The sequence below is a fragment of the Hydra viridissima genome, unplaced genomic scaffold (assembly GCF_058129835.1).
Source record: "Hydra viridissima isolate aposymbiotic clone 2 unplaced genomic scaffold, HvirCarnegie_v1 scaffold_2, whole genome shotgun sequence".
Taxonomy (NCBI): Eukaryota; Metazoa; Cnidaria; class Hydrozoa; order Anthoathecata; family Hydridae; genus Hydra; species Hydra viridissima.
In genome coordinates, this window is record NW_028324301.1 from 11,240,650 (window position 1) to 11,312,738 (window position 72,089).

At 27.9% G+C, this 72,089-nt stretch overlaps 5 protein-coding genes and 1 long non-coding RNA gene across 12 annotated transcripts; 3 read left to right on the plus strand and 3 right to left on the minus strand.

The window, feature by feature from the left end:
• The first annotated feature begins 1,144 nt into the window (after nucleotides 1–1,144).
• Nucleotides 1,145–15,506, plus strand: LOC145191302 (phosphopentomutase-like). 5 transcript variants are annotated; one of them, XM_090078924.1, is made up of 20 exons: nucleotides 1,145–1,260; nucleotides 1,374–1,495; nucleotides 3,049–3,148; nucleotides 3,255–3,322; nucleotides 5,323–5,411; nucleotides 7,040–7,124; nucleotides 7,727–7,810; nucleotides 8,043–8,066; nucleotides 8,447–8,616; nucleotides 8,834–8,957; nucleotides 9,066–9,131; nucleotides 10,830–10,927; nucleotides 11,577–11,674; nucleotides 13,477–13,559; nucleotides 13,890–13,983; nucleotides 14,112–14,241; nucleotides 14,468–14,567; nucleotides 14,719–14,808; nucleotides 14,886–15,019; nucleotides 15,115–15,506. In XM_090078924.1, the coding sequence occupies exons 2-20, from the start codon at nucleotides 1,388–1,390 to the stop codon at nucleotides 15,212–15,214; spliced, it is 1,845 nt and encodes a 614-aa protein (XP_089935050.1). In that variant the 5' UTR covers nucleotides 1,145–1,260; nucleotides 1,374–1,387; the 3' UTR covers nucleotides 15,215–15,506. The 5 variants fall into 5 exon arrangements, 3 of the variants coding, with proteins under 3 accessions (XP_089935050.1, XP_089935049.1, XP_089935051.1); XR_016449854.1 differs by lacking the exon at nucleotides 10,830–10,927; XM_090078923.1 differs by lacking the exon at nucleotides 1,145–1,260 and having other exon boundaries at nucleotides 1,349–1,495.
• Nucleotides 15,507–18,487: 2,981 nt separating this feature from the next.
• On the minus strand, nucleotides 18,488–20,506 carry LOC145197804 (tetraspanin-33-like). The gene has a single exon (XM_090079574.1). It carries the CDS (start codon nucleotides 19,920–19,922, stop codon nucleotides 19,101–19,103), a length of 822 nt encoding a protein of 273 aa, XP_089935700.1. The 5' UTR covers nucleotides 19,923–20,506; the 3' UTR covers nucleotides 18,488–19,100.
• A 3,604-nt stretch (nucleotides 20,507–24,110) lies between these two features.
• On the minus strand, nucleotides 24,111–27,708 carry LOC145197788 (GPI ethanolamine phosphate transferase 1-like). Its single transcript, XM_080073931.2, has 5 exons — nucleotides 27,231–27,708; nucleotides 26,683–26,967; nucleotides 26,216–26,575; nucleotides 25,875–26,057; nucleotides 24,111–25,699 (listed from the first exon to the last, which is right to left on the minus strand). The coding sequence occupies exons 1-5, from the start codon at nucleotides 27,586–27,588 to the stop codon at nucleotides 24,135–24,137; spliced, it is 2,751 nt and encodes a 916-aa protein (XP_079930057.2). The 5' UTR covers nucleotides 27,589–27,708; the 3' UTR covers nucleotides 24,111–24,134.
• Nucleotides 27,709–29,507: 1,799 nt separating this feature from the next.
• LOC149891903 (uncharacterized) lies at nucleotides 29,508–30,303 on the plus strand. Its single transcript, XR_016450039.1, has 2 exons — nucleotides 29,508–29,925; nucleotides 30,061–30,303. It is a non-coding gene; the product is annotated as an uncharacterized LOC149891903 (long non-coding RNA).
• A 17,425-nt stretch (nucleotides 30,304–47,728) lies between these two features.
• Nucleotides 47,729–49,166, plus strand: LOC149891904 (uncharacterized). 2 transcript variants are annotated; one of them, XM_090079298.1, is made up of 3 exons: nucleotides 47,729–47,788; nucleotides 48,144–48,537; nucleotides 48,607–49,166. In XM_090079298.1, the coding sequence occupies exons 2-3, from the start codon at nucleotides 48,462–48,464 to the stop codon at nucleotides 49,134–49,136; spliced, it is 606 nt and encodes a 201-aa protein (XP_089935424.1). In that variant the 5' UTR covers nucleotides 47,729–47,788; nucleotides 48,144–48,461; the 3' UTR covers nucleotides 49,137–49,166. The 2 variants fall into 2 exon arrangements, with proteins under 2 accessions (XP_089935424.1, XP_089935422.1); XM_090079296.1 differs by lacking the exon at nucleotides 47,729–47,788 and adding an exon at nucleotides 47,795–47,948.
• Nucleotides 49,167–52,038: 2,872 nt separating this feature from the next.
• Nucleotides 52,039–70,939, minus strand: LOC145181959 (nuclear pore complex protein Nup98-Nup96-like). Of its 2 annotated transcripts, none has more exons than XM_090080410.1 (38): nucleotides 70,815–70,939; nucleotides 70,551–70,694; nucleotides 70,010–70,126; nucleotides 69,087–69,167; nucleotides 67,770–67,813; nucleotides 66,986–67,093; nucleotides 66,705–66,864; nucleotides 66,453–66,598; nucleotides 65,311–65,448; nucleotides 64,900–65,218; nucleotides 64,510–64,582; nucleotides 64,294–64,402; nucleotides 64,027–64,092; nucleotides 63,876–63,938; nucleotides 63,442–63,543; nucleotides 62,254–62,570; nucleotides 62,025–62,182; nucleotides 61,527–61,669; nucleotides 59,860–59,973; nucleotides 59,493–59,636; nucleotides 59,123–59,273; nucleotides 58,576–58,953; nucleotides 58,136–58,488; nucleotides 57,886–58,024; nucleotides 57,731–57,811; nucleotides 57,500–57,615; nucleotides 56,770–56,949; nucleotides 56,475–56,611; nucleotides 56,168–56,231; nucleotides 55,660–55,844; nucleotides 55,420–55,575; nucleotides 53,637–53,772; nucleotides 53,427–53,550; nucleotides 53,264–53,352; nucleotides 53,124–53,174; nucleotides 52,607–52,710; nucleotides 52,465–52,528; nucleotides 52,039–52,295 (listed from the first exon to the last, which is right to left on the minus strand). In XM_090080410.1, exons 1-38 carry the CDS (start codon nucleotides 70,909–70,911, stop codon nucleotides 52,116–52,118), a joined length of 5,331 nt encoding a protein of 1,776 aa, XP_089936536.1. In that variant the 5' UTR covers nucleotides 70,912–70,939; the 3' UTR covers nucleotides 52,039–52,115. The 2 variants fall into 2 exon arrangements, with proteins under 2 accessions (XP_089936536.1, XP_089936535.1); XM_090080409.1 differs by having other exon boundaries at nucleotides 64,282–64,402.
• Nucleotides 70,940–72,089: the final 1,150 nt, after the last annotated feature.

Sequence of the window (72,089 nt, forward strand, 5' to 3'; positions counted from 1 at the left end):
GGTCTGGATTAATTTTCTTGACCTTGGTGGTGTTTGAAAATTCAAAATGCTACAAGTTTTAACTTCAAGTTAACTTCAAGTTAAATATTTCTATTGCAAAGTTAAATATTTCTATTGCAAAGTTAAATATTTCTATTGCAAAGTTTTCAATACTAAAAAAGATTTCGTAGCTTCATAAAATTCAACGATTAAAAAAGTCATTAAAACTCGGGTATTTTTCGACTTTTAAAATGACATAAGCATTTATTGTTACAAAATAGATTTTACTCGATTTCAAAAATTCTTTAGGAACCCTTTTATGGAAGCGTGATGTAAAAGACGTTACCTAATTTACAAAGGTTTTACGACCTTTTAACAATATTTATGAAGGGAAACCAACAGATTTGAAAGAGGAGTTTGCAATGAATTTCTCTTTACACCAATTGATGCGTTTAGAGCTAAAGGTGGCCTAACGCTTAAATTTTCCTAATTACATGTTACGCGGCCTACCCCACCCATCCCTGTCCCACTACTCAAAAAGTGTACCTTTTATATGATATTATTCTTTATCAGTATAAACACATAATCATGTGATTTATAGTTTCAATTCAAAACTTTTCTTGCTGTTTTCTCTGAATTATTTCCAATTGGCCCGCCTTAGGCCAGTCTGGTTCTCAAAGCCTCGATTTAAGTTTTATAAATAGATAAACAAAATGCCTAAAGACAAAATAAAAATAAAATCTGATTATTTTACTTTTAGTTTACGTAAGAAGAACGAGGAGTGAGGAAAGAGAAAGGATGACTTGCCATATTACTAGACAAAAACTAGCTTATTTGTTTTTCTCCACCTTAAACTTTTTAGAAACCTCTTTTAAAAAAGAGCCGTATTTCTTTTAAAATTTCCAAACAACTTGTTTTAACAAGATGACTCTTAATAGATGTATATACAAATAAAAGCCAAACTGCGATTAAGTAAATGTTTTTTTATAAATAGTGGTCATTCCAATAAATCAAATTTCTTATGATTATTTCGTAATGTTTTTTTAAAGGCTTTTAAAGTCATTTAAAAAAAAAAAAAAAAAACCAATGTTTACTTGTAAATATTTTCAAAGTAGTTCTTAAGTAAATATTTCAAAAATAGTTATTGTCATAATCTAGTTCCTCCAGTTTTGGAGTAAAGACAGGGTATACCTTGCCAGCTTTTTGTTGCTAGCTTAGCTATAAATGCAAAATTTGAAACTATGATTTATTAGGTTCCTGCAAAACTTTCAAATATTTAAAGTTAGTAGTATTTTGAGTTGAAACTTAATTGTGTGTATTTGTGGTTATAAACAAAAAATTTAGTACTAATTTTTTTATCAAGTACAAATTTTAAGTTTTTCAATTAAATTTAGAGTTAATACAAACTATGCAGCAAAATTCAAACAACTTATTGGATCAAAGTTTGCTAAACTCTGTTATGTCTGGAAATATTGATCTGGATAAAAAGATTAAAGAGTGGTTGCAGTGGGATAGGGTAATGATAAGTATTAATACTGTAGGTATTTGCATGCATGTGCATGCATGCATGCACGTGTATATGTATTTTCAATGTTTTTTTTGTGTGTTCAAAATGCACAACAAATAATCACAACTTTTTTTTTGTTAAATGATCTATATAATAGCATATACAAACCATGAAATGAAACTTAGTATTTGGTACTAAGTTTCAAAAGCTCTTTTGAAGATCCTTTTGACTTTAAAAGAGCTTTGATATGCTGAGGCATTTTATTTATGCACTATGAGGTTGTTGTTTTAAAATCTGAAACTCAATATCATACTTTATTCAGTTGTTCTGTGAGCTGTTTACTTGTTATTTTGTCAGCACTGAGTTTGCATTTGACAAGTTTCCATAGATTTTTAGTAGGATTCAACTCTGTAGAATTGTCAGGTCGATCAAGTTGTATGATATTCTAACTGGTAAGGAATGTCTTTATTGATTTTGAAGTGTAGCACAGAGCACCCTCTTGCATAAAAATCATTCTTTCATCATTAGAAAACCACTCTCATTGTTGTGGAATCAGTCTGATCTGCAGGAAAGTCTTGTATTTATCTTGTTACACCATTCCTTGAACAATTAAACAGTACCTTTGCTTGATTTTCATGACCAAATATCATTCTACTTGATATGCATGACCAAACCATTGTAGGTGCTTCACAATGCTGACAATTCAATCTAGCTTGTGTTGTTGTCTGAAATTTACAAACCTGGCTTTGTCTGCCAAAATCTTGAAGTTTCATCATTGAAAATTAGATTCATCACTGAATACAACCTGAACAAAGCAATCAACATTGATATTAACAATACCATCTTTTGTAGACTCACAATACTAAAATATTACATGTGCAAGTGTCTGAAGTAAAAAAAAAATAGAAAATTTACAAAGCAGATTGGTTCTTAGCCCAGGCAAGGCATATTTTAATTGTTTGCTTTAGATTTATCTTCTTCAGTGTTTTTCTGTTACTAAATTTTAGTTAGTAACTTTTCCTTTTCAAGGATCCAAATAAAATGTTGATACCTTGTCTTCCAAAATGGTTTTCAGTTTTCTTGGTAGCATCTTTTAATTCTGTTTAACAGCTTTCTTTATTTTTCTGTCATTTTTGGCACTTGTTATCCTTTTCAACCCAAGCAGCCCATTTTCTGTGCTTTCAATTCGACCTTCTAATTTGAGTTTGGTATTACTATGTGTGTGTGTGTATGTATGTATGTATGTATGTATGTATGTATGTATGTATGTATGTATGTATGTATGTATGTATGTATGTATGTATGTATGTATGTATGTATGCATGTATGTGTATATACACACACTCTCTCACACACACACGCGCGCGCACACACACACACACACAGAAAACGTATATATTCCCTGATTATATGCATAATTCCACATAAAGTTCCAAAGGTTGTAAAATAGTAAAAATGAATTTATTTAACAATTCAAATATTTTGTTCATTTGTAATTAACATAATAAAGTGCTAAAACTATTTAGTTTTACTAAAAAATTTTCATTTCTTTTGTGTTTTAGAATGAAACTACATTTAATGAAATCAAGAAACTTGTATTAGCAAAGAGATATGATGATTTAGCAAAAAAGTTATTGACAAGACTAGATTTTGGTACTGCAGGTAAATTTCAGTGTAAAATTTTAAATAAAATGCTCTTGCACATTTAAAAATTACTCAAGAAAATTTTTAAAGTATTGTTTGTTAAAAGGTATTTTTTATTGTTTAGGATTACGTGCTGCAATGGGGGCTGGGTTTTCAAGGATGAATGATTTGACAGTGATACAAACAACTCAGGTGACTTTTCATTTAAAAAAATAATTAAGTTTAACCAAAATCAGTTTAAGGTTAATTTGATAGTGAATAAAGTTTGTTATTTCAAGTGTTTCAATTTTTTATTGGAGTTAATTTATGATTTAAAAAGTTTTTATTCCAAGACTAGTCATTCTTAGATTTCTGCTTCAAGACATACTATGATGAAACAGTCTTATGTAAAAATTTAAGAGATTGTGAGACAATATTAAATAACTTCTTTTTTTTTAATTTTTTTTTTTAAAAAAAAAAAAAGGATTTAAATACAGGAACAACCCAGACATTAATTTCATTCTAATATACTAGTATCTTGAAATAATAAAACACAATAAAAAAAGTTTATTTTCCTTCCAAGATATTTTCAGTTGAGTCAAGACAAGTTTATCATTAGCTAAAAATGTTGTAACCAAGAAAGATGTTTATTCCAATGTAATATAAGATTTTCAACTCTTAAATTTTGTTTTTAACAATATTCTGTTTTATTAAGTCTGCTTGCAATGCAGATCATTTATCTAATTCAAATGTAGTACGTTGTTACATGTGGAATACTAGGTATATTGTTAGTTACTTAAGTTGTTTTTCTACAAACTCTAACAATTTCTCCTCATGGAGCTGACATTTGATTGGCTGACAGTTATTCAACCTATTTCTAATTTTTTTGTATTTAAATCATTCAGTTCATGGTCCAAGATTCCCCACCATTACATTGGAGGGATGTTAATACCACTAACAAATTTTAGGTACAAATTAAAAAAGTAGTAACTAATAGTGTTCCTGTATTACCATATTTATTTTTATTTTATTACCATATTTATTATATTATTATTATTACCAGATTTGGAAAAAAAATTTTAATCTCAGTTAAGGAAGTTTCTTCAAGGTCAGAAAAAAAATTAAAATCAATGTTAACCAAAAAATGGCTGCCATAAAGTATGTGCCATCAGTCTTTCACTGCATATTCAGATGACCTTTATGACAAAGAAAAGCTAATATGTTGATGATTTTTAACTATTACCAAGTTTGCTAAGTAGCAGTATTAGTATAGTAAATAGATATGCAAAATAGAGTTTGTTAGACTATCAGTTAAAAGTTTTATTGACCTGGAATCAAAGATGAACTCAATTAAACTTGTATTTGAAATAAAATATCTATTAACTGGATTTCAATAATAGCACTAAAATCAATTATAAATCCCTAAAACTCAAAGTAAAAACCTCAAGAAAAAATTTTTTTGTCCGTTAAATTAGTACAAAATTGAGTTTACAATTAATAAACATTACAAATTATATATTGCTGATATTTTAGCGCCAATAAATCTAAGAAATGCCTTAAAATTTTAGAAAATTATTTTGTGAATCTTTTTTTCTAAAGATCAAATTGAGATTTTTTTTTTCTGATTACATAATTTTGCAAATCTATTGTAAATAAACTTTATTTTTGATTTATAAATTTTTAGTGTACATATTCTCTCCTTTAAATTGTTATTCTAACGGTTTCCTTAATCATAATACTTAACAGTATCAGTGATCATAATACTTGATCGTACAATATCCAATTTAGAATTTTTATTGTTTTAAGCTAAACTACCATTTTAGCCTAAAAGTCACTTTTAAAAAATACATTTTTTATCTGCAGAGTTTACATTTTCAAAGTTGAGTGTATTTATTTTGAAAAGATTTGGTACAGCTAGTTGAATTAGGGTTTTCTAATATGGTTATATTTTGTTTTAAATGGTGACCATAATATGTGAAGGTAAAATAGGATTTTAGTTTAATTTTTTTAAAATCATAATTAGACCATGGCATGACCACTTTGAATTATGTTTTAAAGGCATTTAATTCAGGTGAATATTTATAAATCTTTATCTAAATAGCTTTTGCTGTTTTTCAAAATGATGCAAATCCATAACAAGTTAAAGAATTTATATTATACTGGCCCTTTTACTTAATTTTCTAAACGCAAACAGTAATTTTTTAAAATTCCAGGGTCTTTGTGAGTATCTTTCAAAAGAATTTGTGAATCTGAAGATTGATGGCGTTGTTATTGGTCATGATGCACGTCATGGTAGCCACAGGTTAATTTACCTTTTCTGTCTAGACTTTTGTAGTTTTGTATAGAAAGAAATTGTATATTTTGATAGAAATGTATTAATCAAGGTATTTCAGGTGTTTATTCATGTTTTTTGTAAAAGTTATTTATAAACAAATACAACAGACTATTTATAAATAGTCTGCTGTAATTGCATAGGATGTAGTTAACAATTATAAAAAAAATATGGTTTTGTAATATTATACAATTATTTCATGAAGCCTTCAGCAAAAGAAAAGTTCTAAGAGAAAATCATTCATAATACATTCATAATACTGATTTATATTTACTTAAAATTAAAGATTTTTCAAATGATAATAAAATTTTTAAACAAATGAATATGAACTAAAAGTCTATAGTAAGATATTTTGAAGTTTAATGATACAAATAAAATATTGAGGCCATTTTCTTCACTACCATATCATGGTATTTTATGTCACAATTAACATAAAATAAAAAGGATATTATATTCCTAATGATTGTTTTATTTCCCCATACATGAAGTACAATAATTACTCAATGGTGTTATTTTGTATATATAATTAAGATAAATCATTGGTTATATTAAAACTTAGTTAAATCTTTGGTAAGAATTTTTTTAAGATTGTTGTAACAGGTTCTTTATATACTAGCTATTGCTGCAATCTAGAATTCATTATATTACTCCACTTAGAAATACTCTTGATAAAATTTATTTTGAGACTCCAAATCAAGCTAGATAATTGATATTTAAATTGAGTCATTATGTCATAAGAGTGAAGGAAAACTCTTGGAAAGGAGTAGAAATATAGAACTGATTGAAACTTAGAGAAACAGAAATCAAATTTTTTAATAGCTGCCTATGTTTGAAAACACAGCATGAAATTCTTATATTGGAAAATTTAATACAAAATAAAACCTTTTCAGGGTTCCTTGGTGCATTTTCTGTATCAGCTTTAATTTTTTATGGTCAATTTTAAGGAATTATTTTCTAATCAGGGTTGTTCTAAGAAAATGGGGTTGACTTATCTGAGGTGACATAGTCAGAAAAAATTATTACGCTGTGATTAAAGGTTAATATCAAACCTCCTAATTGCATTAACCCTTTTTTTCTTTGCATCGTTGACCCATTTATGAACCCAAAAACAGCACAAAAGTTTATAAATCTTTTACACAAGAAAAAAAACTTAACACAAGTAAAAATAAAAGTTGATCTAACAACTTGAACACAGAAACTGTCTGTTTGTCTTCCATGAGGCTTTTTTTTTTACTCCAAAAAAAGTATTCTGAATTGATTCTTTGTGTCACATAGGAACAGTAAATTTAAATAAATTAATCAAAAATTAATTTTTAAAACCATTCAGAAATGACAGTTACAAAAAAATATTGACTTCATAAATTTATGTGTAATATCATTTTAGCAACCATTAACTTTATCAAAGACTTATCAATACTACAGATGATTATAATAGTCATTTTTTATATTATAAAAACTATTGTCAGTTGTTATAGGTACATTCATTTACTTAAATTGTACAGAATTCTAATTAATGTAAAACTATGCACACAAATTAATGAATTTATTATTATACATTCTATAATTCTTAAAATTTGTTTTGAAAAATTTGTTTTTAGGTTTGCAAGGTTGGCTGCTGCTATATTTCTTCATGCAGGTGTTAAAGTCTACCTTTTTTCTGATATTGTTCCAACACCATATGTTGTAAGTATTCAAGAAAGTTGGTTTTTTTCTTTTTATGAAAATGTCAATTTTATGTAAATAAAATGCATGCTCTATGTACGTTATATAATTGTTTAAAAAGAAGAGTTGGAAAAGACAGTAAAACTTCTAATGATCATAAAATAAAAAGTTCTTCTGATCTTCAAACAAAGACTAAAATTTCATAGATAGTTTTTTTGCATTTCATTTAGGAAAAGAAATTGAAGAAAATAGATAAGAATAAAAGATGTTGTTAGTTATGCAGCACTTTGCAGTTCAGTTGCATTTTTTTTAGGTAGAACTGGTTTAGTAAAACTTTATGGTTTAGTAAAAGTATTTCAACTATTTTTTTACTTTTTAAATTTTATTATTACTTTGTAATATGGTAACATTTTTTGTTAGCTAAGTTTTAGAATGTTGTCAGTGAGTTTTGAAATAAAGTTGTTTATAATATTTCTTATTAGTTAAATATTTTTGTTTCAAACTATTATTTTTATCTGATTTGCAAATGTACATGTTTTTGATGGAATTAAAGTTAAGTTTGAAGTATAACTTTAAAAAAGATTTATTTATTTTTTTTTTTTCTGTTTTTTGTTTGGTTGTAGCCATTCTCTGTACTTAAATTCAAATGTGCAGTTGGTATTATGATCACTGCATCTCATAATCCAAAAGAGGACAATGGATACAAGGTTATTTATTGTTCTTATTTTAACTTCATTTGAGATTAAATGATTGTTTTTTTCCACTGTGTACTTTATTCTTTGTTCTCCCTTTTTTTAATTATTTGTCATTATTAGTCACTTTAGTTAGAACTATTATTATGTTTGTATACCTATTATTATTACATTTTTAAATTCTTTTGTTTATTTTTAATGACAGCAATTTCCTAAGTTATTAAGATAAATCTTTTTTTTCTCCCAGATTTATTACTCAAATGGATGTCAGGTATTATTTATTTAAATTTTAATTAAGTTTTTGTTGTTCCCAAAATATTTTTGTTTTAAAATTATTTTAAATGCTTCAAAATGTTTCAAAAACATTTCCTAATAATGAATAGCAATCTGTATCCTTTAAATTAAATTTTTTTACAGCAAAGTGGTTTGTGTTAAAACTACTCAGAAAGTATCTTTATAGAAAGTCTTTTGTACACTTATGTTAAAAGATTATTTAACTATGGAAAAATAAAGCTAATTTACAGAGAAATGTAAAGATTTTTTGAAGAAAGAAAACATAAATAGATAACTTGATTTTAAGGGTGAAAGTTATTTCAAAGTTTAATGAATATTTTCAATTCATGATGTTCTCTCACTGTTTTTTACTTCCAGCTCAACCGACCTCATAGCAAACTCATTGCTCAAAGTATATTAGCAAATTTAATACCCATGGAAAGCTCTTGGGATGTGAATTTTTACAAAGTTAGCGAGCTCTGTGTTGATCCATTGCTTGAAGTTCACCAAGAATACATCAATGTGATTCAAAAACATTGTTATAACAGGTGTTTATGCAACATCAACAAAATTTCAGAGAATTGTTGTTATTGTTCCTAGATAGCCTGATGAGCATTTCAATTGCAATGATAACAATAGTTGCAATACTAATGCATATTTTTTTTGATTGCACTTATTCAAAAATTTTAACATGTTCAAATGTATAAAAATTGTAAAGTTAGGTTTAAAAAAAAATACAATTTTTTAAAATGTATTATTTTATAGGAATATAAATGCATCTAGTGCCTTGAATATAACATACACAGCTATGCACGGAGTTGGTGAAAAATATGAAATTGATGCTTTTAATGCATTTTCATTAAAGCCATTTATTAGTACTAAGCTTCAGGTATAAAATTACCTACCTATTTTAATTTTTTTTTCTTTGGGGGAGGAAGGGGGAAAGAGGATTACCTGCCTATTTTAATTTTTTTTTTTTAATTGGTTACTTTTTAAGGCAAAACCTGATCCAGATTTCCCGACAGTCAAGTTTCCAAATCCAGAGGAAGGAATGGATGCACTGGTCAGCAATATTACAATTAGCATACCACTTTATATAAAAAAAATTATTTGTTATTATAAATACTTAAGATTTATAATAACAATTTTTTTTTTTAATTGTTCTGGCAACAATTATATTTTTATTCAAATTTGAGAATTTACTAGAATAAATAATGTTTTCAAAAGTGAAGTGGCAAATAAACCAATTTTATGAATAAAATGATGTTATGACATTTGATCAATGTCTCCATTTGCAATCTTGCCAGCACTATTTTAACAGTTGGAATCAACTATCATTGCTAGCATTTTTTTTCCTATAATTGTTATATATTGTCTTGGCTGTGTGAAAATTATTGAATGACAACATTAAGATTGTTAATCTAGCAATAAGAGCCTTACCAGTCACATTATTTGGAACTGCATAATCTATTCTTGCAGGCTTGTTATCTAGATCAACAGTGGCAATTTCATATTTGACCAATGACTAATTAAACGTATTTTGAATAATGACCCTTTAAATATTTTTACTCATGACTAATTGAACATATTTTGACTGATGACTAATTAAATTTAGCTTTATGCTTATAAATTTACTTATATATACACTATTGCTAAATTGATATTACTTTATTTGCTGTAAATGTTTCACTTACATTTGCTATGTAAATGAAACATTGACAGGAGCTTTAAACTGTAAAGCATAACCTTTATGACGCAGGATCAGAAGACCAAAACTTAAATGTAGTTTCCACAATGGAATTTATAAAAAATGTTGGACTTGAAATTGAAGACACAATTAAATATATTTACAAGAAATGATTTAACTAATATGAAGCAATTTAAATTGAAAAGAAATTTACTATTTTTATTGTTGTTGTTGTTATTATTATTATTATTATTATTATTATTATTATTATTATTATTATTATTATTATTATTATTATTATTATTATTATTATTATTATTATTATTATTATTATTATTATCATTATCATTATCATTATTATTATTATTATTATTATTATTATTATTATTATTATTATTATTATTATTATTATTATTATTATTATTATTATTATCATTATTATTATTATTGTTATTATTATTATTATTATTATTATTATTATTATTATCATTATCATTATCATTATCATTATCATTATTATTATTATTATTATTATTATTATTATTATTATTATTATTATTATTATTATTATTATCATTATTATTATTATTGTTATTATTATTATTATTATTGTTATTATTATTATTAAAAGTGCTTTAAATATTTTTATTTTTGTTTATTATTTTTATTATTTATGTGTATTATTAATCTTTATATTATTTATCTTTATGCATATTTTTATTCTTTATGCATATTATTACTTTTGTTATTACAAATAGTATTTTATGTTAATTATTCATTTTAGTATTTAACATTATTTTGTAAATAAACAGCCTAATATTTACTTATTCATAAATTTAAATCCTAACTATAATAACATCAGGGCTGGAAGCTGTGGTGTTTTTAAATAGTTGGATTGGCCATTTGATAATCAAACTTGAAAGAGGAATTGTATGAACAAGAATATGAATGGTGGTATTTATTTCCAGCCTTGAAAATGCATAAATGTAAAATAGTTTAACAAAAAACATAAAATGTTAATAGTAAAACATAAACATAATTATGGGAAATGGAAAGTTTAACATCTCTTCATAGAAACTTGCAATAGAGACAGCAGAAGCAAATAGCAGTCCATTTATCATAGCACATGACCCTGATGCTGATAGACTGGCCATCGCTGAAAAACTGAAAGAGTAAGATATGAAATAATAAGTTGTTTTATGACAGAAACTATATTAAAGTTTAATAAAACATTTGTAATAAATTGACATTACAAGATATAATTATAAATTTTCAAGTATAGATATTTTTTGAACTACACGAACTGAATGCAGAATGTTAAAACTTATTAAATGTCGCTTGTCAGAATCTTTTTCACCATGCTATGATAAAAAGTAGAGTGTTTAACTTTACATTTAAAGGAAATAATCTATTTAATGACTATTTCAAATGCTTTAACTTAAATTTCCCAAATTGAGGTCTTCATAACTATTTTATCCATCAAGTCGTTTCTTTTTTATTCTGTAATATACTAAAATTTATGAGAGAGAAAAAAAAATGAAATCATCAAATTTTCAATGCTCTTTCTAGACAATGTTTTTTAATCTTTGTTTAACTTTTTATAAATCTTTGTTTACTACTTGAAAAGTCAGTTGTTGTTTTTTTGTTTTTTTTTTTCATATTAAATGGTTGTCAAAGTCATCTTTTTTTGATGTTTTTTGTTAAATATAGAAACCATTATTTTTATGCTTTGAGGTTAAATATTTTGTCTATTTAATCTTTAGATAATCCTGTAATTTATAAGCTAATTTTTCTATATATCTGAATTCATACCATTTTTAGTGGTACATGGAAGGCTTTTACTGGGAATGAAATTGCTTTTTTACTCGGATGGTGGGCATTTATAAATTTCAAGAAAATACATGGCAATAATTTTCCGAGTAACTTAATTTGCTGTTTGTTATTTTTGTGTATTTTTTGAGCAGCAACAACAACACAACAAAAAAAAAAATATATAAATTATTATAAAATTATTATATAAATTTATTATTTATATGAATACTTAACTATGAAATGTTTTTAAAAATCTTTAAAGCTTTTAACTTTTGAACTTACTGAGTTATTTTTTCATGAGACCTTCAAAATGATACATTTTTTATGCAAGGTGGGGCAGAAGTCACTTTACCATTTAAAAATGAAATAAAGTTTTTACTTTTAATTCCTCTATAATTTTCTTTTAAATATAATTTATGTTTTGTGGGCTTTTTAGGCTTAAAAATGAAAGATAATATCTTTCAAATGACCATTAATGCTAATTGAAACTGCTTGCAAATTGGTTCTGTTTATCATTCAATTTTCCTGAAAAGTATTATCCTTTAGTTCAATAATAGTTTAGAACCTAATAATAAACACTTGATGTTTCAAATATCTCCATAAAAAGAAATCTGGGCTGTCAGATCATGAGAACATGATGGTCAACAAAACTCTACATATCTGAAGAATATTCTTTATTGAAAATAAAAAGTTTCATAAGTGTACTGGGTGTTTGCTCCTAATTATCATTATATTTATTAAAAATCTGTACGTAAAGTTTAATCATTAAATTGGATATATATATAAAAAACCATGGCTTTACAACTTTTGATCAAAGAGAGAATTCAAATTATTTTTTTATTTGCCAAAATTTGAGATTTTTCAAGAGTTTAGAAGGCAATGGAAAAGTCATTTTACTACTTTCCACCTCATGAGAAATTGATTCAAAATATGGTTCACAAGTTTAAAGAGATAGGCAGTGTTTACAATTGAGAAAGACCCAGCTGCTCTTGTTCTATTGTTCAAAATGTTAGAGAAATGGTTGAAGAAACTGACAATTTGTCAATTTGAAAGGCGCTATCAAGATGAGAATGAGCACAAGCAACTTTATTGTGTTATTCAAGAAGTAGGCTTTCAATCATTCAGACCAAGTACAGTATAAGAGCTAAGTGAAGATGAATTTGACAAAAGAATAGAGTTTTGTGAGATCATGTTGTCAAAGTTTAAAGAAAATTCCAACTTGCTAAACAAGATTATTTGGTCAGACAAGAGCTAATTCATGCTGGACAGCATTATAAATTGTCATAATCGTTGCTATTGAGCCTGTTCTAATCAGCACAAGTAAACACCTGTGCCCAACTCAAAGAATAGAGTGATGGTGTGTTGTGGTATAACTTAAGGTGATTTAATTGGTTAATAATTTTTGATGTTTTGGTCACAGATGATTCATATCTACAAAAGTATCTTGAAAATTATTATGGCTTCAAGTTAAACAATGTGGAATGTACATTCAACAAGACAGGGCATCTGCCCATTATTCCTGCCAAGTAATAAGCTGACTGGATCAAAATTTCCCTCAATGATGAATAAGCAGACAAGGTTTAATTAAGTCAGCTTGTTCTTCCAACCTTTCTAATCCAGACTTCTTCCTTTGACAACAAACAACAGACAAAAATAAGTTAAATTATTTTTTTATTTTGATAAATATATTACTAAATAAAATTATGAAACATCCAGTGTGTGTGTGTGTGTATACAGGTTGTTTAAATTGTAAATTGTAAAGTGAATTCTGGCCCACTCTGTGTTAAATTTTATTTTAATTTTAAGTATTTACTTTTATTTTATGTTGAAATAAATCTTCAATTTAAATTTTTTAAAATGAGATCAAATGATTTTTGTTGCAAAAATTTTTCTTTGTTTTTTTTGTCAGAGGATTCTGTGTACATGCTTTATAGCACTGTTTCTTCTCGTGTGTTAAAGACAATGGCTGAAATTGAAGGATTTCAATCTGAAGTATTTAAAATTTTTGCTTTTAAAACTCTTTTTCAAAGTATCTTAGGTATGATGAACATGTAAAAATGTTATAAAATGAAATGTCATAATTATTGTAACGTCATATTTAGTAGATAATAAAATGTCATGTATAATTAGTATTGTAACGTCAGTTAAAACTAATGTTCTAACATTAAATATGATAAAATTTATCAGCAAATGATGTAATATTGTAATATTGAATGGGGAATGTTATACTATCAGTATAAGCGGGAAACATTTGAGTTTTACAGATGTTAATTTTAACATTTGATTGCAAAATTCAACTCAGGTGTTCTGTTTTGCTTCTAGGAAACACTGTGTGGATTCAAATGGACAGGAAATCAGTCCCTTGAATTTTTGAACCAAGGAAAGACTGTATTGTTTGCATTTGAAGAAGCTTTGGGTAAGAATAAAAAACCAAACTCACTTCATAACTGTTTAAAAAGAAATGTTTTCAAAGAAAAATTTCATTGAGAAAATAAGTGCTGCGCTGAGATGGCACTTATGATAAAGTTTTGTGTATTTCTTTAGGATATATGTTTGGTACTCAAGTGCTTGATAAAGATGGTATCAGTGCAAGTGTAGTTGCATCAGAGATGGCTTGTGTTTTGTACCATGAAGGTATAACTGTTGCTGAAAAACTTGATCAACTAAATAAGAAGTAAGTGGTTGCACGTTAGTAGCTTTGCAACATTATTATTTGTTGTTAATGGTTGCTTTTTAAGCGTTTGCAAAAAAAGAATATCTCTTTAAAATTTGTAATGAAACTTAGTGTAGTTAGAAGCAAGTTCTGTTTTTAAAAGGTCGAAATGCTAATGAAATGTCGGAATTTTAATGAAATGCTTTGTCATACTATGAATATAATAAAAAAAATTAATAATGTTTAGGTATGGTTTACACATTACTAACACTTCTTACTTTACATGCCACGATCAAGTCACCATTAAAAACCTCTTCCAACGCATTAGGGAAGCTAACAACGGACAGGTGTCTTGATTAAGTTTGATTTCTTTTTTATTTAAAGTTTTAAGTCTTATTAATTTTGAAATTAATTTCAAAATTAATACGAGTTGTTGAAAGACATCTTTTTCATTTATTAAATTAAGTTTAATTTTAGTTCATCTTCTATTAAAATTAGTACCCAGAATTTGTTGGTCCGTATAAGGTAGTGCACGTTCGAGATTTATATGGCTCAGGATTCGATAACAGTCAACCAGATAATAAACCGGTTAGTGTTACTAATGGCTTTGATTCTTTTGTTACCTGACATTTCAATCAACTCTAAATAAATATTTTTGCTGTTAGATTTTTTCCACAAGTACATCTGGCCAATTATTGACGTTTACATTTGATCAGGGTTGTGTGGCGTCGATTCGTACAAGCGGAACAGAACCTAAAATTAAATATTATACAGAAATATACGTTCTGCCGGGTGACAGGTAAGTTCAAAATTTAAAGGTACTAAATAATCCTGATAGCTTTTTTTTTTTATTAGTTCTTTTAACTAATGGGTTAATTATGCTTATATTTATAGAATGACACGAGCTGAAGCCGAAGCGAAAATGAATGACCTGATTAAACATCTTGTTGATGAGCTCCTCGAACCTGAAAAAAATCACCTGATTGCTCGTTAATTGTTCATTGTTATAAGTAATTATAGGTTATCTAAAAAAGGTTTTTGGTAACTTATATTTTAACAGCAATTGCATATTATTTTTATCTGCGATTGAAAACCAATTTTTATTGGAAGATAACTTATTGTTTTGTGCGGATATGAATTTTTTTTTTTAATTTAGCTTGTGAATTTTCATTTTTATGGTTCGAAATGTACATTTTAAAATTAATTACTTTATATTATTGGAGAGTTAATAATTAGAATTAGTTTGATGATTAACTATTTAGTAAATACATGTAATATATTATCAATTTCTTTATCATTACACTGCTTTTCACAAACATTTAAATTCGTGAAAATTAGTCCTGAATGAGTTTCCCCCTTTAAAACATATAGTTGCTGGTTACAGGCTCTTGATATGGTAATGCTATCTAGCGAGTTCTATCTTTGAGCTAAGAGTACAAGTCTCAAAGTTTTTTTCTATGTAATTTTACTAGTGGATATTCAATATTTTACTCTACAAAATTCAATAGTTGGACTGTTTTTGTGACACTTTTTTTCTAAATATTTCCATTGTAATAGTAATTGTTTTTCTTTCTATTTTAATTATTCACTTCAAATACTTCCTATATCAGTTAGAGACTACAAGAAATAAAAAATAGTCACACAATGAAACATTTTCTTGATAATTTTATTCCCTATAAAGTATGTCTACATCTTAAAACGTGTTCAAAAACAGTTTTTTAGAATTCAGCATTCTGTTCCTGTCATGAAAGTGTCCAGGATATTAAATGTTGTTTGGGGAAAAAACCTAGTCTTGGGTTCACTTTCTTTAGATTACATTTTTCTGTAATTTAACAATTAAAAAAGAATCTAATAGTCATCCCTGCATAATTTTCTTAAAGAAAGATTTCCATTAACTATCGACTATTTCTATTTCATGATCTTCAAAACGTTGGATTTAATTACTAAATCTTTTGCAAAGTCATCGAAAAGAATCCCAGTCATTAATGCATTGTACATAATTTAGACTATAATGTAATTACGTTCGCAATCAATCCTTTTTCTCTTGTACTTCTTAACTACTTCAGGATTTTACTTATTTACCAAGAAGTTTAAAAATTGTTTACATATAGGGTGACCAGAAAAAACGGAGACAAAATTTAATGTCCTGATAATAAAGTTTTTTACGATATCCAATTAATTTTATTGGTTTTCGGATTTTCCATGTTTTTATGTTTAGTATATATATGTTCTTAGTTTGATATCTCTAAAATATATTTTTAGAATGTCAAATAAACGTAGTGCAATTTTGGAGTTGTTTTGTAAAGGAATGTGTCAATGTGATATTGTTCGCTTTCTTAATGTGCCTAAGTAAACTGTGTCCAAGGCCGTCAATCGTTTCAAGGAGCTCGACCACGATGGTCGCCGTCCAGGAAGTGGTAGAAGACGCACCGTCAACACGTCTGCCAACCGCCAGATCATCAGGAAGCGAGTCAAGCGAAATTTGAGGGTCTCCATGCGAAAAATCGCCCGTGAAACCGGAATGAAACGTGAATCGGTGCGACAAATGGCAAAAAAGGAGCTTAACCTCATGCCTTACAAGCTCCAAAAAGTTCAATTGCTTAAATGTGTGCGGCTCCAGAGCACACATTTAAGCAATTGAACTTTTTGGAGCTTGTAAGGCATGCGTCGGGCCGCTGCTCAGCGATGGGAGCGCATCCTGTTCATGGACGAGAAGCTGTTCACCGTTGAGCAGGTGCACAACCACCAAAACGACAGGAGCTGGTCCGCTGAGGCTCCCGGCAGGTCGTCCATTGTTGAACACCGCCAAAAACAGCAGTCCGTCATGGTCTGGGGCGGAATCTGTGTTAGCGGTAAGATCCCCTCGTTTTCGTGGCTAAAGGAGTCAAAATCAACCAAGACGTCTACCAACGCGACATTCTCGAGACTATGGTGCTTTCGTGGGACCAACAGCACTTCGGCGATGTGAATTGGACGTTCCAACAGGACTCTGCCCCTGCTCACAAGGCGAAAACAACTCAATACTAGTGTCGGACGCATTTTCCGGACTTCATCGCGTCTTCGGAATGGCCACCCTATTCACCGGATCTCAACCCGATGGATTATAGCGTGTGGTCAATTTTGGAGGCCAGGGCCTGTGCTACACGCCACATAAGTTTGGAGTCGCTGAAGCAATCGCTGCGCCGGGAATGGGATTGATTGTCGCCAGAAGACCTGCGGCCCATCGCTGAAAATTTCAAGACGCGTTTGGGCTTATGTATCGCCGCGGGAGGAAGCCACTTCGAAACCGGCTGAGTGTATTATTGCTGAGTGTATTGTTGTTATTCATCGTTGTTTTACTTAATTTTTGTTGGTTTAATAAAAAATGATTAAAAATATTTGTCTCCGTTTTTTCTAGTCACCCTGTAATTATTTAAATTAGGACCCGATAGTTTTTGATGTAAGCAGGTCTTATTATACTTTCGCCTGAATTTAAGTTAAAGATCTCGTTGTGAATGACAGACTTTATAAGATTTTATGCTCAAGAACGAGTGTTTTAATGGTTTAAGTTAGTCTACGGTCGTAATATATTTTGAAGCTAACTTACAGGTAATAAGTTAATGAAAATGTGAAAATTACACCATTTTTTAAAGTAAAAACTATAGATTTTGACTTGTTTTAAAGTACTTATTTTGTAAAAATTCATAACTTTCATATTTTAAGTAGCTTCGGAATGTGTTACAACAGTAAACTGTTTTATAATATTGGCCCTAAGACAATATTGTATTTAATCTCGAGAAATAGCCTAATTTTTTGTAAATAGGCTTAAGTATTTGACACATTTTGATTTATCTTAACAATACTACAAATATCGTAATGTAGCATAATTTATGCACAGTAAGTTAATGCCTTGAATTATTCACATAAGAGCAATTTACGTTAGATGACAATGTGTTATTTAAATATTCGGATTATCAACCAATAATCTGATCTGTTAAATGCCGCATGTTTTCTAACAAAAAAGAAGTAGCGGCTACCAGCTGCTTACTTAAATAATCGGTAGTATGACATTTTATAAAATGGCAACTTAACATAAGCAGTGACAAATGCAGAATGTTACTCATTTCCCCGTCTAATAGTTGTAACAACGTGCAACATCCTTTAATATGGAATTGTGAATCGTTTTTTTATTTTTTTCAAACTTTCAACTCCGATAGAATTAGTCAAATCTGCAGTTGATATCAAAATTTCGTTTGCAAAATAAGTTCTTAAAATTATGCAAATCAAGTTTTTTAGTTTTTTATTAAGAGTTTAATAAACTTACAAAAAAAAAAAAAAAATACAACAATACAACTCAAACCACCCCACAGCATTTCGGAAAAAAAAAATCATTATCAAAAACCATTAAAACAAATGACAAAAAGCAAAGTCCTGATAAAGGAAAACTTTTAGAAGTTTTAACAATACTTAGATGTGCTATATAGAAAAGAATAAAAAAATAGAGAAGTTGTGAAATGTAGAAATAAGAAAAGAAAAAAAAAACAATATAAAAAAAAACAACCGAAAAACAAACTAAAAACCAAGTATGAGTTAAAAAAAAAAACTTTTTACAAACTTTATGCGCTTCAGTCAAATGGTTTAAATAAGTGAACAATTTACCAGATATTTCCATAGCGCTATGTGCAACTTATTTCAAATTAAATACAAAACATCTGGAAGTATTTAAAATTTTTTTTACAAAGGTAAAATATTCTAACAGAAAATATAAAATTGGATTTCCATCACAAATGTAAACTCTGCAGAAGTTTAAATAAATACACACTCAAGTGTAAGGGGAAATCAATAACAAAATTGCTTTACCAATTTTGTTTCCAAACACAATCATACTATAGTTACTATAGTTACAGTAAAACATTTTGCTTATTCAACTCAGCTATTTGAGCATTAATTTGACGACCAAGAATATGACTCATAATCATGCCAAGAAAGAGGGGAAGAGTGAAACCAATTGCAAGACCAGCTGTCAAAAGCAAATGGTTTTTAAAGAACTGAAATCCTTTGTCTAAACAACCAATAGTATAAATTTCATTGGACAACTTTACATGGACACGATTATTTCTTACTCCATAACCGCACTGACGATTAGCTTCATACTTGCGAAGACAGCATGACCATGGCACACCACAAGAACGATAACTTTCTAAGTTTTCACAGCTGAAGTAAGGATTGCTGTCCCAGTCATCAACTGTTAAACTTCCACAGCAGCCCACTTCTCGTTGAAACTTATCAATCATGTTACGCAAATCAGGATTGACAGTGTATTTCTTAATGGCATATTGTAAATTGTAGTCAACCATTTTTTTAACTTCTGGCCAAAAAGCAAAAGCAATAATCCCACAACATATTTCAAAGCACATTGTCACAACCAGCAGAATTTTGTAGGTCTTTAACAAGCATGTGTTCTCTCGGAGAGCTCCAAGTACGCCAAATGTAGATATAAAAAAAATAAAACAACCTAACAGTGCAAATATGATACCAGGATCTGTTGCAAAGTCAGATAACTCTTCATATCCAGTCTTTTGTGATATTGAATAACCACCAATTGCAGCAAAAAGACCGCCAACTAACCAGAAAAACATTGCAAATACAAGAAGGGCATATTTAAGCTTCAAAGAGACTTTATTTTGAAATCCAATTAATCCTGATGTATCATCAGAAGCCATATTTATTACTTTCTAAAGAAGAACTCAAAATAAATGAACACATTCTATATCAAGGGCTTAAAGCCAAACAATTTTTTAACAACCTTTTCTTTTCTCTCAATATAGAGAAATCAAAATAACTATGAAAAGTACTAGAATAAACTCTAATGTTTGTTGCAAAAATCTGTATAACAAATCATAACTTTAGATAATCCATATATACATATAAACACTTAGAAATTTTAAATTTACTATATAATATACTTATCAATGAAGTTACAGCTTAGCTATAAATAAACCATGTAAAATAAAAAACTAGATTAATACTATAAGCATATATTCGTTTTAAGGTGTTCATTATTTTAGGCACATTACTGTTTAAATAAGGTTTTGCTAACCTTATCTATCAAGTTTCGAAAAAGATTTCGTGTTAGAAAAATATCACTAGTTAGTCTCTACCTTTCCTATTTAGAAGACCTCTTAAAATAAACCAGAAACTTTTCTTTTTATTTCATGTTGTATAGAGAAGGGCGGTAGCGTAGGACAGCCATTTTCAACTTTGACTTGTAAATGAATCATTTATCTTGACCGAATGATTCGAGTAATTCCCAGATCACCTTTACTTCCAGTACGTAATGCAATTCAACTTTAAAAACTGGGCGAGGAGAGGGGGAACAAAACCAGGTGGAAATGTTTCTATCGGCGGGGTAGTAAAAGTGTAAATTAATTTTTATTTAAATCTGGATAAATACATATTTCAAATCTTTATCTATCAAAGAATACTGCTAGCAACATTTAACAAAAACACGGCTGGCGTTGATTTGTTGCAATTTAATCGTCAAAACTTATTAGGTGCAGCAACGTTTGTAAACATTCATGTTTACATAATCAAACCTTACAATTTAATGAGCTGGCGTAACATAAAACTTTTGAAAAGAGATCACAATTTTTTTATGCTTAAAACCTTTTAAAAATAAAACCTGAAGTTGGTTCTATTTTTACGTGCAATTCTTTCAAGTGGTAGTAAAGAGTTTGTATTTTAATATAAACAATAAAAAAATCTGTAATCATTGATGAAAACCAAAAGAGACGATATCTCGAAAAAAAAAAAATCTTTTTAAATAAACTTCTTGACTTTGGTGTTAATCAAAATATTTGTATTTATTTTTATTTTATGAAACAAACGTTTGCTGTTAAAGTCAAACCCTCGCTTGAATTTAGTGCTGCTGAATTTACTGTTTCTATTGATTCAATAACTTTTTGAATGATTGAATGTTGCTAGTAATGGAGATATGCTGCTAGTAGTTGAGGGTCTGGAACTTTTTTGTCAGACTGCTTCGTTGCTGTTTCGTTTCTATTTGTAGATATCAGATTCAATGATTAGATATGGCGTAAAATTTTCTCACAAAGGAGTCACAATGTTCTTGCCTTTAGAACACATTGTATTCCCTACTCCACAATTTAACTTTGGTCAATGAATGGCAGAGGTAGCATTTTACTAGATTTCTGGTTGTTTACAGTTTTGATAATATCAGGGCATGATCGCGTGGAACTCTATTCATCTTCGTAAGCCACCTTACAATGATAAAACTTTCACGAAAGACCTAAGGAAACATTTTTTGAGCATGCTCCAATAAAAATCGATGTTCAAATTTCTAGCAGGAACTTTTGATTTGTGCTGAGATCTATTTAATTAAAATTTTAGAAATATCTGATACGTTTTTAATTGAGTCATGTTTCTCACATTTCTAGCAGGAATATTTATTTACGCCCAACTTTTTTAATAGGGCTCTAAAATTCATAAGATTTTTATTAATGACAACCGATTAACCGCATTTACAATGTTCTGAATCCGATTTCTATATTTACGTTTTTTAAGGGCCTGTTATTTCTAGAACGCCGTAAAAGAGTAAATAGAGCTTGACTACGCGCGGGAATTTTTTTAATTGAAGGCCGACGTAAGTACCAAATAAAGTTGCTTCATTACAAATGTAACCATGTTTTATTTGAATCTGAAATTCAATAAAGTATCTTCTTGAGCTGTAAACTTTGAATTCTTTGATCAAATATTTTACATTTGTGTTTCTTCAAATTTTGCATCCTAGAATTATCTTATCACTTGAAATGTGTCAACTTAGCTAATCTGTGACACATAATTGTTTTGTTTATTTTATTATCTCCATTGGCAATGATTAACAGAAACTTTGAATTAAGTTTGTCATCAATCTTTTTAAAAATAGGTTGGGATTAAGCGAAAATAAATTTAGCATTGAGGTGACGGCCAGGAATCATTTAAAATTCTGGTCCGCCAAACCAACATTTTACTATTATATCAAACATGATATAACAAAAAATGCCAGGTTGGTTAATAGATTCCCTAAAAAACTTACCTCCATGATGGGAAAAATTTTTTTTATACAAATTTCATCAATAAGAAATATACATCTACGCTGCGAACTTTTAATCTTAAAACATTTTCCAAAGCTTTTACACAACCATGTAAGCTTAACTAATTAACAAACATTTTACTATATAATTTTGTGAATTGAGAAGTAGTTTTCATCAATGTTTTAATATTGGGTAATTAATTATGATTAGAAAAAAGGTGGTCAAACAATGTAAAATATTTAAATATAAACAAACACATTAGTAGATAGTGTAGGTTTTCCAACTTTCTTTTTTGACCCTTCATTATATATGTTCAATTAAAAAACTGTATTAATAAGACAGGTATCTTTATTTCTTAAGTACCAAAAAAAAATTATCAAAAACCAATAATTATAATTGATATTCCATTGGAAATAAGTGTGGGAAAGAAATTGATTTTTTTTTAATCTAAGGTCATATTAAGTCAAAGCCAGTTCCTATTAAGATAATAACCAACATTAGGGCACTATAAATAAATTCTTTAGGATATTGATACTGGATATTAACAACATCATTTCTATAATTGCTCTTATACCTTGTTTTATCTCAAATTTAAACGTTGGTAGAAAGTTTTTGATTTTTTTCTAAAAGTAAAAATTATTTAAAGTTTTAGCTTTAATTTTTAAAGAAATAATAACTTATGCTTTAAATAATTTACGTTTAAGCAAATTATTTTAAAAAGTAATTATTATTAACTAAAATTAATAGATCATTTTCTCCCAACTTTTAAAATGGGAGATAGAACAAAACAATTCTAACCTCGCGATTTGCTTAGTGTTAGATAAATTCAGTTTTTTAAAATTGAATAAGGTGATCAGCAAAAGATTAGATCTTTAAAGTGATTGTTGATGTTAGTTCATGTACGAAAGAATGAAAGCGATTTGTAGATGGCGATCCCACCAGATAAGTCACTAAACTGACCACATCGATTTAAATCAATTGAATTTTCCCTTTTAAAAAAAAAAAGAACCTTTTTTCTTTTAGAGAATATGATAATGTAGAAGATCTGACATCTATTGCTAGGAAATGAAGTGATACTTGAAAGAGATCCCGGTATATCATTTGAGGTCTTTACTAGTTATAGAATTTATCAAGTTGTTTTGAAAAATTGTTTCTTCAGTCGTGTTTTTCAAACTTTCAACAAGTTCAAAAATATATACCATTCTTTTGAGAGAGCAGCCCCAAGGAAAATGACATGCACGCAGTGATTATGGGTGTAGCTCGGAAGACTATCTTTTGGATAAAAACTCTTTAACATTTTACTTAGGCAGATATTTCATGAAAAAAAATTTACAAAGGAAATGGAGACGAAAAATTTAAATATAAAAAAAAGATAGTATTCAAGAAATTTTTAAAAAGTTATGCTTAGTGAAATTTTATCGAAGTTGGTACTTGTACACAAAACAACGCTATACTTTGATCAGATGAAAATCAATTTTGAGGAAATTCTTTAAAATTTTAGAAAGTCTTGAGAGAATTTCTTGATATTAAATTACTTTGTGTCAAAATTCAGACCTGCGACTTGAATTAATTTCATATAAAGCTTTTACGTTCTCATGATTTTATTAACTTGAAAAATTAACTTCTCCTTATTGACAAATATGTTTAGAAAATAATCTGGCAAACCGGGTAATCTATATTATTTAATTCATATTTTTAATATTAAAGACATTCTTCTCTAAACATCTCAAATAACACAGAAAGTATACCCTTGAGACTTACTTGTTATTAAGACTTCGAATAATAACGTGTTTGATAGCAAACAAAAAAAAACGCAAAAACTGATTAAAATTTTCTTGAAATGAATCACATTAAGTGGCTTTTCTCAAATCGGAATTGAACACTACCAGAAATAAACTTGCAACCCTCATAAATTGGTACCAATACTATAATAGTTACTAAAGTTATAACAAAGTGACTTAAACTTTGTCCAATGTCTAACCAACTGCCTTCGTCTCGTACAAAAAAAAAGAAATTTAATGCCATTAAATCTGTTAAAACTAACATACATAAAAACAATGCTCGCATGGGCAACGATATCATTTTTTGAAGCGAACAGCAGAAAATAACAACCATGACAATAGGTATCAGGGCTTTAATAATTACAACTGTACCTAATATCCATGGATTAAATACAGTCTTAAAACAAAGAACTGTTGCAATATCATATGAATTTATACTCGCAACATTGCCGGTTCCAAAGAATGAGAGGAAAACGAAATATAAAAACATAAATGCGATGCGCAAATGCTCCAACGTTAAATAGTGATCTTCTCTTTTTATTTCATCCAACCAAGAGAACTCTATAAAAATCCATGACGAAAGTTGCATAACCAATACCACCAAAAATATAGCCTCATAGGAAATTGACGTCAGAATGTAAGCAGAAAACAATGATAAGCTAACTGCAATTAACCTTGTTGGTGAGTGTTTCTCAGTAAAAACTGAAATTGATGGCAAGATAATTAAGGCAAACCAACTAAATACTTGATTACATAATGGCAATCCATATCCTTGCTTTATGCTTATCACGGTATGCATTTTAACAATCGTACAAATAATCAAGATGGCTGTTACAAGTGAAATAACACAACCATTGCGATTTTTGATTAAAGAACTAAAACTGAGTCCAACTGTTGCTGCAATAAAAGCTCCAATCATGACCAGCAAGTAGTTCTCTTCTCGGTCGATGACAGGAAAAGATGGGAATATAGCAATTGATACACTAGCCAAAGACCATAATAAGTAGAAAATTAAATTCATGTAAGATTTTGACAAGTTTTTTTTCAAAAGTAATTTAAACCAAGGCAAGATGCCCAAAAGCAAACTAATATAGGAAAGAAATGGTCTATAAAAAAAGGCAGCAACAATTGCCTCAACCCCAAGAAAAATTGCAACAATTTGAAAGAAAACATTGATACTGTTCACCCAAGGTTGCCTAAATAGCTTGTTTGCTAAAAGTCCAATTCTGTAAAATATCTTACTCTGATTAAAACACAACTTCAACATTATTGCTGGAAACAACAAATAAAAAAATTCAACAGATTTTGTAATAAATAGCAAAGAAACACAAAATGCTAAGAGTGTGTACAAAACTGTGAACAATCGGGACTGAAAAACCAATACAATTGCAGGTACTTTGTAGGAATGAGGTAGTATGTTGGTATACTCATAAAGAATCTTAGCTATAACATACAATATCCATAACAAAAAGCCACCATTAACTAAGCAGCTTAGAAGTAAGCGATTGTATTCATGATAGTATTTTATCCCTTCTAAAGCCAGAGCAATTAATTCCTTAGATTTTGATAATGAAGAAATGTATTCATGGGCTGAATGTAAGTTTAATGCTTCTAACAACTTATTTGTAACTAAAAAACAGAGGAAAAAAAAATTAAAAACCAGAACAATTTTAACATACTACAAAAATAAAACTGTAAAACAATTTCTAAAACCTGATAAAAGTATTTAGTAAAATATTATAATCTATATTAAATTTTTATTGGAAATAAAAACATGAAGCCAATAAAGAAAACTGTTACTTACGCTCTTCAGCTTTATAAAATTTTTTAAAAATGAGCACATTTTCATACACCTTTTTTTCATGTGCATAATACTGCTCTAGTATTTGCTTGGCATTTTCAAGTAGTGCACTAGCTTTCTGATGAATTGATACATTAAGAATTTCATAAGGAATAACTCCTACAGAATTAACTGGAAAACTCACACCTAAAATTAAGACAGCTATTTAAAAATTCAAAAAATTTTTGATGCATATATTATTTAAAGCAATTAACACATTAAAGATTTTTTTTCCCCATTTGTGTAAATAGAGTAAAGTTTTTAGAAATGAAATAATTAAATAGCCAAGAGATAAGAAAATATACCTATCAAGTATGACATCAGTGGAGCTATGTCAACTTGCATCAAATCATGTCTTTTATAGTTTTTTAAGTCCCATTCAATTGTCTGTGGATCTTTGTTTATATTTTTCTGATATTCACACTTAGTGATTCCAGCTCCCCATGCAATAAATGGAGTTTCAGTTTCACTTTGCAAACCAGCTCCATGTGCACCCCATGGAGTCATTCCATGATCTGATGTTACAATAAAAGTAGATTTCTTGTCATTTCCATAGAAGCTGTTAATTATTTCTGTCATGTTTTTAATACCTTCATCAACTAGTGCAATATTTTCTAAATATTCCATGGAATCAGGTTTCTTTGCATGACCATTTGTATCGATGCCTGTATTATTAAAGCTTTAAATAAATAGCTATAATAAATCCAAAACACTAGTGGTTGTTGAGCTAAGCTTTAAATTAAATTAAGATATTTATGAAAACAAATTTTACCAAGTAAATGGAAGAAAAAGACAATTTTTTCCTTATTCAACTGTTCAAGAAGAGTTGAATTTTTTTTAGCTTCTCTGAAAAATTCTTCTACTTTTGTGAACACCCATTGATCAAGTTGAGAAGGGTCTTTGCTACCAAAATCAATTTGATCGCGCTCATAATAAAAAGTTTCCACATTGTCATATTGTTTATCAAATAAACCTAATATATCACGGCTACCCCATGACCATGTTTTTGTTGATTGATTAAAAACTGAATCAAAATCAACAGGATTTAACTGCCAACCTTTAAAACAGAAAAAAGTATCTTTACCAGAAGAATTTCATTAGAAAATCATATTAATATATGTGAAACATGTTTTGTTACTAAAGCAATTTTAAAATTACACATACTAGAGAATAATATACAAACAGAGTAATATAATAGTGTGCTGTATTAAATTAAAAAACCCATACAATTTTCTGCTTTTACTACACCGAATTATGCCTGCATATACATTGTTTTTATAAGTAAATTATATTAGTGTTAAAGTTTAATAAAATTATTACCAGTTGTTATTGCAGAAACATCTTCATAAGCTCCAGCAATTAATGAAACATGTCCTACTCGTGATTCTGTAGGAACTCTTGTATGAGAAACTCCCCAAGATCCATTTTGCTTAACTATAGATCGGAGAAAAGAGGTTTTGTTTTCATATCTATGATCGAATGCTTTTTCTGCTTGAAGACCATCAGCCACAATTAAAATTACACGCTTTGCCGGAGAATTAGATTGTACACTGACACGTATTACATTATTTATAATCGGAGACTTAAAGTATATATAAAATACTGATGATAAATAAAGAAAATGAATAAAGATACCAAGAGTTAGAAATTGTAATTGCTTACAGGAGTCCGACACCATACTAAAATTTTAAAAAGTGATCAAGTAACGGAGAGCAGCGGGGATTTTCACTCCAGGGGCCAATGCTATAAACAATTCGAAGTTTTTTTCGAGAAAAAAAATCTTTCGTAAAAACGCAATTTTTCACGTACGAAAAAAAGTTCGTAATCTCGAAGAATTTATCGCTGTTTGTATTTTTTTCGGCCATTGCTATAAAGCATAAAACGTATACGTCACTAAAATTTACGAACTTTTTTTATCCGTAATATATAGTAGTAATATAATAGTAATTTTTATTGTAATTTTTATTTAGTAGGCCTACTTAATAAATTTTATTAGTCATTAAGTATGTTGTGCTGTCTGTTCTGTTTTTATGAATATTTTTACATTCTAGTATTTGGTGTTTAAAAAAACTGTGTAAAATTAAAGTAGGAACATGGATTTAATTTTTTCGGATTGAAGACTTAGATTTCGAAGTTGCAGAAAATGAGCTTCGCCACCGATTGCCTCGAGAGGTTGGTGTTTAAAACATTACTTAAAATTACTATATATATATATATATATATATATATATATATATATATATATATATATTTTTAATGATTTTTTATCGAACAAAATCAGAAATCATACTAAATAGGCGCAGAAATTATATTTTTGTTTTGTTTTTCAATATCATTTTAGTTTAATGGTCGCTTTTTTAACGAAGATGTTTCTGACAACGTTTTTCGAGAGCAGTATCGAGTCCCAAGAGCTGTATTAGATTTTTTAGAAACTAGGCTTAAAGATGATTTGCAACATTACACTAAGCGAAATAAAAGTATTTCAGTACTTTTCCAAATAATGGTATTTCTTCATTTTATTGGCACATGTTTTTTTTCATGTTCTCAGAGACTGTCATGGAATCTCTACCAACACAATTTATCGTATTATACAGTGTAGGAGAAGCTATTTTCAATGTTAGTGTATTAAGTTAATGAAACTATTGGAAGTATATATATATATATATATATATATATATATATATATATATATATATATATATATATATATATATATAAAATTGATATATACTATACATTACATCATGTTATCATTGTTAATTTTATATACTGTAATATATCTCTGCTGTTTTTGAATATAATGATTAAATTGCCATTACTATTACCCTTGTTATATATCATTAGCACTGTTACTTTACATTAGTTTATAACTATTTGTATATAAACTTGAATGTAAAATCTTTATTTAGAAATATAATTGATTGATTACATACTTATATTATGTTAATATATACTATATATTACATACTTATACTATAACATTTGTAAATATATATATATATATATATATATATATATGTACATACATACATACATATATATACATATATATAAAATATAATGTAGCAATACATATTTTTATTTAAATAGTTTGCTAATTAAAACATACTAAGCTTCCCAAGAAGAACCTCTTTGTTTTTTCTGATCTTTATTGCTAGTAACATTTTAAGTTCTTTAGACAGCATTTTATTTTGTTGTGTATTTGTGTATTATTTTGTTGTGTATTTGTGTATTATATGGCATATTTATCGACTATTTATACTTTTCTTTAGTCAAACACTATGAAAAATTTGTTTAACCAAAATTACTATCAAAAACCTTCATAAATATGTATGGAATTTTAAATTCATGCATGCATTGTTAACGAAGCACAACAAGGAACTGAATAATCGATTAAATGCAGATTTTAAGTAATTAGTTTATTATGAAGTTACCAAAATCCTTTTAAGCTTTATCTATAAAATATCTGCATAAAAACACAAACAAAGAATGTTCAATGATTTTGAAGCGCTAACGTTGTTCCAACAATGGCCGCCAAAAATCACGAAGAAAATATCTAAAATTGAGAAATCTATCTGGGGCCAATGCTATAAACAATTCGAAGTTTTTTTCGAGAAAAAAAATCTTTCGTAAAAACGCAATTTTTCACGTACGAAAAAAAGTTCGTAATCTCGAAGAATTTATCGCTGTTTGTATTTTTTTCGTCCATTGCTATAAAGCATAAAACGTAAACGTCACTAAAATTCACGAACTTTTTTTATCCGTAATATATAGTAGTAATATAATAGTAATTTTTATTGTAACTTTTATTTATTAGGCCTACTTAATGAATTTAATTAGTCATTAAGTATGCTGTGCTATCTATTCTATTTTTATGAATATTTTTAAATTCTAGTATTTGGTGTTTAAAAAATCTGTGTAAAATTAAAGTAGAAACATGAGTTTAATTTTTTCGGATGAAGACTTAGATTTCGAAGTTGCAGAAAATGAGCTTCGCCACCGATTGCCTCGAGAGGTTGGTGTTTAAAACATTACTTAAAATTACTATATATATATATTTTTTTAATGATTTTTTATCGAACAAAATCAGAAATCATACTAAATAGGCGCAGAAATTATATTTTTGTTTTGTTTTTCAATATCATTTTAGTTTAATGGTCGCTTTTTTAACGAAGATGTTTCTGACAACGTTTTTCGAGAGCAGTATCGAGTACCAAGAGCTGTATTAGATTTTTTAGAAACTAGGCTTAAAGATGATTTGCAACATTATACTAAGCAATTTGCAACATTATACTAAGCATTTCTTCATTTTATTGGCACAAATGTTTTTTTTCATGTTCTCAGAGACTGTCATGGAATCTTTACCAACACAATTTATAGTATTATACAGTGTAGGAGAAGCTATTTTCAATGTTAGTGTATTAAGTTAATAAAACTATTGGAAGTATATATATATTTACATGAATGTAAAATCTTTATTTAGAAATATGATTGATTACATACTTATATTATGTTAATATATACTATATATTACATCATACTTATACTATAACATTTGTAAATATATATTTAATATATATATATATATATATATATATATATATATATATATATATATATATATATATATATATATATATATATATATAAATATATATATACTTCCAATAGTTTTATTAACTTAATACACTAACATTGAAAATAGCTTCTCCTACACTGTATAATACTATAAATTGTGTTGGTAAAGATTCCATGACAGTCTCTGAGAACATGATATATATATATATATATATATATATATATATATATATATATATATATATATATATACATATATACATACATACATATATATACATATATATAAAATATAATGTAGCAATACATATTTTTATTTAAATAGTTTGCTAATTAAAACATACTAAGCTTCCCAAGAAGAACCTCTTTGTTTTCTCTTATTTATATTGCTAGTAACATTTTAAGTTCTTTAGACAGCATTTTATTTGTTGTGTATTTGTGTATTATTTTGTTGTGTATTTGTGTATTATATGGCATATTTATCGACTATTTATACTTTTCTTTCGTCAAACACTATGAAAAATTTGTTTAACCAAAACTACTATCGAAAACCTAACAAGGAAAAACAACAAGGAACTGAATATCGATTAAATGCAGATTTTAAGTAATTAGTTTATTATGGAGTTACCAAAATCCTTTTCAGTTTAAAAAAAAATATATAAAATATATTAAAAATATATTTATAAACATAAAAATCCTTTTCAGTTTAAAAAAAAATATATAAAATATATTAAAAATATATTTATAAACATAAAAACTTCGTTTTTTATGTTTATAGCATTGGCCCCTGGGGCCAATGCTATAAACATAAAAAACGAAGTTTTTTCCGTAAAACACGAAGTTTTTACCGTAAAAAGCGAAGAAAAAAAAAGTCCATTGCTATAAACATTCAAAAAACTCCGTTTTTAAGATAAAAACTTCGCTATTAAATCCAATGCTATAAACGAACAAGGGAATCGCCTTTTCAGATAAAAAATGCGTTTTTTCGAAAAAAAACTTCAGATAGATTTTTGATCTCAATTTTAGATATTTTCTTCGTGATTTTTGGCGGCCATTGTTGGAACAACGTTAGCGCTTCAAAATCATTGAACATTCTTTGTTTGTGTTTTTATGCAGATATTTTATAGATAAAGCTTAAAAGGATTTTGGTAACTTCATAATAAACTAATTACTTAAAATCTGCATTTAATCGATTATTCAGTTCCTTGTTGTGCTTCGTTAACAATGCATGCATGAATTTAAAATTCCATACTTATTTATGAAGGTTTTCGATAGTAATTCTGATTAAACAAATTTTTCATAGTGTTTGACTAAAGAAAAGTATAAAGAGTTGATAAATATGCCATATAATACACAAATACACAACAAAATAATACACAAATACACAACAAAATAAAATGCTGTTTAAAGAACTTAAAATGTTACTAGCAATAAAGATCAGAGAAAACAAAGAGGTTCTTCTTGGGAAGCTTAGTATGTTTTAATTAGCAAACTATTTAAATAAAAATATGTATTGCTACATTATATTTTATATATATGTATATGTATATATATATATATATATATATATATATATATATATATATATATATATATATATATATATATATATATATTACAAATGTTATAGTATAAGTATGTAATATATAGTATATATTAACATAATATAAGTATGTAATCAATCAATCATATTTCTAAATAAAGATTTTACATTCGAGTTTATATACAAATAGTTATAAACTAATGTAAAGTAAGCTACTAACAGTGCTAATGATATATAACAAGGGTAATAATAATGGCAATTTAATCATTCTATTCAAAAACAGCAGAGATATATTACAGTATATAAAATTAACAGTGATAACATGATGTAATGTATAGTATATATCAATTTTATATATATCTAAATATATATATATATATATATATATATATATATATATATATATATATATATATATATATATATATATATATATATATATATATATGTAAATATATATATACTTCCAATAGTTTTATTAACTTAATACACTAACATTGAAAATTGCTTCTCCTACACTGTATAATACGATAAATTGTGTTGGTAAAGATTCCATGACAGTCTCTGAGAACATGAAAAAAAACATTTGTGCCAATAAAATGAAGAAATGCTTAGTATAATGTTGCAAATTGCTTAGTATAATGTTGCAAATCATCTTTAAGCCTAGTTTCTAAAAAATCTAATACAGCTCTTGAGACTCGATACTGCTCTCGAAAAACGTTGTCAGAATCATCTTCGTTACAAAAGCGACCATTAAACTAAAATGATATTGAAAAACAAAACAAAGTATAATTTCTGCGCCTATTTAGTTTGATTTCTGATTTTGTTCGATAAAAAATCATTAAATATATATATATATATATATATATATATATATATATATATATATATATATATATATATATATATATATATATATATATATATATATATATATATATATATATATATATATATATAGTAATTTTAAGTAATGTTTTAAACACCAACCTCTCGAGGCAATCGGTGGCGAAGCTAATTTTCTGCAACTTCGAAATCTAAGTCTTCGCCCGAAAAAATTAAATTCATGTTCCTACTTTAATTTTACACAGCTTTTTTAAACACCAAATACTAGAATGTAAAAATATTCATAAAAGTAGAATAGGCAGCACAGCATACTTAATGACTAATAAAATTCATTAATTAGGCCTAATAAATAAAAATTACAATAAAAATTACTATTATATTACTACTATGTATTACGGATAAAAAAGTTCGTGAATTTTAGTGACGTATACGTTTTATGCTTTATAGCAATGGCCGAAAAAAATACAAACAGCGATAAATTCTTCGAGATTACGAACTTTTTTTCGTATGTGAAAAATTGCGTTTTTACGAAAGATTTTTTTTCTCGAAAAAAACTTCGAATTGTTTATAGCATTGGCCCCTGAAGTTTTTTTTCGAAAAAACGCATTTTTTATCTGAAAAGGCGATTCCCTTGTTCGTTTATAGCATTGGATTTAATAGCGAAGTTTTTATCTTAAAAACGGAGTTTTTTGAATGTTTATAGCAATGGACTTTTTTTTTCTTCGCTTTTTACGGTAAAAACTTCGTGTTTTACGGAAAAAACTTCGTTTTTTATGTTTACAGCATTGGCCCCTGCTCGCTCCCCTGCCGACTTTTCGGAAAAAAGCAAATTACACAGGCAAACAAAAAAAAAAAGAAAGATTTTATCTTTTCAAGTCTCTATGGTTTAGAGAGATTCACTAAACCACCTTACCAACTTTTTTTTTTTTTTTTTTTTAATCCTCTCAGAAACAATGTGCATAATTCTGCACATAATATTTTATGTCTTTTAATATTTTTACTTTAATTTACTTCTGTCGCTTTCTGCGTGTGTATGAATCAAATATTTGTCAATATTTCAAAATCATTTCATCAAATGTCATCTGTGAGCAAGATTTGATAAGAATTAAATTTATTATCAGTTCTGCAGTGACAGTGGTCAAGGTCGAGGTAGGTGCACGTTTTTCTATCTTTTTAAATGATTTATTCATACTTTAAAATACAAAAAAATACTTCGATTGTTGATAAATATGTTTAAATAATGTATATTTTCTAAATTTATAATATGAAATCCATTAATTATTTTAATGAATGCTTATAAATATCAGTGTTCATAATTACGCCCAATCTGTCCGAGCAGCAGTACCAAAGAGTAAGTGCATATGTTTAAAATTGCAACAATTAAGCTTTACTTCTTTCTAAACAGCTTTTTTAAAATTTTATATTTTTTTTACAGAAAAAAGCAATTAAGAAAGAGGATGCTAAGAAAATATTTCAAATGTTGGAGAATGATTCTGATTTTAGCTTGAACGATGATGAAGAAGTCTCATTGCCAGCATCTCATAAGTGTTCTATCCTAATAGAAGCTGAGGCAGAAGGTCCAAGCACACAGACAAACCAAGAAATGTTTATTGAAAATGAACTATTGGTGACAGATAAAGCAAATGTAAAATTGTGAAGAAAACTTTTTCAGACAACAAGAAATGGTTTTGAAAAACCGGATGAAAATTTTTTCTGTCCATTGAGAAGTCCTCTAAATTATTTTCGAAAGTACCTGATGATTTATTATTTGAAGAAGTTTTAAAATGCACAAACATAAATGGCTCGCGAATTAATGGAAAGTTTAAAGATACCAGTACATCAGAAATAAAAACATTGTTCGGGCTGCATATCGCAAGGTTAGAATTATTTTGTTCTATCTCCCATTTTAAACGTTGAGAGAAAGATTTTGATTTTTTTCTAAAAGTAAATATTACTTAAAAATATAGCTTTACTTTTTAAAGAAATAATAACTTATGCATTAAATAATTTATAATTAAACAAATTTAGAAAAAAACTTAAAAAATAAATTATACTTAAAAGTAATCATTACTTACTAAAGTTAATAACTCATTTTCTCCCAACATTTAAAATGGGAGATAGAACAAAATAATTCTTACCTAGCCATATGATTATCGGAACTCTAAAATTTCCCAGAATTCGATTATTCTGGGACAGGTCATTAGGTATTTCCATATTTACAGACAATATGACTAGAGATTTTTTTAGTAAAGATCTAATCTTCATATCGTCAATAATCTGGAAGTACAGATAGTCTCAAATGACCGGTTACATAAAATCCGGCCACTATATAATTCTATTTGAGGAAGTTAGATCGACAAAAAAAATTGACAGTAGACGAGTAAATCGTGCTTTTTCGTGAACAGCTTATCATCAAGCAGTTTATCAAAGGAAAACCGATTCCGTAGGGAATTAAATATTCATTTAGTGTGGATCCAGTGGGAAGATGTACGACCTCGTGATATACCAAGGCTCTACTACAAAGCTAAATGAGGATTGGATAATAAAGTATCAGGGGCGGGTTTAGGGTTAGGCATGTTAGGCACATCGACTAACATCTTTTTTGGTAAACACTTTTTAATTAAAGCTTTCTAATTTTAAAAAAATACATTCTTCAATTTTATTTTGTAATTTTTTGGGTGTAAATTAGCGATATCTAAGGAATTTTTATAAGTATAAAGTTCCCATCTTGCTCGTTTTTTACCGGCTTCCGAATTTAAGAAATATTTGTAAAGCGCAATGATATATTATATATACTAGATGTCTAACTTGCGGGATTTTATTGGACGAAAAGTGAAGCCGCTTTTTTTGTTTACAAATTGAATCCGCCATTTGTAATAACGGCAAAAGCTATATCCGACGTGCGAAACAAAAGTTAAAAATGCATGTTTTTGTCCGAATTTGAAATGGCTTCCACGGCTTCATTTTTCGGATCGAAGTTAGACATCTAGTATATATAATATATCATTGGTAAAGTGGATTCTAATTTTGTTATCGGTAGCGTAATTTCGGACTATATTAGGCGCGCCTAACCTGGCCCGTTTATTTGGCTGACGAGATTTCGAAATGGTATAAATTCTTATTAAATTGTTTCCTTTTTATCCTCCGGTGTTGCGTTAAAAAAGTTAGTCGTTAAAAAAGTTAACAAATAGTTCTGCGCATGCGTCACGCAAGCGCAGTATGGTCAAAAAGCGTTCGTTAGACGTTAAATTAGACGTTAAAAAAGTTGCATTGTTTCATTAGGGTATGTAAAATATTAAAAATTAGTTTATACTTTACATTAAAAATGGCTGTCCATGTTTACTCAGTTGATGAAATTATTTTATACTTTATGTTAAAAATGGCTGTCCATGTTTACTCAGTTGCTGAATTCATAAGGTTTACTACTGATATATGGACCAGTAGTTCAAATGAAAGCTTCATGAGCCTGACAGGTCACTGTTTAGAGAATACATTTAATCAGAAAACTGTTGTACTTAGAGTAGTTCCATTTCCTGAGAGGCATACAGCAGCAAATATTGCTTAATTGATTGAAGATAATATGGCTGAATTTAAAATATCACCTTCAAAAATTCATTTAATAGCTAGAGATAATGGTATAAATATTGTTAAGGCTATTAAAGATAGCCCATATGATAGTATGGCTTGTTTTTACACACACTGCAACTAGTAATTAATGAGTATATTTTTGAACAAACAGTTGTCAATAATGTCATTGAAAACTTCCATTCAATTGTTGGGCATTTTAGCCATTCTCCCCAAGCCTGCCCTAAACTTAAAGCTCTTCAAGAAGCAAACAATGTTCCTAAGCACAAACTTATTCAAAATGTTCCAACCAGGTGGAATAGTACCTGTCATATGTTAGAACGAATTTATGAACAAAGGAAACCTCTAACCATATATGCACTTGAAAATGGTAAGCTTCCTTTATTAAATGCAAACAAATGGATGATTATTGGACAGTTTTGTGTTTTGCTAAAAGATTTCCACAAAATAAGAGTTCGCTTGATTGAAAGAAATTCTATTGTCTCAGATATTATACCACAGATACAGTTTTTGAAACATTTCATTAATAAAGCTTTAATTGATGACAACTAATTCAATGGAGAAAAGTTTCAAACAATATACTGATAACTATAACATCATCTTGTCAACATTTCTTGATCCCAGATTCAAAATAAAAATGTTCAAAAATGAAAACACCTTTTCAGCTGCTAAAACAAGTATTGAGAACATAACCTTTCAACTTATCAAAACCCATGAAAATATAAAAAACATCAAAGTTACTGAAAATGATTGGTCTGCAGCTTGTGACATTGAAAATATTGACTCAGAATATGAAAATAATGGTACAGTACTAAATGAATAGAAAGATATAGTAGAAATGGGTTTTGACAATTGCTTTGAAGAACTTGTAGGATTTAATTCTAAATAAATCGGTCAACCACAAATTTTAATTTCAAATGAAACTTTATTAAACAAAATTCAACACTACTCAAATGAAGATCTTATTGACAAAGAAAGCAATCATTTGTTCTCACAGAAAACCAAAATGCGACTATTAGCAAAGCTTGCTTTAAAGTATTTAAGCTGCCCACCGTCTTCTGTGGAGAGTGAAAGACTTTTTAGTATTGGTGGAAATGTATATACTGCAAAGAGAAATAACTTAACAGGAGCTCATGGTGAAATGTTTATATTTCTGAACTATAATATAAGAAATTAAAAATATTTGATTTTGTATATATTATTATAATTAGTATAGTATAATTCTTTTAGAAGTGAGTATCTATTTTCTATTTTTTCATGAAATATAATTTATTTAGGAGTTTAAAAGCTTTGATACTATGAGGAGGTCAAATGAAAAAAAAAAATGTTATGAAAATTGTATAACTTTGTAGAATTAGAAAATTACGGGGAAAAAAAATTTGGAAAAAATAATTGAATCTCTCTTTGAGAGCTTTTGCTCAAAAATAAAAAAAGAATGCCTCCCAATGTCTTAATCAAAATTTCAAAGCATATTCTGTTGTGGATTTGAGGGTTGCGCAAATTAAAGAGTATCGTTAGCCAGGGTAACTTTGGTCAGTTTTGGCAGTTTTTCTTAAACATCTCTGAATCTTATTAATTTTTTACAGTTTTCTCTTGTGGTAATAACATTATAGGTCTTAGCTATAGGCCTCTATATTTATTTTTTTAATTTTTTTATTACAAATATTTATTTTTGAACACCGAAAAGTGACCAATGTTACCCCAGATTTTTATCATGTTTGATCAATAATACCCCTGCTATGGGGTAACATTGGTCACTTTTTGGAGTTTTAAAAAATCATCAGTCCTTAGAGAAACATGAAAAAAACATTTAAATGGACAAAAAATTTTGCATCAATGCTCCCTGTTATTGTGCAAAAGTCATTAAAAGTCATTTTCTAGTAGGTCATCATCGTCATCTGAGGATGATGACACTTGTTCAACTCTTGCCCTTTTCTTGTTATTCTTGGTGTTATTGTTATTCTTTGATGTGGTAGGAGTTGTGTTATTCACCAGATCTTGCGGTGTTATGGCTTTGCCAGGTGTGATCTTTTTTCTTCTGGTGCGCTTTGTTTTCCCATCCTGTTCAAAATCTTTCACTAATAGACCTGCTATAGCTTCATTGAATACTTCCTTAACAGTACTACCGGTACCTCCTCCAATGTCTTTGTTAACCTGTGGCAAGCGCTTCGTGACCATTTCTTTATCGAAGGGAAATATTCCACTAGCCTTGAAGTCAGATCTGAAATTATCGCTTTTCAATTGACGTTGCAGTAGAGCAAGAAGACCGAGGAACTGATTTTTTGGTATTGATTCTTTGATGCACGTTTCTATCTTTAGCGGACGGAAAACAGCAACGTCCAGCGGTTGAAGCAAATGGGAAGCGTATATTCCGAACTGTCGACTAGCCTTTCTCACGCTTATTCTTCCAGTTAAACATTCTTTCATAGCATTGGACAACGTCTCTTGACTGTATGAAGTTGCATATGCTCTTGAACCAGGCTTTCGCTTATATTTCCTCGGCATTTCCACCGGCTAAGAATTCAAATGGTTCAATTAATATATCAGAAGTGTCAAAAAATGCCAAAATAAACTCAATGTAGTCTACGAAGTAATTGTGCTATATTCACAAAAGCTGTTGATATAGCAAAATTGTTAATATAATAGTCGATAAATATTGTTGGTATCTCTAAAAAAATTAAAACATGTTATCTTTGTTAAATTTTAGGAATTAAAAAAAAAATCAACAATTGACCCCGGTCAACAAAGTTACCCCGGCGACCAAAGTTACCCCGGTTGACGGTACCATTTTGAATACTTTTTTAACGGGCAAACTTTTTTAACGCTGTAAGGCGTTAAAAAAGTTGTAATAAATTTGCGCATGCGCAGATTTCACATTTAACAAACTTTTTTAACGACTAACTTTTTTAACGCAACACCGCACAGTGGGCCAGTAGGTGGACAAAATGGGAAAAATTTTAGTTGTCTAATCTTGAAAACTTATTTAATTTTAGTATCTATATATATTAGGAGAAATTTATTGATAACTTATTTATATTAAATCCCTTAGTTACCAGGACTCTAAGCATTTGAATATTGAAATTAAAAAAAAAAAAAAAAAATTTTAAATAAGTAATTAACGGTGATATCAACGTTGTGTTATATTTCAATTACATCTACGTTTTTGAAAAAAAAAATTAGTACATGTTATTCTAGAGTATTTAGAGATAAGAAAAAACCAATGTGTGAAATAAATTTGTCAAAGCATGTTATCTCAGTTATACTTTGAAAATCACAGATTAAAAAAAAAAATTCCTTAAGAAATTTTTTTTTTGCCGCACTATAACTAATAATTACCACAATTTGCCATGTGCTGTCTTATATTTATTTGATCTATATAATGCTTCAATCGAGTTTTAATTGATTGCTCGTCCCCTTAAATCCCCGTTCAGATTTTATATACGTTTTAACTTAGTTGCTATGGTACTAAATTTTGCATAGCAACAACTCATTTTTACATTAACGTTGTTTTAAAAGTATTTTACTTCCGCTAAGTACACAATATTGAGGTTATGTATTAAAATGAGATTCACAATTCTTATGAGATTATTTTTTTTGGTTAGTATGGATACCTTACTTTGCATAGCATAGCAGCAACATATTTTTGGTAGTTGTTAGTAACTTAATTACTAACACTAACAGTAATTTAATTACTTTTAATTTTAATTACTAACACTTGTAGTAACTTAATTAATAACAAGTATTAGTAGTCCGGACGGCATATATATTATAACATTAAACTTTTAAATACAAAATACTTGCTACAATAATAATTTAGATATGGTTTTATTAAACTTAGACATTCATAATTTTCTCCAAAAAAACAATCTTAGTATTTCAAAACAATATATTTCTGAAGATATATTAAAATTTATTCAGCCAAAATTTGCTGATTTTAAAGACGTTGATTTTAGACACGCTGTTCAACGATTTGTTTACTTGTATAAAAAAAAGTGGAAATCTGCAAACTATACTGTCAAAAATTTTGAAAAGAAGTTTGTGAGCTGGCTTAATGAATATTTAATTGTCAGAAAAAAAGACAATGAACCAACTGCAAGTAGACGTGGTCGAAAACCAGTTGCATTTGATAATAGTTCTAATAAAACTAAAAAACGGCGTGTATCTTGTTTAAGTGAATCTCATTCATCCAATGAATTATTTTTTGCTGCTAATAAAAAATTTAGAGATGAATCTATTATTATTGCTGCCAAGAACGTTTTAAATATTTCAAATACAGATAAAGCAACTAAATATTCAGCAGACGAAGCACTGGCTTTAATAATTGATGCAAGTCTGACAAAAGCTTCCTATCAATTGGTTAGAAGCGGAGCCTTAGAGAAAGAATATAACATTACCCTGCTTACAATGATGTCAGAGATGCAAAATTGAAATGTTGTCCTGCAAACATAACAGTGGAGGACTATTCAGCTTCAGTTCCTTTAAAAGATTTAATAATTCATACTTTGATAAGAATCTGTGCAGTTCGGGAACCTGTGCTAAGGCACTTGATATTGAACGACAAAGCAATAAAAACAATGACACTAACGTGTAAGGCTGGTTTTGATGGTGCTACTGGCTAAAGTATTTATAAACAAGTTTTATCAGAACCCGACATTAACAGAGATTTAAAGCGTGAAGAATCATTATTTATTACTTGTGTAGACCATTAGATTTGACTGGATTTAACAACAGCAACGAAAAGGTGCCTATTTGGAAAAATCAAAAGTTGTCCTCCACAGGCAATTGTAGACCCATAAGATTTGCATACAAAATGGAATCCAAGGAATCTGTGATTGAAGAAGATCAGTACATTAAAAGTGAGATAGAAAGCTTGGGAATGATTTTATTTGAGGTTTGTAGATCTTCTATTGAAGTAATTTGTATTATTGAACATACAATGATTGATGGGAAGGTTCAAACGATATTATTGTTTTATAATTTTTTGATGCAATTTAAAGTTGACAATGTTTTCTTGCACTATTTTTGCTTTTAATATTCCTAAAACATTATTTACCTAAATACTCAATTGTTATTCAATATAGGTGGGTCAAAAATCCGATAAAATATTCAAATATCAATTTACCACTTTGTAACTAAGGAGAGTATCCGGAAACTAAGCAATATAAGTATCAATAGCAACTAAATTTAAAAAATTATCACTTTTGTAAGAAGTGTGATTTCATATTGGTACTCATGACAAATTTAGTGAATATAGCACTTATAAAATATCTGCAGATAACAAAAATAGGTTGTTGCTAAGCAAAATAAAGGTATCCATAGCAACGAAATAAAAAAATATTACCTTCAAAAAAAGCGCAGACATCACATTAGTACTCATACTAATTTTAGTGAATATAGCTCTAATATTAAATTAGTTACGAATTTTGTCCAGTAAAAGTGAATTCTGGCCCACTGTGCACCGGCATGGCCTACTTTATCTATACGGCCGGATATTTTGCATTTTGAAAAAAAAAATAGAAGGCCAGTTTTTTCGTGAGACGTTTTTAAAGGAGCAACTGGAGTTTCAAAGAATATGGTTAACAAATGTTGTATTCCGTAATATGCATAAAACATTTTGAAAAAAAATATTATAAGAAAGGTAATACGAATCAACGTTTTCGATTAATAAAAAAACTATTCCAACTATTTTGGATTGCACAATTTTCCCTGAAGAAGGTCCATCACAACTTATAAAATCTTCTAATTCGTTAAGAAAATCACCAACTAAAAGAATATTTCAGCTAGATCAATATGGACAGTTTTTGTTGAGTGATTTGATTAATAAATTTGATGATATTACTAAAGTATTGCTCCAGATGGTTTTTCATTCTTGAAGTATGATGATCATGTAATTTTTTATAAATTGAGTCATAGTACTTTATCTATTCCTGAAGTTACAGAGTGCATTCGTATAAACAATGAGATGCATGTTAAGTTATTTTACAAAGGTTCTCCCCTGCCATTGCCTCAGTGGTTTTGTCATGGAAGAGATTGTTGTTTATCTCGTAAAAGTATGCTTTATAATTTTCCTACCTACATTAAATCACAAGCTGAACAATTTTCATCTATAGTGACTGAATTACAGCAAATTAAGTAGATGAAGAAACCTATTTTTTCAGCTAAAATTATAAAGTATTCACTGATGTTACGATATACTTCTACACAGTCATACCAACTTTTGCGTGAAGAATTGCCTTTACCATCAATATCTTTACTTAAAAAATAACTAGTGGAAATATTTATGCTCTAAGTTGTGCAAAACATTTAAAGTTAGAAGGGAAGATATCTCAAGACATTTGCTTGATTTTTGATGAAATGTACTTGCAAAAATGTGAAGAGTATTTTGGTGGAGAGATGATTGGTAGTAATGAGTCTGGAGAATTGTATAATGGAATAGTTTGTTTTATGATAGTTGGACTGAAACAAAACATTCCATATATGATTAAATCATCACCTAAAAAAACAATCAATGCTGAATGGTTGAAAGAAGAAATTTTTGAATGTCTTCATATTCTTACTGAATGTGAATTTAATGTTAGAGTTATTGTGTGTGACAACCATTCCTCTAATGTTTCTTGTTTTAAAAAAATCCTTTGTGTATCAAATCAACAAGCTGAAGATTTGTTTTTTATTTACAATCTAAAAAAGATTTACCTTTGTTTTGATGTTGTACATCTTATTAAAAATATCAGAAATAATTTGTTAAATTGTAAAAGATTTTTATTTCCAGATTTTAAGTTTGATGGATTTAAAGATCCTATAATTGTATGTGTTGGAGAAATAAAATAGAGCACCTTCCACAATATTTATGAAAAAAGACCTCGCTCTTGATGCTGGTTTGTGTAAAGCACCAAAAATAGCAATGAAAGTATTACATCCAGGCAATTTTAAACAAAACGTTTCTTTAGCGCTTGCAATTTTTAATGAAACTACTTCTGCAGCAATTCACTCATATTTCCCTGATCTTAAAAGAGTGCAGATTTTTTGACATTATTTTACAAGTGTTGGGTTTTATCAAATTCAAAAAGTCAGTATTCAACGTGTAATATTTTGGGTAATGCAGTTGTTTCTGGAGATAAAAAACCTGACTTTCTTAGGGAAATGGCACACTGGATTGAAGCTTGGCAATTGCAAAAGGTACCAAACTGTGAGAAGTTTAAGTGCTCAAACAGCTGCAGCATTGATGAGAACACTTAATTGTCATGTCTCATTGATTGAGGACTCACTTAATGACAGATATAACTTTGTTTTAACTGGGAGGTTTCAAAGTGATTAATTAAAAAGGAGATTTGGACTATATAGACAAATGAGTGGTGGAAGATTTTTGGTTGGTTTAAAAGATGTCACTATTTCTGAAAAAATATTTAAAATCAAAAGTATAGTTAGAGAAAGTATTACTTTGATGATAGTTTGAAAGTACCACTCGAGTCAGAAAATAATTTAACAGATTTGAAAAACTTTCTTCTTGATATCGATACAACTCAGTGTGCTCCGGAAATCATGAATCTAGCACCAGAAAGTAGAGAAGCAGGTGCTCATAATGCTGGATATATAACAAAGAAACTAAAAAAATGCTTTGGTACATGTTGCCAAGAATTTTTATGTTGAGCTAATATTGATGAAAGCAATCCTGATCATACTTATTTAACAATTATTTCTAGGGGTGGTCTCACTATTCCTTCACCATAACTTTTGGATTATGTTTGCACATTGTTTGCTATGATTGACTACTCTTATAACAAAATAAAGAAATTTAATTTACATGCACGACAAGCTTTAGAATATTTGTTAAATCACTTTTGTGACTCTTTTCAGACTTTTTCTTGTCCCATGCATGAGAAAACTGGGATAAAACTTGCTGGAAGAATTGTTATCAACATTTTTCTTAACAATAAAAGAATTATCTCTACCAGCGAAGTAGCTGTTGATCATGTAAAATCTTTTAAAAAGAGAAAATTTTTAAAAACTCAATAAATTATATATAATACAATTTTTTGTTTTGATGAAAAAATAAAAAGATTTAAAGATTTTATATAAATATTCTTGTTTTTTAAATTGTGTCTTTTTACTTAAATTCTAAGTTTTAAAATAAAGGCTTGTTTTGATATCTTTTTATTTATTTATTTCTTATATAATATTTGTTTAGTATCTAAATTTATGAATATAAACTACTTTTGTCGACTTTTTAAATTTAGAAAGTAAAATACATTTGCAAATATTCAAAAAGTCTTAAGTTTTCGAAACATTACGATTTTGAAAACTGGCCTTCTATTTTTTTTTCAAAATGAAAAATATCCGGCCGTATAAATAAAGTAGGCCATGCCTCCGGTAACGTAACTTCAGGTCAAGTTAGGCAAAACATTTTTGCGCCTAATTCGACTCGGCAAACGAGAGTCCAAAAAATTATTAAGTTCATTTAATTAGCACTGATCTCAAAATATAACTGGATAGCGTATTCAATTACCTTTTTCAACAAAAATTGAAGCCAAAATTGGCCTCCCAAGATGGCGGCGATCGGAGCTCTTAGCGGTGATCTATGTACATATAAGGCTTTTTACAGAAATATTAAAGAAAATAAATAGAGTTTTGAAAGAAAAACTAGACTATGAAATAAAGTTTTAACGACTTTAACGAAATGAAATGGTTTTCAAAAAAAAATCAGATGATTAAAGTAATTATTTTGATACTAAGGTACAAAATATTCGATATACTTTACGATTAAATAATATTTATGCATAATCTATGTACCTTTTAGTTCTTAGTTACCCAATGCAGTGTGCTAGAAGGTTGATAACATGACTGTATGGTAAGCGGCAGTGGTGTCTACTTACAATTTTGACAAATTTTATATTTTCAATTTTTGTAGCAAGATACCAGATATGTACATGCTGCATGAACTATTAGCTGAGTGCTGTGAGTACACACAACTCAGGGGTTCCTTCTAGGATTGTTTAATACATATATGTAATTAATGGATATAGTATTTAATAAAAATATTAAGTACAAAATATTATTTTCTAATATATGTTATTCTACTTATATATTATTCTTTGTAATATTTCAGCTCTCAATAATTGAGTCAATTGTTTTTAACTTGTTATTCAAAACAAATCATTAAGGGAATGTTTTGATGACATATATTTTGTATGTTATCAAACATTATCAACATTATGTATCTTATCAAAAAATTTTTGATACGTAAATTTACAATAAATTATCTGCATTAAATGTTGGAATGCATTAGTACTTTCTTATCATTTCAAACAAACCAGTTTTTTAAAATTCAAAGACAGAGGAGGTTTAATTAAACCAACTAAAAGTGTTGCTATCATATGCAAAGAAACTTAAAGATGTTTCCAAAGGTTGCTTGCCTCAATAAATGGCCACCTTCCAAATGAAATAGGAATTCAAAATGGCATTTCTAGTGCTGTTTTGAGATCAGTTGATTGCTCAAAAATATTTAATGAACAAACTTCTCATGTTTGACTCAGCTATAACTGATAACCATTTATTTGCACTGATTAAACTTATTTCAAAAAACTATGCAAAAATATATCTTTATCACCTAGGTAAAAAACAAACTGCCAAAATAACTGGAAAAAAGCTTAGGAAGCAGTTAACAAAACTTATCCTATTCAAAAACCAATCAAAAATATTTTTATGATATGATATGATATATATATATATATATATATATATATATATATATATATATATATATATATATATATGTATGTATGTATGTATATAATAACTCTAGAAGGAACCTCTGAGTTGTGTGTAATCACAGAGCTCAGCTAATAGCTCATGCAGCATTTATAATTTTTTTAGTGCCTATCTGATGAACTAATGCCTAAAAAACATTTTATCTTAAAAATAAAATCAGCTGCCTACCATGCTGTTGTGTTATTAACCTTCTAGCACACAGCATTGGGTAGTTAAGAACTAAAAGGTACATAAATTATATAACAAATGCTAACTATTTGAAACTTGAGATTTCTGCATAAGCAAACTAATACTTTTTCTTTACTTTTATTAAACAAACTTAATTTAAGCAAATTAAAATTAAAATTTGTACTTAGTTTTATTGAGAATTTTTATTTTATTATATTTATTCTAAAAAACGAAAAACAGAAAGTTAATATAGAGCAACTTTTTGTAAGAATATGTTTTGTTAAATAAAAAAATATTTATATTTGAAATTTATGTAAATATGTAATATTCCGTTATTTTTATGAAAAAAATCTTATGTTAAACAAAAAAACTAGATTTTTATTAGAAGATTACATATTTATCAATATTTGAGCTTAAGATATAAAACTTGATTATAATCAGTTTTTTAATTTTCATATCACCATTCCTTAATTCCGCCGCCATCTTGGGAGGCCAAAACTGGCTTCAAAAAATTTTTTGGTATACGCTATCCAGTTATATTTAGAGATCAGTGTTAATTAGAGGTTTTTTTTTTCATCGTTCGGTAGCGTAACTTTAGGCCAAGTTAGGCTTCCTCCCCCGCCCCTCTCTATACCTAGAAGCGTTAACATTTCTTGACTAACTTCTTTAAAAAGCTAAACCTGCGTCTGAGTATGGGTTTGCTGCTACAGTTGTTATGCATTTAGTAAAAAGAAATTAGGAAAAAAAAAAAAAAATGGCAGAGGTTCTACTGACCAAGTGGTAAGCTTGAATGAAGACGTAGTTCAGAGAAGTGGGTGGACAATAGATCGGTCACACTAGCGTCTAATTTTGTGAGGGAAAGGAACAATTGATTAAGCACGAAGATGGCAAAATTCAAAAAATATATATAAATATTGAGCAATCTGAAGTTCTAAAACTATACAATGAGAATATGGGTGGCGCAGACATTCTAGATCAAATGGTAAGCTTTATAGAATATATCTAAAAAGTGGTCACTTCGCATATTTTTCCATTGCACAGTGGGCCAGGTGGTAGACAAAACCTCAAAAAAAATATTCGAAATACTTCCAACTACTTAGTATATTATGTATATAAGAGCATAATGTATGGTTTAAAACATTATTTGCAGTTTGATAGTACATCATAAATGTACAAATATCATTTACAATTGAATATATTTAGAAATTCATTTATTAATTTTTATAATAGATATATCACCTACAACTATGACAATGAATAACCTTTAAACTATTTAACATATGCAAAATTAATTGACACATTATTAAAATTTAATTTTATAGCTTTACGAAAAATACCACCACAAATTCCAAGGTCTTGTATTAAACTCACAGTTTCATTTTGAAATATAAAGGCAAGATTCTTATTTATAATATCAAAATATTATATTAAAAGTGGCGCATATAGTTTAGAACCTGCTGGAACAGCTTATTAATGTTAAAATAAGTTAATACAATATATGTATAGCCTGTTGGTGGTGTTTAATTCTGCTCTTAGCTGCCCCTTTAAGTTTGGTAAACATTTAAAAAAAGATATTTTCGTAAAATGCTATTCGCGACAAACCTATTTTTTTGGTTTTAGGTAATAATAGGTGCTGTGCTTATTATACTGGCCTAATTAAATGTAGCTGAAATGAAAATAATGGCCATATTCATGTTATATTAGTTTATAGTGGTTGCACTAATTATGTTAAAATCATTTTTTTGTAGTTGATATGAAGATAAGTGATGTCCATAAACGTATACGGCATGACCAACTAAAACCTAGTGATAAATCATTTTCTTTGTCTGTAGAAGCTATTCTAGTCTCTATGAATTTGGGTTCTACTGGATGTGCTGCGTTTTTAAAAGTATATCAAAAGAAATGGAAGGATGCAAACCGGGGAAATATAAAGTTGGAAATATAAGGAAATATAAAGCCTGCATTCCTGGATTAGGTTTTTTGAAATGGTATTACATATTGGATACAAGCTGGAAACTTAAAAGTGGCAGTCTAGAGCTATTGAAGATAAGGAAAATGTTAAGCAAATGAAGAAACGTATCCAGACAGAATTTATGAGCCAAATGGGACTGGTTGTGGATTTCCCAAAAAGTGGAGGATCTGGTAAGTGAAATTACATAAATACTTGTATATGAATCATCAGGTTAACTATCACATATATGCAATTTGTAGGTACCAGTAATGATGGAAACACCGCCCGACGAGCCTTTGCAGACTATCAATCAACTGCCAAAATTTTGAAAGTAGATGAAACTCTTTTGTTTTATTTTTACATCATTCTAGTCACTTTATCATCTGGATTTGAAATTGGTACTGTCAAGTTTAAAGAGTTTTGTATTACTGCTCTTAAACTTTACATATCTAAGTATTCCTGGTATTACATGTCACAATCAGTACACAAAATTTTAGTTCATGGCCATGCCATTATTGCTAGACAGTACTTGCCAATTGGACTGATGTCAGAGGAGGCACAAGAGGCCCGCAACAAGGATTTTAAAAAGTTTAGGGAAGATTTCAGTAGAAAGACTTCTAGAATAGATACAAATCGCGACCTGGTTAACAGACTACTTGTATCTAGTGATCCTGTCATAACATCATTAAGAAAAGGTCATAACAAAAATAGTAAGAGTTTTAAAAAAATCCCCAGTGAAGTTCTGGCTTTGCTGAGGGAATCAGCTCCACCTTCTTCTTATTCTTTGTAGCTAAACACAATTTGTTGTATGATTTTTGAAAAGAAGTTTGATTTAAAAAAAATTTGTTTACTAAACCTATTAATTGTAATTTTTTTATTAAAAATTAAAATATTCTTGATAAAAATGAATATTATTTCATATGTAATGATTATTTATATATCTAAATGGATTTGGGGAGCAATTGGGTAATAATTAGATTTTGTCCACCATATCCTATATATCTGGCCCACTGTGCATTGTGTAGATTTAGCTTTAGTAAACATTTGGTTCGAATGGAGGAAAGACTGTACCGAGCAAAATATATAAAACACCAATTTAGATCTACAAGTTTCGCATAAGACTCTCAGAAGTGTTGGTAAAAGCCAACAAAGTAATTTCACGAAAAAAAAAAGAACGTCCCAGCGATAGAAAGCTCAGTGAAGAACCGAGAGAAAAGCAAAAAGACCGAACGATGAATTAAAACCAATACCTGAAGTGCAATATGAAAAAGTAGATTTAACTAAATTATATTAGTGTTAAAGTTTAATAAAATTATTACCAGTTGTTATTGCAGAAACATCTTCATAAGCTCCAGCAATTAATGAAACATGTCCTACTTGTGATTCTGTAGGAACTCTTGTATGAGAAACTCCCCAAGATCCATTTTGCTTAACTATAGATCGGAGAAAAGAGGTTTTGTTTTCATATCTATGAAAATAATTTTATTAAACTTTAACACTAATATAATTTAGTTATAAAAACAATAAGATGCAAAAATAATAGCTGCAATCAAAAAACTCATTTTTATTGCAAAAAATGCAATATGCGTTAATGTATAAAAAAGAAAGGAACTGTTTCGTGGCTTACCTCAGGAAAACATAATTTTAAAAAGATTGTATCTAAAGTATATGACTATTTGTTAATAACACTTGAGACTTAATATGCATAATAATGCACATACCGGAAAATTGAGAAAACTCAAAAAATGTTTATTTTTTTTACACATTTTTATGATGCCCTTCTTACCAATAACAAGTCAAAAAATAACTTTATTATCCATTAACAATAATTCAGATCTGAAAGGGTTAATACTATTGGTATCGGCAAAAAAATAAATAAATAAATAAGAGGCAAATAATAGTTTATCCCAATATTTCTTCTACTATTTGTCTAATTCAACATTCTGAAGAAATTCCAGAATCAATTTTTGAAGGTTTTTTTGTCGGAAGATGACCACAACAAGCCTAATATAAAACTGAAGAATTGATATCAGATTTGGAAGAGGTTTTAGTCTGAGAAGAATTAATATCAGATTTGGAAGAGGTCTTAGTAGTGGATCAAAATCTGAATATTTTAATCACCTTTCAGCTCTTGACAAAACATGAAATTTAGTTGAAAATTCTCAGCAACCTTTGCAACAGAACTAGAGTAGCATTATTCGAACTTGCCATGAGAATTTTAAATAACTGACGATCCTTAATCTGAACAAATATTTCAAACAGCAAGGAGAAGTCATTACAACACTAGCCCTTGATGAAGCTAATGTCATCTTAAATCAATCAAATCCTTTTTCAGCTATTTACAAATGAAAGGTTCGACCTTTACATTGCCAATCTTCTTAAATTTAATTACATACAATAATAGTTAAAAGCTTCATTTGAATTTTATTTTTATTAACTTTGATGGAAAATTCGATTTTAAAATTTTCGATGTTACATTCGATTGTACTTTTGATTCTAAAGGTTTTCAAAGCGAATTAAAAAAAAAAAAAAAAAAAAAAGAACTCAAACCCAAAGCTTCTTCATTCCGTGATGTGACAGACACCATCTTGAAGATAGAAAATGCTCAGTAAGTCTTTATTGAAGATAAAAGATATTTTTCTTAAATCTTTAAATGAGATAGAAATTAAAAATCTTATATCTTAATATGATGTCAGAAAAATTTTCTTGATCTTTTATTCAAAAGTTCTCTTAGATTTACTGTAAAGTATGCATAAAATGTTGCTTTTTTTTGTAAGTGCTAACATAACACTTAGATATTATACAATGCGATAAGCAAAGCATCTGTGGTGTATGTACAGTATCTGTGGTGTATAATGAACTTAACATGTAAAACTTAGATATTGTTTATAAATTGATTATAAACTGAGATAAAGTAGTTCAGTGAATAAACTCCATAAAGTAAAAAGTGGAAAAATGTGACGAAACAGTGTACATCGTTTTCTAAAGATCCTTTTATAATGTAAAATATTTTGTCGTTATCTGTTGTATATATGGTGCTAATCTTTATCATTCAGGAAAGTTATGAATACAAAAAGTTGTGACTACATCAAGCTCTTTAACACTTAAATTTAAGATTTTTCAAAAAGAGAAGTTCATTTGACTTGTGCATTGAAACTGTGCTCAACTGCTACTCATCACATAAAATTGTCAGAAATAGGTCCAAAAAAAGAAATTAACTGGTAACTCTTTTTAAGAACTTTTCAAAAAATGTGTTTCCTTTGCATTATGTATGTAGCATTATGTTATGTTCTATGATGAAGCAATCAGTAAAATACATATATTGATACCTACCATAATATATTGTACAGATTTAGACTAAAACTTCAAACCAATGCAGTTTATTAAGAAGAATTCACATAGAAAGGTACAAGGGATAACTCAGGTAATTTTAAGTAAATGAAGCACTAAAAATTGCATCTAATTTTCTCTGGCTCAAGTTTTCCTATTTCAGAATACCCATGTTTTTAAAAATATTCGGCATTAAGTAACATGACATTGCCCGTCCGTCAAAAGATGCCGTATATTTTTGTATATCATTCTGTATGTCAGTTGTATGTCAATTTGTGTTTATTACGACCATATTATTACTATAGATATTCCCATGCTGTCACTTGAGGATTTATATATAATATAGCTAACAGCAAACAAAATTTTGTATAAAATTTTTTTTTTAATATAAAACATCTCTTTAACAAGCTTCATACAGCAAACCAACAACTTAAATTATTTAATTTTGCCCAAAGTTGATACAATGACTGCTATCGATTTCTTCAGTATAATTTGCAAGTAACTCACGTAATTCTTTCAAATAATAATCCGATGGCAACGGTAAATCTACAACATAGGGTGCAACTTTTAACGACGACCATTTCGGATTGTCATCATCTATATTATCGCCACTGGCATTCTAAAAAAAAAAAAAATTTTCTATTTACGCAGCCAATAAAATCGTTTTTGAAAAACCGCCCTGTTCGAGCTGATTCGGATATCTATTAAAACATTTCCAACTTTGAGTTACAATTTAAACTTTATTTTATAGTTAGTAAATTTAAAAAAGTTTTTTAAAAAAATCGTACCATTAGGGAGAATACTATCTTCAACATATTGGAGCAAGTGCGAGCCATTTCTGATTGACATAATCTAAAAGATTAATTCGATAAAAAAAAAAAAACTATTAAAACTTTTACCTTTTTTCTGAATTTTCAAAAAAAATTTTACCTCTCTCTTGAATTTTCAACTTTCATCAGACTGATTCGATTTATTAAAGATGCGATTTCATTTTCCATATCTTCCAAGTGGTACAAAGTAACATTTGTATCGTTCTAATAAAAAGTGTTGCATTAAATAACTCATCTAAGTTTACATTTTTGAGTGAATTGGACTATTATGGATTTGTAACTACATATATGTGTATGTATGTATGTATGTATGTATGTATGTATGTATGTATGTATGTATGTATGTATGTATGTATGTATGTATGTATGTATGTATGTATGTTGTTATAAAGTAAGTAAATCAAATCTTAATAGGATTAACCTACATTATATATATATATATATATATATATATATATATATATATATATATATATATATATATATATATATATATATAAATGATGTAGGTAAATACTATTACAATGCAATATTTAATTTACTTACATTAAAAAAATATTCAATGTTTATCTTAATAAAAATACAAAAGATATATTGCTTAATAATTAACATATTACCGAGCGCATCTCACTTAACTTTTCATTCAATAAAATATAGTCAAGAAACACCTAAAAACATCAAAAAATTAATTACATTTTACGGCAATAGAAATACAGAGTAAATTGTAGTACAAAACAAAACATAAAAAGTTAGGTACTTGTCCACCCAATTTCCAGTTCTTAATAGTGCAACATCGCTCAGGCAGGCACAAATCTTTCAAAATGTTCTTCAAGCCTTCATACTCCTCTAAACAAATTTTGTTTATATTCATAATTAACTTGGTTATTTTTTTATTTAGCATTTAAAAAAAGCTCTTCTACCTTCAATAATTGCATCAGCTGCCAAATAATCTATTGTTGCAATATGAGCTAAATCCCAATGCCCTGCTCTAATTAGATGAATGGTTTCTTCATAATGACGACCTATGTATTTTGCATGTAGAGCCTAATAATAATCAATAACCCATAAAAGATTTCTCTTATCTAACTTCTACTTGTCAAAAAAATGCTATAACAAAAACAGCTTTGCACCTTAGCTTCATGCAACCACTGTTCAGGTATTTGGAATTTTTTAATAATCATCTGCTCCTCCTCTGTGAACTGAAGACCACCCTCTTCATTTATCAAACAATATCTTGAAAGAATCTCCTTTACAGAGCTCTCTCGTCTAAATATATAAAAACAACTAATAATATAAAAGTATAAAGTAAAGTATTCCACTTTAGGTTAAAACAGTTTTATCAAATACAGGTGATAACCCTCATTACTAAACATATTAGGCTAAGAAAATCATTGAAAATGCATATCTTTGAAGTATTAAGGCTTTACTCTTCTAGAAAATTTCTGGAAAGGAAAGGAGCAGAAAACATTCTAGCCATGTAAATTTCATTGGTTGAAACAGAACAGAACTTAGAACTTTAGATGACACCATAACCAATATAAAATTTAACTTTACTGCTAAGATAGAGCACAAAAAATTCAGGTCTCTCTTCCTTTTCTACATGCAAAATGAAAGTAAATATTAGACTTGCCAAAATGACTGAATGCAAAAATGGTGCCTTAGGCATTAGCTGAAGTAGATGAGATGGTGAGATATCAAAGAGTGTCTGAAGAGAATCAGTTTTTTTCTGTACATAATTTGAGAACTCCAAATATATTGAGTAAAGACTGATTTAAATGAGAGGATTGGCATTCATCTATATCTTCTTTTAAACACTTCCTCTTTTATGCCATGGTTGCTCATTTAGGTGTTGGAGGAGAGTTTTTGTTTTCTGCTCTCTATCTCTTGTTCCTGAGGAATTCTTAAGAATGAAAAATATTTTTGTACAAACCCAACTCAAGATTTTAAAATTTTATAGTAATCTAATTATGAAGAGCCACATTACAAAAGTTTACAGCATTTCTCAGCAATTTACAACATCTTTCAGCATTTATAAAATCTTTCAGCAATTTCCTCCTTTCAGCCATGCATCTTAGAAATGATTTTATTTGAAATTTCAGAATTGCTTTTTTTAGTTTGTATATAGAATAGTTATCAATTCTGAATCAAGCAAGGAAATTTCTCAACCACACAAAGATAAAACAGCTTATTCTGAATTGTCTAATGAGTTAGCCTAATCTTTATTTAATTTTACATTTGCGCTTATAATTTTTAACACGAAGGTTTGTTCAATATTTAAACTATATTCACACAATAATTTAAGAACTACCCATAATTACTTGATTTCATAAATTGTACAGCTGTCACAGTGGACTTCAACACTCTGTACGAGCATAGTAGGATGTTTTGAACACAGATGATATAACAGATTACTTGATTAATTGTATACCTAGTAAAAGTCCTTAGTATATTGTAAAACCTTAGAAGTGAAGCTTAAAATGATTACAAAAACTTTGATTCAGCAGCCTGTTGGAAAAAACTTTCTTTATAATTAGTCAGCATTTTTTAACATGTCTTTTCACATTAAATATTTTCTACTTTAAATACATGTCTTTGCTTCTTTCTAATAACACATCTCTTTTTTTGCTTTAGTAAATTTTAATGAAATCTAATGAAATTTAATAACCAATCAATTCAATTCATTATTAATTTAACAACCAATCAATTAAACCACTTCATTATTAACTTTAATAATCAAGATATTTTTTGTGTGCAAACACTTCAGAAAAAAAAGGTTTAAAATCCTATTGTTTTAATATTGTTCAAAAACTAATTAAATGTTTTATGTTTAGACATGAATAATATTCAAAACGCAAGTTCCAATAAAAATATTTAAAATGATTGTTAATAAGAAATCAATATAATAATTTTAACCTTTCATTATCTCTTAAATGCATAAGAACAAAAACTGCCCAATGCCATAAACCAATGTTTTCTAGTTGAGCAGCATAACTATATTGCAATAGTGAATGACGCTCATCATTTAAGTGAGTGTAACCAAGATTTTCTAAAACCCGTTGCAGGTGCCAGCTAAAAAGACAAAATAGCAAGAGTAAAGTAAAATTTAAAAAGAAGTAGTAAAAACAAAGTTAGCAAATAGTAACAATTACAAACCTGAGATGGTAATCAACTGTGTTATTTAAATGTGTATTGGGTGCTAAAAGTTTCTCCAGCAAATGTTCTCGTTTACAGTAAAGACAAAGAAGATGATAGCAAATATCTTTTGAAATATTTTCTTCTTCATTATTTTTGTAAGCAGGATAAGGGTAAGAGGAATAAGCACCATAAGTTTCTGTGCCCTGGTTGTAAAATTAAAAAAAATTAGATAAAACTTATATTGAAAATTTAATTTTTATTCCCATCACTAAAAACTTACCAAGGTTTCTTTATATGAGGCTGCACAATGAACAAAACTCAATAAAAAACTCTATATGAGGCTGCACAATGAACAAAACATGATAAAAAACTCTATATGAGGCTGCAAAATGAACAAAACTCAATAAAAAACTCTATATGAGGCTGCACAATGAACAAAACATGATAAAAAACTCTATATGAGGCTGCACAATGAACAAAACACGATAAAAATCTTTTGATACAAATATAAAAGATAATGTGGAACCTTGAATGAATATTGGTATTCTTTAAAAGCATCATTTATTGTAGCTGTGGCTGAACAGTAATACCTATAATTAAATAAAATAAAGTAAATAATACAATAAATACATACATACATACATACATACATACATACATACATACATACATACATACATACATACATACATACATACATACACATATTATCTTAAGGATTAAATGCTTTTTTATAGCTTTGCTGTTTTCTTTCAATTTAATGGTAAAAAAAAAAAATGTCATTCTCAACAAAATCAGCTTTATTTGAACTTATGTCCTTCAAATTACATTACCATAAATGCAAAGCTAGACTTCTTTTCCAGTTTAGTTGATCACATAAATTGATCAAGTTTTGTTTTGACTTCCAAACCATCATACCAGATAATAATACATATAATTTTAGACGATTCACATTCATAAACAAATCAATCTAAATATAAGATAAATAAATTTACATACAAATAATAAATTAATTCAAGTGAAATAAACATAAAATATAGAATTCAAAAAAGTTAAGCAAAGAAAAAAAGAGTTTTCGAATAAAATCTCTACAAGAAATAGTTTGCTTTAAAAATCAGGATTCCATACATTAGATTCTTCCCATTGTGTAAGTTGACTTCGAAGGTAATGCTTCATATGGTGATCACCAGCTGATTGAGAAAATAAAAATGCAAGCCGAATCTCTTTGTTGTCTCTGGCAACTTGGCATGCAGATCGCAGTTGATTGCCAGAAAGATAGCTGAAAATCACAGAGAGATGCCCATCATCCTTAAAAAAAAACACAAAACAAATTCACAAAAATATGCATATACATGCATAAACTAACATAGTACATTTATCCAATCAATTACTTTTTATAAAAAAAAAAGTAACTGATTGGAAAACTGAGTAAAAAATTTTTACACCAGATATTTAAATAAGATGAACTTTTGAAACAATCCATTTTCACTTCTAATGAACAAAATTAAATTTAAAAGTTGTTGCAGTAGTATTTATTAAATTTTTTTTTACATTAATTTCTAAATATTTAAACAGTTTTTAATAGTTAATAGTAATTAAACACTTGAAAAACACTTTGATTTAAACACCTGAAAACTTTGGTAGGTTTGATGTAAAAATGGCTAAGCACCTTATACAACTTCTTGATAAATTTTTTAACAAAAATTATAACTAGATTTATTTTTAATGAAACACTAAAAGCTATAATTTTGACAAATAAACATCTAATAAAACTTTCACATAAATATCACTGCAAAACATTTAACTATAAAAAAGGAATTCTGCCCACCCTCTACCCTGCCACCTTACAATTATTTACCTTAACTTTATTAACCAAAACTTCTTTGTTAATCTCATCTGCTACAACAAGTTCAAGCCATTTTGAAAGTGCAGTGCGCCGTGAAGATTGATTTTCATACAAAGAGTTTAACTCAACTAAAATTCATATTAATTGACAACTGATCAAAGATAATGTCATAGCTCTGTAAAAAAGAGTTAAGATGTCAAATTCTTAATTTAACTACAAAGTAAGCATAATAAAAAAATTAACCTTCTTCTTGTTTACCCCAAAGAGCATTAACTAAATGCCAGACCTCAGAGTGCACAGTAAAAAAATTCTTCTCATAGTTTGCTAACAAAAGTAAAAAAATGCATCAAAATTTGTTGAAAAAGATTTAAAAGATAAAATGCAAAAACTATACTTACAAGTGGCATGTTTAAATTGTAAAGATTTTTCAACATAACTTTTAATGGCAGTAAAAAGAGATGAAAGCTTTGGCTTTTTTAGAGAGCAACTTGGTTCATCTGTGAAATTTGTATACTTTAATGCAATTCCCATACAGTCCTTAAAGAGATTTAAAACATTTTACAAACAATAATTTAAAAAAACTTCAAAAAAAAAAAACATTTACATTTTATAAAAACAAGTAGCAAATGACTTTGACTGAAGACTTACTGTAATGAACTGTGTACTCCCTTGCAAAGTATCAGTATTTAATCGCTCAATATGAACAAACATGTTAGAAAGACCAAACGGTGAATACTGAGTGAAGTTTCCAGAATATAGCCCTTGTTTTATAGTCTCTGCAGTAGGTACTCCTACAGTATCTCCCGCATGAACAAAACTTAATTTATTACCCCATCTCACATGAAACTCTCTACCATGCATTAGACTAGCATCTGCAAGCAGTGAATTTTTTCTGTATAACAAGGATTGTTCATAAGGTACTAACCCATATGAACGACACTTGACAAAAATGTTAGCTTTTTCTGTTGCTTCAACTTGAACAATCTCTTTATCAGAATCAGCTAAAGGTTTTAAAAAAAAAATTGTAACTGACACAGAGCAATTAAAAAAATATATCAAATATAATTCAAAGCTTATTACTAACTTACAAGTATGGATTTGTTGTCTCAAACTGTTTTTAAACAAGTGTATTTTTTTAGCAACTTTTGTTTCACCCTGAAATGTATTTTCCATGTTAAGAAATACTGAATTGTTCAAAGAATCATTAAGATTTTTGGTCTTTGAAATATCAAGTTTCTGAAAAGCTGATAATGAATGTTTGGATTCAACTACAGTAGCATCAAATATTGCATTTGAAAAATTTTTTCTGTTTACAGGTTTTTGTTTAAAATTAAGCTCTTCCTCATCATCATACATGATTGATGTTTTCATTCCTTGCAAAGTGAATGGTTTGACTTGAGCAACCCGTCCAAGCTGATGAGAAAATGGAAGATAATCTTCTTCCATTTTTATTTCATGAGTAAAATCTGTAAAAAATAAAAAAATTAATTAAAGATATTAAATTAAATAACAACAACTTTAACATTTGTTAAATTTATCTAATTTAACTTTTAACAAAAAATAAAAAAAAGATAGTTCTTCTGAAAATCAACTCAAAACTTTTTAAATAAAATTTAAACATAAAAAGTTTGACACCTGAATTTTGGGGAGAAATTGTTTGTTCTGGCATTTGAGAGTCACCTTCTTGGTCATTCATCTCAGCATCTAAGCTTTCTTTGCTAAATCCATGATTTTTCATAGTAAATTTATCATTTGCTTGCTCTTTTACAAGTGATATGATTTCCTCCTAAAAAGAAAAAAAGATTACAACCATAACATATCTTCATATGCATTTACCAACCACTTCTAAAAATTACACTGATTCTAGTTAGATATGAATTAAAAGAATTTAAAATACAAATAACTATAATATACCCATGAACTTGTATTTGAAATCTGACAACCATTGTCATTTATTATGATCAAAATATTTATCTACCATAGAATGCATGCTCATAGTAATTACCTTTTCAAAATGAATACTTTCATCTATTATGTAAGAAAGTTCTTTTTCTTTCTTCAAATTGAGTAGAGATTTTTTTCTTTGCTCCATGTCAGAATCTTCATTAATGAATTGTTCTTGCAAACCATAACGTGTAAAGTGATTAACCTAATGCAATAATTTTTTATAATGACTTCTAAAATCCAGTAAATCTAAATCTTGAACTTATTAACTTGCATGCTTAATTAATAATTAATAACATAGTTAATTCTAAAATGAATATTTTGCAAAGATAAGAGTGGTCATTTTACTTACTTACCATCATATTGTTACTTTAGCAATAAAAAAAATATTTTAGACTGCATTAAATAAGTTTGACAAGAAAACTTACCCTAAACACCCATGCGCCTTCTTTCGGCTGGTAATCAAGAAATACAGCGTCCATGGCAAGTGTTTTTTCTTCAATACGATCAATAAATCCACTTGCTTTCAATCTTTCTGGGGTCTGAAAAATGATAAAAATTCAAGTTACCTATAACAGATTTTTATTTTTCAGAATGTGTATTTTAAAATTACTTGGATGCTAAGAGGCGCTTATCAAGGAAAATGTGAAGAAATAAAAAGATCTAATTTTTAGTATGTTTCATACTATTACTTTACATGAATTTGAAGAAGTCACAAAGTATTGATCACATACTTCAATTTGCAGAATTTAAGATGATTAAGAATAATTTTATCTATTTAAAAAGATACATTGTAATTTGATTACCTTTACAAAGACAACTGTCAAGCAAAAAAAAAAGCAATTTCAAAGAAAATAGCCTATAAAATGTTAAAAAAGCAAGACTATGTTTAGTTTTTTGTAAATGCTTTTAGTGAAGAGATTTTTTAAACAATTTTTAAATTTGTTTTCTTTTTGTTTGCTTGTTACAGAAGTTCAATTTTAGTTTCAATTTTACAAAGGATAGTTTCAATTTTATAAAGGATAGTTTCAATTTTACAAAGGATAGTTTCAATTTTACAAAGGATAGTTTCAATTTTATAAAGGATAGTTTCAATTTTATAAAGGATAGTTTCAATTTTACAAAGGATAGTTTCAATTTTATAAAGGATAGTTTCAATTTTATAAAGGATAGTTTCAATTTTACAAAGGATAGTTTCAATTTTATAAAGGATAGTTTCAATTTTATAAAGGATAGTTTCAATTTTACAAAGGATAGTTTCAATTTTATAAAAGATAGTTTCAATTTTATAAAGAAGCTTTTGTCTAAACTTAGAACTTAGAATTTTAGCTTTTTGTTTTTAATTTTTAAATGGTTTACAAATGTTAACTCCAATGTTTTTTGAACTTGCATTTTGCTTAAAACAAGATATAACAGGCCATCTCAGTATGTTAGCCATTAAAAACATAACAAAATATTAACTGTGAACATTTTACACTCAATAAATTTAATGACTGGCTACTATGACTTATTCTTTATTTAATTTAACATTTTAAAAAACCAAAAATTACACTTAAATGGTTTTAGTAAATTCCCTAGATCTTTTTTTTGCTCAAGAAAATTCAGAAAAAACACTTTTAAGGTCCTATTATTAAATACCATTTTTACTTGATTTTTGGATGTAAAATGAGGTTTATCTCCCAAATACCTGACAAAATGTTTTTTCATCTTTTAATAGAACAATTTCCCCATAATTCTCAATAATTCCCAACACCTAATAATTTCCTCAGACTTGGATTAGGACAAAGTTGGCTTTTAGAACATCATAAATATCAGAAGCAGTAATAAATTGTTATTGGTTTTCTTTTTCATCTCACAGAGAAAAAAACCCTTCGACTTCCTAACATTGGATACAACCAGACAATAACTCACCAGTCAGAAGAGAAAGATTTTGATTGGTGATATTTTTAAGTGCATTGATGAGATTTATTCAATCAATTTGAAGAAAGTCTAAAACAAATCTGAAGAAAGCACTTTTACTTTGTTTTCTTACATTAAATAATAGTATGGGTTTATTTTTATAATTGTAAAATAATAAATTGAAAAATTAAAATACCTTAATTGGTGTTTGTGTTGATTTATCATTTGGCCATACTTTTAGCAAGGTAATTTCAGCTGGTTTATTTAATTCATTGCCAACCTCTGGCTTGTTAACATAACTATCTGGATACACTTCAACTTCACGCCGACGAAAGAAAACTAATAAAGAAAATCTTAAATTAGAGAGAAAAAAATATTTTAGGGTCAAATTTCAAAACTTGTACATTTTATGATTAATATACTTAAAACAATCTTTTTTTTTTAAAAAAAAAACTCTTAGATCATTATTCTAAAATTGATTGTCTTGTAATAGGAACAAGTCCTTTAAAATAATCTAGAAGTGATTATCTTGTGATAGGAACAAATCTCTTATGATAATTTAGAAAGGTATTATTATGCATTTTTTAATAATTTTTTAATATTAACAAATTACTAATGTATACTAAGAGAGCATAAAACTATTGCATATTGACTAAAAATAACTTAAACATTTTAACATTCATGTTTAATATACCTATTTCATCAAGGTTCAAGCCATAAACATCAGTAACACCAAGAAACTTAACTTCCCCATATCCTTCTCTACCAACAATAAAGTCACGAACTAAACACTGTTCATTCTTGACCAATTCATCCAATTCTGCCAATCCAGGTTTTATGTAATATTCAGGTCTAATAAAAATTTAACTATAATACCAAAGTAAAAGTGTTACATACACACAATATATCAAACAAAAGAATACCTTGATAAGGCAATATGACATAAAGGAAGTTCTTCTCCATTCTCTGTTTGGACATAAGTTCCTTCTGGCGATTCTTCATGTAAGCTTTGTGAGAGTGGAGTTAACACATATCCTTTACGCTTAGTGGGTAATGGAGTCTGAGCATTCTGGTTTAGTTCAGTTATAGTACTATCAAATATTTGTCCTATCTGAGGAGAATCTTTGATACTCTGAGGACTTAAAACCAATTTTGGTTTAATAATGTCTGGAGGTGGAGCAATTAGGTCATCGTCATCTGGAGTTCTGAATTTCAACAAAACATCATCTGGCTCATTATCCTTTCAAAAATAAATGAGTGAATTCTAAAACATAATGAATTTTCAATTTTTTTTATATTTAATTTGATTTAAGAACTTATAATTTTTTTTCAAGTTAAAAAAATCTCTGCTTCTTTAGCCATCCTCAAAAAACAGTTAAAAAAACTTGACAAAAAATATTTAAATTAAACAAAACACAATATAAAAAATGGCATATAAAGGGAATTTCAATTTTAGCACTTTGTGTACTCAATCTTCAAAAGTTGTCAAATCTGTTACTATTTATTCAACCTGACCCGTTAGATCAAATAGTAAAAGCTTTAAGTAAAAGCTCAGTATTATCATTTTCATTCAAGAACATGTGAGCCACAGCAGCAACAAATAGCATGCACAGATTTTTAGACCTTTTTTTCTTTTCAGCATGTGCTATTTATAACTTTAAAATAACAAAATTGTAGTTTTGATCAAAAGATTTTTGTGGATAAGAAACCATAAAAGGATTTTCTTTAACTCCTAAAAAAATATATAGTCATCCTTAGATAATTACAAAATTAGTTGCTGTGGAATCAATTTCTAAATGAGTAATTACTGGGGAAGCAATCACAACTCAATTGCAACAGCTTGATCAGTACGTTAGTAATCTCTGCACTAATGATTGCCACAGTAATCACTGTCAAAAAACAATTTAGCGAAAATCACTATTCGAGTGGTGGCTGTCACAAGCAGTTATCAATTAGCAACAAATGCAATAACTGAGACAGCAATCAGCAGGTTTCTGACAACATTCAGGATGTAAAAGTGCAAAAAAGGGACTATTATGTTAAAATCTTAAAAGGCATCGCTCTGAATATTGTTAAAGCTAATGATTGTCAAATTTTCTTTAATAACATACTAGATGCAATTTATTCTTTATTACAAGCTTTTTGACATTTCTTCTAGACACAGGGTAAGGACTAAAATCATTTTCTTCTTCCAAGCCTTCAAACAAGCGGGACTAAAAAAACAAAAAACAATTTGTTGTTTTACCACCAAATGAAAAAATTTCATTAAGGAGACAAATAAAGCAAGGAACTTTTCAAAATTACAAAGAAACTCAGAAAAGAATTTGTATAACATATAATTACAAATACCACATATCTAGAATTTTTAAAATAAAATTTAACTGTAATTTTTCACAAAACATTCCATATATTACATGTATGCTCAATTTTTATATATAATACATGTATGCTCAATTTTTATATATAATACATGTATGCTCAATTTTTGAAATGTCTCTTTTATGCATAATTTTAACAATAAATTCCAATAAGAAAAATAGCTAACTTTTCCCATTGAAGGAGATGATATTGGTTTAGGCTTTACACGTGCAGTAGGTCTAGAAAAAACCTAAACAGCAAATTATAAGAAAATAAAGCTTAAATTTTTAAACATTCATAGCATTTCTTTTAGCTAAAACTCTTTTGCTGCACAATACCTTATACTGTGAAGAAGATTCTTTTGCTGTGACTTGCTGAGGAATCTTCTTTTCTTTACTTAAATCCTTAAAGTAGTAAAAAAAAAAACAATAATTTAATTGCTTTATGATATACTACACAAATTTATGAAATACTTTTGTAATAATTTATGGACTTTAAGATTATTGGTATAAATATTAGTATGTGCAATTATAAATATAGCTATTTGGTTACAAAAAAAAAGATGAAAAATTAAACAGAAAAGTTCATTTTACTTGTTGGCTTACAGTTAAGTTTCTGAAGAGTGGTGAATCACCAAATGGCGTATTAGCTATAGCTTTTATTTGCTGTTGTATAATTTGTTGCTGTCGGAGGGCTGCTAATGTACTCTGATCTCTTTGTAAAAAAATAAAAACTCAATACCATATAAAAATAATAAAAACTAATACAGCAAAAATGTTACCATGTAAAAATAAGTAAGAATTAAGTAAAAAAAAGTTTACATATTGGACAAGCCTCCTATTGTAGAATTAGCACCAGTCAGTCCAGTACTAGACACACCTAGAGAGCCAAATCCTAGATGAACAAAAAAAAAAGTGATTCCTAATAATTAAAACAGTAAAAATAACAAAATAATTTAAAAAACAGAAAAGTTTAATTTCTAACAACAAAATTGTGACCCTTAAGCTTTATGTGGAGACAATTTTTTTAATTGTTGAAAAATTCTTAGAACTTAAAAATGAGCTCATTGACCTACAGAATTTTAACTGTTTTCTTGGTTTCAAAGTAACTTTTTTTGAAAGTCTCCACTATCTAGAGAGGGTATAGCACACCTTTTGAAATCTATAGGCATAATAAATTCACGCTTTGAATATTTAACAATAACCACAGACCTGTATTTCCCATTCCAAATGTGTTATTTCCAAAAAGAGTGCCCCCTGATGTTACTGCTGTTGACCCAAAACCTCCAAATGTTGTTTTATTTCCAAATAGACCACCACTTGCATTGGTTCCAAATAAACTATTAGCTGATGTTGTGGCTGAACCAAACCCACTTGTTGCAGTTCCAAATCCACCAAAGGTAGGTTTTGCGGTTGAACCAAATAAACTACCACCAGTAGAAAATGTACTACTTGTACCAAAACCAGTGCCAGATGTTGCTCCAAAACCAAAAGTTGGTTTAACTGCAGTTGATCCAAATAAACCAGTGGCCTATAAAAAATTTCATTTGAAAAGCTAAGATAAGTTAAACTTAAAAACAATGAAGAAGTCGAAAATTGCATATTACACAAGTTTTTACTCACAGCAGATGAGGCAGGTTGACCAAATGAAAAGGTCCCACCAAACAAACCTCCACCAGTTGATGTTGTTGCAGTTGTTGTTCCAAACCCGCTTCCACCAAAAAGACTGCTTGTTTGTGTGTTATTATTCCCAAACAAGCCCTTAATCATAAAAGTAATAAAAACACATTGTAAAAAAGTTCAAAAAATATTTATAGTTTTTTTCTCTAAAACATTATTCTGAATAAGATTTTTAAAAGTTATGTGATCAAGTTTTAAATACTATTTATCGAAATTTAAACTTTATTTTATAAATACTCTATATACTGGTGTATAAGTCTCTACATACACTGGTAAGTTAATATTTTCTGAATAATATTTAAAAGACTCAAAAAAATTGAAATCAACTCATAAATAATCCAGGCAATAATGCATTCAGTCAAATTGTATGTTGATTGTCAAGATTTAATTTTTTTTTTATCTTTTAATTATCATTTTTATTAAACTTTTTAAACTAAAAATTATTCTAAAAAGTTTAATAAAAAAATAAAATTTAAAAATTAAAAGTTAAAAGAGAATGTTTTTATATGGTAGATAAATTACAAAGTTTAAGTAAAATGATATATTGCTGGTAACATAATTCAGTCATTTCAGTTCATTTACCATATTTAAAAGAGCTCCAGATAAAGTTTAGCATCAAAAAATAGCTCCCATAATTTTTTTTTTTTTGACATCAATTAAAATCTGTTACAGGTTTTGATATATTACTCTCCTCTTTAGGCAGCAAAATTATTAGAGAAGGAAATTATTGTTAACTAAAGATCACTTACAATTAGTGAAAAAAATGCATTATAATGTAAATGACTTTTGACAGTTACCAGCTGCATTTAAATGCATTTACCAAGCCATTTGAATTTTTAAAAAGTTGAATTGGAAAACTTTGGAAAATAGGTTTTATAGTAAGAGGTCAATTTATTCACTGTGTCAATTTATACACTGGTATATACATCCATACTTATGTTAATTTTTCACCAAAACCCTTTTTTTCTCTGACTTTTAATCAGTTAGTGATTGTCTAGAGATTATGTACTTGTGTAAAAAAGCATGAACCTCCAGACATGGCCTGTCTTCTAAACAGATTAAGGCTTAAAAAAAAAACTTCTCACTGTAGAACTGGTACCAAAGCCACCAAAACCACTTGCAGTCGTTGTTGTAGTAGTTCCAAATAAAGACTGTGTAGTTTTTGCCCCAAATAAGCTTGTACCAGTTTGACCAAATAGTCCTCCAGAGGTTGTATTTGAAGATCCAAAACCTATAAAGAACCAAAAGACTGATATAAAAATGAAACACAATTTTCTATGCTTAAATTTATGCTAGTACCATTTAACTTATTCAGTTGAAATGTATTGACCTCCTACCTCCAAAAACACTTGGTTTTGAAACTGTAGAGCTACCAAACAATGAAGTCCCAGCTGCATTACTTGTTGCTCCAAACAAACCTGTACCACCTATTGAACCAAATCCTATTGAAGTTGAACTACCTTTTCTACCAGCATCATAGTCTTCTAAACGCAACTCCTTTTGAAAAAAAAAACAATCTTAATAAACTACCATTACTCATCTACAACATAGACCTTTTTTCTTTATTTGCATTCAATATAAAAACAAAAAATTCAAAAGCAAAAAATCTAATAAAAACCTCAACAGATTTATCTTTGTAAGCATCCATTACTGTGATACATTGATTTTGTGTCTTAACATTCATTGTTACTCCATTCTTTACTACTTGCTCTGTTCCAGAAACAGGCTTATAGAAAAAATAAGAATTAAATACAAATATGTTTTTGTAATTTACACTTTTATTCAATATTTTATCATTATTATTTTGGTATATGCTAGAGGCCCTTTCTGAAATTAGTTCAGGGAGACAAAAAACCTGCATAAACTGCCTTAGACTGATGATATAGCTACCAGGGCAAAAAAACTTAACTAAAATGATTACCATTCCAATATAGAAAATTGTGTAACAAAACAATTTTTATTGCCACACTTGCATGATGCAAGCACAATGCCAGCAATTATTATACCATTGATTGTTATTAAACTCAGCATTTATATCACAGTAGAAACAATTAAAGCCATAATCAAACTGTTTGCATACCTACATGGTGTTTAGGTATAAAAACAGTTGCAATACCTCTTAGGTAGGAATTACCATAAGAGTAATTGCCATGATAGTAAATAATTTACTATTCTGTTATGTGTGTTAGCAACAAGCATAATAATGATTACAGAATAACACTTAATATAGAAGCCATTATTGAAAATATGGTAGTAATTGCTTGGTTAAATGTTCCAATATACCTCTGCATAGGAAAAGTACATAAATCTTTAAGTAAGATTAGGTAAGGCAAAGACATTTCTAAAAGGACCTAATGCCATTCTAGGAGTAAAAACCAAAAAAAAAAAAAAATTAGAATTACCACAAACTTTACGGTTGTCCCAGATGTTAACTGTGCTCCAAATCCTAAATAATTAAGAACAAATGTTAGCTGTGCTCCAAATACTAAGCCAATCATTTAAAAGACTATGAACTAATTTAACATGACTAATCTAAAAGAAATCTGTTGAACAAAAGTTTTTTGCACCATTTATTCTTTTCCAATATGCACATTTAAAAGTACTATTCCAATTCTTCACTTTAAATATTTTCAGGAAAAATTTGATCACTTAATAAACCATTATTTCATTATATTTTTGGCAACTGAATATTAATACTTTTGACATCTTTTAACCAAAATATTTTTTTTCTTTAAAAAAAAAAAAAAAAAAAAAAAAAAAAGGTAATAATAACAATAAAAAAAATGATAACAACAACAACAACAACAATTAACATTATGGATAATAATAGTAATAATAATAATAATAATAATAATAATAATAATAATAATAATAATAATAATAATAATAATAATAATAACAATAATAATAATTATAACAATAATAATAATAATAATAACAATAATAATAATAACAATAATAATAATAACAATAATAATAATAACAATAATAATAATAACAATAATAATAATAACAATAATAATAATAATAACAATAATAATAATAATAACAATAATAATAACAATAATAATAATAATAATAACAATAATAATAATTATAACAATAATAATAATAATAATAACAATAACAATAATAACAATAATAATAACAACAATAATAATAATAATAACAATAATAATAATAACAATAATAATAATAACAATAATAACAATAATAATAATAATAACAATAATAATAATAATAACAATAATAATAACAATAATAATAATAATAACAATAATAATAATAATAACAATAATAATAATAATAACAATAATAATAACAATAATAATAATAATAACAATAATAATAATAATAACAATAATAATAATAATAATAATAATAATAACAATAATAATAATAATAACAATAATAATAATAATAATAATAATAATAATAACAATAATAACAATAATAATAATAATAATAATAATAATAATAATAATAATAATAATAATAATAATAATAATAATAATAATAATAATAATAAGAAGAAGAAGAAGAAGAAGAAGAAGAAGAAGAAGAAGAAAAAGTAGAAGAAGAATAAGAAGATGAATAATAATAATAAGAAAACACAAATGGAAGTGTGAACAAGTTTAAAAATCTTTACATATAAGTACTGTCTAATAAATAGTAAATAATTACTGGTTTTGTAGATGATATATTATAATATTGCTCACCTGTATTACTTGCTCCAAATAGGCCTGTTGATGGTGTTACACCAAAAAGATTGGAGGTTGCAGCTGTAGTTCCAAAGCCTCCTAAAAAAAAATAATGCTACAACTATATATACATTTTGTTCAAACAGTATCAAAAGTTAAATAGATAAACACACCCTGGTAATACAACTTAAAAATAATGTGTATATTGCATTATATGACAAGAATGACCATTTAGGTTATAACATAGTAAATAGGTCTTTGATAAAATTATCTGAAAAAGCAGCTCCTTCATTTATCAACTTGCTTTTCTAATGATTTTAAAAAAAGTTCACTTGGTATTGCTAATAAAAATAATTTTTCAGGGAATCGAGGAACAAAAAGCAAAAATCAAGGAAAAAAATATTCTCTGAATATTGGCTAAACTGATTGAAAATAATTAAAGAGGTAAGGTATGGTCATACTTCAAAAATTTTATTCCTGCATTCCTAATAAATTATGTATTTAAAAAAGGCAACTAAATAAGCTATAATACAAACAAATCAGATAAGCTCTTCTATTAAAAATAGGCAATAAACAACAAAACAAAAATGTATAGAGGGGTTTACTTGTTTTCACACAAAAACAAGGTGGAATTCAATTATCTAAGCATGTTCAATGTTGTTGCAAATAGAGGAAGTATTTTGAAACCTTGAGAATATTCTCAAAAATTGATTTTCTTTTTCCAGAAAAATTTGAAGACTTAAATTGCTTTAAGTTTTTTTTTAGTACATGTAAAAGTGTTTATGTCTTATGATTAGTTATACTTAAAAACATGCCTTTTTTGAAAGTTTGTTCATATGATATTTGAACAATTATAACTTTTTTTTTTTTAAATTTAAATAATAAATTTAAACATAAATTACAGCAATACTGATTTTGAATTTAAACAAATAATATTTTACCAAATCCACTAGTAGTTACTCCAAATGCATTACTTGTTTGAGGTGCTTGAAACAAACTTGTACTACCAGTACCAAACAAACCTCCACTAGTGTTTGTAGTTCCAAAACCTCCAAAACCTTTTGATAAAACATGACATTAATAGTAAAGTTAACAATTCTGAAGCTTTAGAGAATACATTCTATTGAGATTTGTTTTCATTTGGTAGCAAAAAATTTATAGATTTTCCACATTTATTTAAATCGAAAGGTTTTTAATGTAATTGATTCACAAAACTGTAGCAGATTTTTTCTTGCACTTTTGTTGTTACTAGGTCATTCATATCATTAAATATGGTGCCCCACATGCACCATTTCTGGGTTAAAATGGAATAATATTGCTACAATATTTAATAAGCACTGTATTTAAAAAAATATCAATTTGAAATGCCAATGCAATTTTGTTTTATCATTTCTTAAGCAAAAATTAAATCATTTATTGAGTAAATTTAGATCATTTGTTTATTTTTTAAAATTCTTATGTATAATTAGTTACTAAAAATACCTGTTGAAGGCTGGTTAGTTTTAGCACCAAACAAATTTGTTCCTGTAGAAGTTGAACCAAACAAACTACCTTGTGCAGGAGTAGTGGAGCCAAAACTTGGAGTACCAAATGTACCTGCTGCTGGTGTTTTATTTCCAAACAAACCTTATGCATAATTTAAAAAAACCAAGTTTTTAGGGATAAATCAAAATAAATATTTAAAAATTAAGCTATAAAACACTTTATCTGAAAAAATAACTTAGAGAGCTTTACATCAAGAAATACCTCCAGTACTTGAACCAAATGGTGTTTGTTGTGTACCAAAAGCACTTGTAGATGTTCCAAACCCACCACCACCAAATGGGGTTTTGGCTCCAAACATTATTTACTTGTCAATAATATTGCTGCAATATAAAAGTAAAATAAAAATTACTCATAAGTTAAAGTGTGTCAATAACATAAAAAACTATATATTTACAAATATCCAGAACTCTCACTTATGAAATAACAAATTGTAAAACTTGGTGTAAATTGATAAAAAATATATATGGCTTGCACATTAGTTTCTCTAATATGTGGTTTAAACAATATACAATCACATCATCTACTACACGTTATACATCAACTATACATTATACAATCTGTAATATGTGACTTACACATTAGCTTTTCAGTCAAAGATAATATTTAATCTCGTTTTTATAAGAAACAGAAAGTAGTTCCTAAATTGAAGCTTAAAATAATTTCTAGCTATAATTGTTAATTTATCATTTTCACTTGTATATATGAGTTTTTGAAAAATTAAACTACTAGTATAAAAAGTTTTACAGAATTTAAGTCTTTTTTCACTGTGAAGTGCTAATAAATCACATTTTGTGTACAAAATTAAGCATGTACAAATTTCTTTCAATTGTGACTTGCTGGTAAAGAACATTTTGTTATTCCCAGCTTAGTTTTTCCATGTAGGCTGTACTATTTCTAAATATTCATAATAACACAGAAACAGAGAAAATTAACAGATTGTGAAAAAATATTAGCAAATTCGGCGTATTGTCCCAGCAAATAGATAAACCTTGCTATTCGTATGCTTCCAACTTGCCTAACAATGACAAATGAGAGAAATAGAAAAGTCTTGGTAGACACTTATCACGTTTTAATTTCTAAAAAATTAAATTAAAAAATTCTTGTTATAATTGATTGATGATTATTGTGGTTGCACAAATTTCATTTATTTCAGTTTTATGAATGCAGCAAGGATATATGCCTAAGTAGAAACTTATGTAAACCTTCAGACGAGAATTATTTCAAAAAGTGCGGTGAAATTGTTGCACGAATAGATTTAAAGATCTTTTGATAAACTGAATAACTTAGCCGGCATCGGAAATACCAAATTAATTCTATAAAATAAAAGTGCAGAAATGATATGAAAGAACATACATCTTTAAAAAGGATTTAATTGTGGAAAAGTATATTTTTTGGGGATTTTATTATGATTACATTACGCAATTAAGTAGTTTTAATACTTAAATTAATAAATATCAAAAAGTGAATCAATTTGGC

What these genes read in the sequence shown, in the direction of transcription:
- LOC145191302 (XM_090078924.1), top strand. Translation starts at nt 1,388, where the DNA reads ATGCAGCAAAATTCAAACAACTTATTGGATCAAAGTTTGCTAAACTCT. An exon ending in ACTAGATTTTGGTACTGCAG is followed by an intron (nt 3,149 to 3,254) that starts GTAAATTTCAGT and finishes TTTATTGTTTAG; the next exon opens with GATTACGTGCTGCAATGGGG. An exon ending in CAGTGATACAAACAACTCAG is followed by an intron (nt 3,323 to 5,322) that starts GTGACTTTTCAT and finishes TTAAAATTCCAG; the next exon opens with GGTCTTTGTGAGTATCTTTC.
- LOC145197804 (XM_090079574.1), bottom strand. Translation starts at nt 19,922, where the DNA reads ATGGCTTCTGATGATACATCAGGATTAATTGGATTTCAAAATAAAGTC.
- LOC145197788 (XM_080073931.2), bottom strand. Translation starts at nt 27,588, where the DNA reads ATGGTGTCGGACTCCTGTAAGCAATTACAATTTCTAACTCTTGGTATC. An exon ending in TGTTTCTGCAATAACAACTG is followed by an intron (nt 26,968 to 27,230) that starts GTAATAATTTTA and finishes TCTGTTTTAAAG; the next exon opens with GTTGGCAGTTAAATCCTGTT. An exon ending in CTTTTTCTTCCATTTACTTG is followed by an intron (nt 26,576 to 26,682) that starts GTAAAATTTGTT and finishes TTAATAATACAG; the next exon opens with GCATCGATACAAATGGTCAT.
- LOC149891904 (XM_090079298.1), top strand. Translation starts at nt 48,462, where the DNA reads ATGAAGAAACGTATCCAGACAGAATTTATGAGCCAAATGGGACTGGTT. An exon ending in CCCAAAAAGTGGAGGATCTG is followed by an intron (nt 48,538 to 48,606) that starts GTAAGTGAAATT and finishes TGCAATTTGTAG; the next exon opens with GTACCAGTAATGATGGAAAC.
- LOC145181959 (XM_090080409.1), bottom strand. Translation starts at nt 70,911, where the DNA reads ATGTTTGGAGCCAAAACCCCATTTGGTGGTGGTGGGTTTGGAACATCT. An exon ending in GTCAACCTGCCTCATCTGCT is followed by an intron (nt 65,219 to 65,310) that starts GTGAGTAAAAAC and finishes AATTTTTTATAG; the next exon opens with GCCACTGGTTTATTTGGATC. An exon ending in AATACCAATATTCATTCAAG is followed by an intron (nt 55,845 to 56,167) that starts GTTCCACATTAT and finishes TTTTACAACCAG; the next exon opens with GGCACAGAAACTTATGGTGC.